Consider the following 72,089-nt stretch of genomic DNA (forward strand, 5'->3'; position numbering starts at 1 on the left):
CACTAATGTTCACAGTGGCATTATTCATGATAGCCAAAAGTTGGTAATAATCCAGCTGCCCATCAATTGGTGAATGGAAAAACAAACTGTGATGTATTCACAGGATGAGTATTCAGCTTAAGATGAATTTATAAATCATATGGCAACATGAAACTCGAGTACATTATTTTGAGTGAAGCAAGCCATACACAAAAGGACAAATACTGTATGACTGTGCTATATGAACTAAGTATCTTGTGTAATGTATTGTATGCTACCATTTATATAAAATGTAAACTTAAATCAATTTATAAAGATAAAATTAGATTAGTGGTTATATAGGGCTGGGAAAAGCATGCTGAAGTGTGTGGAATTTTTCTTTTTGGAGTAATGAAATGGTCTAAATTGTCTGTAGTGATAAATGCACAACATTGTGATGACATTAAAAGCCACTGATTATACACTTTGAACAGATCTTATGGTATGTGAATATATCTCAAATTGCTGAATAAATTTTTAAAAAAAAGATGGTAAAGGCTCATGGCAATTTTACTGGGATTAGTGTCCTTCCCCACCTTGGCACAATGGAAGCTCAGCCTTCTACTAAGTGCTTCAAGTTCTGGATTCTGAAAGGAACAGAGACCATCAAAACGTTTCTGGTGGTAGCCTGAAGGGCTCATCCAGGATGCTTATCTCTGTCTCACCTGTCCCAGAATTCAGCATAAAATGAGAAGGGAAGAAGCGACAGGTGTATCTGCTAAAACCCTGTAAGAAAATAATCTAACTATAGCAGCCTAGAGCAAAAGATTACCCACTGGAATATATAATAAATGCTTGGAAAGGACATATTTGAAGAATAACTAAGCAAAGTGAGGCATCTGGAATGCTTGCATATACAAGGGAATTTATAAGGCCATGTGTTTGCCTTATAAATCTGAACAGGACAAGTTGTTTGGAAAGACCTGAGAGGAACCTAAGCTTTCATCTCAGACTGTTCTACAGGCCCAGTGCAAGGCCAACTGTGTGCTAAAGGAAAGCCCTAGCACACAGTCAATTTGAAAAAGCTGGTAGAAATGTGCTTTTCTGTCTACTTTTGTTTGGCCCTGTCATTCAGGGAAATCTCTGTCATAACACCAGCTGAATAAAAGCTAAGGAACAGAGCCTTCAATGACTACACATGCAGTAAGAAAATTAGACTTTGCATAGTACTTTGGAAAAATCATTTAACAAACTACTTCAGTCTTAAAAAATAAGAAAAAAACAAAACTGCAAACTTTTATGGAAAGAGAAGTATCTGACTTAGAGTTTACATATCAGAATGTTCAAATTTTCATATTTCAACAAAAAATTACTTGGCCACTCTTTTAATACAGACTTGACTGTATCTGCTAATATTTTAACTTTGGAGTTTATAATTCACAGGAAGTACTGGGCTATAATTTTTCTTTTCTGATATTTGATTTTGGTATTGGTACAGTGCTGGTATCAAAAATTTTAGGGGTGGACCAGAAGGACAGATTATTGAATTTAACTTAAAAATTAAAAAAAAATGTGCATCAAAAGACATCATCAAGAAAGTGAAAAGACAGAGATAGAATGGGAGAAAATAGTTGCAGATCACATATGTGATAAGGGATTAATATCCAAAACATGTAAAGAATTCCTAAAATGCACCAACTAAAAGACAAATTACCCATTTGAAAAATAGGATAAGAACCTGAATAGAAATTTTTCCAAAGAAGACATACAAATGGTCAATAAACATGTGAAAAGATGCTCAACCCCATTAGCTATTAAGAAAGCAAACCCAAACTATAATGAGACAACACAAGCAAAACTATTATTTTTAAAACTGACAAAAGGGAAGCAGATTTGGCCCAACAGATAGGGCATCTGCCTACCACATGCGAGGTCCAAAGTTCAAACCCTCCTGACCCGTGTGATGAGCTGGCCCACGCTCAGTGTTGATGCACGCAAGGAGTGCCATGACACACAGGGGTGTCCCCTGTATAGGGGAGACCCACATGTAAGGAGTGTGCCCCATAAGGAGAGCTGCCCAGTGCAATAAAAGTGCACCCTGCCCAGGAATGGCGCTGCACACACAGAGAGCTGACGCAGCAAGATGACAAACAACAACAACAAAAAGAGACACAGATTCTGGGTGCCGCTGACAAGAATACAAACGAACATGGAAGAGCACAGTGAATGGAGAGCAGACAACTGGGGGGTGGGGGTGGGGGTGGGAAAGGGGAGTAAATAAAAAAAATAAATCTTAAAAAAAACTGACAATGCAAATGTTGGTAAATTTGCAATATGCTTGGAACACTTGGGCACTGATGGCAGGAATGTAAAATGGTGAAACCACTGTGGAAAACAGATTGGTAGTTTCTCAAAATTTAAGAATAGGATTTTCATGTGACCCACGTCTAGAGCCCACGTCTAAATAAATATCCCAAAGAATTGAAAACAGGGACTCAAAAAGATTGAGAATGTTCATAGTAGCATCAATGTCAATGTTCACTGGAGCATTATTCACAATAGTAAAAAGGTGGAAATAATCCAAATATACATCAAAAGAAGAATGAATAAATAATATATGGTACATACATACAAAGGAAAATTATTTAGCTATGAAAATGAATGAAATTCTGGTATGTTCTACCACACAGAAACTCTGAAGACATCATGCTGAGTGAAATAAGCCAGACACAAAAGGACAAGTATTACTTGTTCTCACAAATAGGAAATAATTAGAACATGTAAATTCAAAGTCAGAAGCTAAAACATAGGTTACAAGGTGCTGGGATCAGGAGAGAAAGGAAAAGTAATGATAAATGATCATTGAGATTCTGTTTTGGGTGATTAAAATTCTGGTAATGGTGTCAACAGCATAAAATTGTAATAATACCACATTCAAAATGCCAACAATTAAATCCACTCAATTTTACCCTTCAAATGGTTAAAATGGCATATATTGTTAGACTATCATGACGAAAAAAATGTCTTTTAAAAAATGAGGTGACTGTAAAAGAAAAAAAGGATAAAAATATGATACATAGCTCTATGCACATGTGTCTAATAACTTGGAATAATAAAAACTATTTCCCCCAACCCATAAATACCATAACTCACTTCTGGAACTCATTATTGTTCAGTGAAATAAGAGTGATAACTATTTAAAGTTAAATATGTATTGCTTTGAAGGTTCTGAAAAAGTTCCAGAGAATTTTGATGGTTTCTCTCCCTGCTTTCTCTTCTAAATTCCAAGAGCCTGGGGTGAAAAGTTCTCATTCAAACATAAACATTAACATAGACAACATGCAACTGTATCCTTCAGCTGCAACATATATACACACTGCTCCATGCCATTTTTCACATCAGAAGGAATGAGGGTTTGCTTGTCAGGGAGGGAGGAGGTGTTATATAATAGGCCAAGGAAGTCTCATTATCCTTTGAGCTTTTTGGTCCACTGAAGTGGGTGTGAGTTATGAGATAGTTCATCAGCTGAAGCATGGACAGCAGCAGCCAGCTAGAAGGAGGCCTGAAAAAGCCAGAAAAAAAGATCTCAACTAGGACGGGGTTACTCTCTCACCTCAGAAAGAGGGCCTGCCAGATTCAGGAACTAATGTTCCCAGTTTCTTTGTATTATCCTCAGGCAGGATCTGCTTTCTTGTCATCAAGCACTGAGCATTTACTCATCATTTATGAGATAGAAAGCTTAATAGTTAGCAGCAGCTGAGCAAATATTTGGTATTCCTCGTTTCCCAAGATAAACCAAGGCTACCTTGTCTAGACTCCATGCTCCTGCTGGTGACAACTACCTTCCCAACTACCAATGGTTTGGATGGAAGGAGGCCTGGCTAAGGAGAGAGGTGCTAAGTGCAAGTCAGATCCAGTATTGCATCTCACCTGGAAAGTGAAATCTACATACAAGTGGCCTTGTCCACCCCTACACCCTCTTCCTCTTATATAGACCATAGGGAAAGGAAGCTGAGAAAGTTCTTATCTTTTATCCCTAACTGAAAACTCAAATTCCTGATGTTCCCTAAAAGCCCTCACTTGGTCTAGAGATATTTACCTGGAATTCTCCAATTTCAGAGGCAAAGTGTACACACCCCCAAGAAGAAGAAATATGATATGTAGATGCCATTTTGCTTTTAATGCAGAAAATGGAAGTGGAAATTAGGTATGTCAGGAAGCCAGGCTGGGAGTGGATGTGGCTCAAGTGACTGGGCTCCCACCTACTATATGAGGTGTCCCAGGTTTGATTCCCAGGGCCTCCCAGTGAAGGTGAGCTTGCACATGCTGTAGAGAGCTGGACTGCACTGTTTTAAGCTGTCCCGTGCCGCAGGGAGATGGCTGTGCTGAGGAACAGCAATGAGAGAAGAGGCAAACTGGTAGCTCTAGTGATTGAGCTACCTGGGATTGATCCCTGATGCCTTCTAAAGAGAAAGACGAGAAGAGAAGACAAGCAGACACAGAAGAAAGCACAGGGAATGGACAGAGAGAGCAGACAGCAAGTGCAAGTGGCAAGGGGGCAGGGTGCAGAGGGGGAAATAAATAAAATAAACCTTAAAAAATATATATACTTTTGTAAAAGAATGAAATTGGAGCCCTACCTTATACTATATTCAAAAATTAATGCATAATGGATCAAAGATTTAAGTAGAAGACTAATAAATATAATAAGACATATAAAAACTAAAACTATAATACTCCTAGAAGAATACAAAGGGAAACATATCTAGGACCTTGTGCTAGACAATAGATTCTTAGACTTTATGCCAGAAGCATATGTAAATCGAACCTTATCAAAATTTTTAAAAACAACAGATCAAAGAACATTAGGTAGTGAAGAAACAATCTAAGAATTGGAAAAAATAGTAGGTACTTACATAATCTGATAAGGTTTCAATACCCTGACTCTATAAAAACTCCTATAACTCTACCTTGGGAAGCTAGGAGAAAGAGAAAGGTAAACAGAAAGCAAGCAGAAATAACTGAAATGGGAAACAGGCAAACAGAAAACTGGATAAGCCAAAAATGCTGGTTCTTGAAAATTTAAAGGTTGATTCCATAGCTATGACAACAAGAATTCACTTACATTCCACATAAATTTGCTTTGGGTGCAGTTTTTCACTATCACCCCAATATCAACACCCTGTACTATAGATCCTGAAAGAACCTTCGTGTATTTACATTATTAACCACAATCCTCAGCCACCTCAGCATTCAATGTGGTATACATTTCCCATTTTGTTCTCTAGTTTTCCTTCTAGAAACATGGATGACCTAAAACTTCCCCTTTTAACCACATACACACTTAAACTTCAGTGCTGTTAATTAAACTCACATCACTATGCTACCATCACCTCTATATATTTCCAAACCATTAAAATCAACCTGATTTTAAATTCTGCAGATTAAGCATTAGTTTACCAATCTGTTCCCCTTCTATCTCCTGGTAACCTATCTTCCATGTTCTCTTGATAGGGGCCCCACACAGTAGCTAACAAAACATTAAACTTTTTTTTTTAAAGATTAGTGTTTTATTTTATTTATTTATTTAAAATTTTAAAACATTAAACTTTCATCCTAGTTAAGTCTTGCTACTTTCTGAAATAAAACAGCAAAAATCTCTGGAAAATATATGCTATGCCTAATGAAAAACAGGCCAATATATCAAGCCCTTGATCATAATGCTTGTACTTCCAAAGCTTATTCAAAAGTCATCTCCTTAAAAAGATCTTGTTAATCAAATGAAGCCTCTAAGACAAACTCTGCAAACTCATTACCCTACCCCCACCAATGGGTCAAGGAGGCCTGGGGTGTGAATGCATGGTAGTTTTTTTGTTTACAATTTCCCTATAAAAAATAAAAATAAGAGTGGGGAACGGCCAAAATGGCATTAGGAAAAATAGAGAATTTTAAAAATCTTTATTTTAACAAGTTAATTTAACTGGTTATGTTCTTTAGGTATTAGGAGTTGAGCCCATGGAAGCAGGCCATGGTAAGCTGTCCCATACTGCAGGGAGATGGCTGTGCTGAGGAAAGACAATGAGAGATGCAGCAAACCAGGTGGCTCTAGTGATTGAATGCCTCTCTCCCATGTCAGGGGTCCTGGGATTGATCCCTGGTGCCTTCTAAAGACAAAGACAAGAAGAGAAGACAAGCAGACACAGAAGAGCAGAATGGACAGAGAGAGCAGAGAGCGAGCGCAAGTGGCAAGGGGGCAGGGCGCAGAGGGGGAAATAAATAAAACAAACCTAAAAAAATGTGCCAGTCTGATAGGATACAGTACTCTCTTACACTCCCAAACACAGGACCACAAGACCTAAAGCCCTAACAAGCAAAGGATGATGCCAGAGGGATTGTTGCTTATTGCTTTAATGAAGTCACAAAGCTGCAATGTCATGGCAACCAATCCTCCTCCTTTCTCCAGGAACCTGGATTCTTCACTGGAGTAGCTATGGGGCAGCCTAGAGGACTACAAGCACCACCAAACTGTTGGAGTAGCATGGGCCCCTCATGCAGAGAGTTTGTCAAGCAAGTGGGTGTCACCTTCTCCATGGCAGAATTTGTACTCTTTGGCCACCAAATCTATCACCAGACCACTGGCTTCCTGCAAAGCATGACCACAATTCCAGTTTGCACGTCACATATATAAAAAGAAACAGGGCTAAAACCCAGTGCAAACTGAGGGCCTCCAGACAGAGATGAACATGGTCATCAACACCAACTATGCCCCTTATGACCAGCCATACCACAGACTTCAGCCACGCCAAGGACATGCCCAAAGATTTGACAGTTAGCCCAGACTCAAACTTCTCCACCAACCCAGGAAACTGCACCAAGAACTCCCACTCTTCGAACTTGGTCAAGTTGAAAATGTGGGCTCTATACTGTAGCACCTCAGGTGACGGGCAGGTTAAGCAAAGGAACTCTGGAGTGAATAGAACCTGGCATAGAGGTTCTTGGAAAAGACCAACACCCAAATTGAAACCATATCAAAAGTTTTGTGCCAGGGCCAGAGACACAATACGTATTCCCCAACTGACCAAGTGGAGTGGATTCAAATCCCTAAGAAAACCAAGCAGGTGCACAAGGCAGTTCAGGTGCCCTCTATGGTAATGAGGCAGGAAGTTGGGGTACAGGCCTATCTTCAGTCTCTAACTTCTGCACCCAAAATGTGTGCATCCAAACAGCAGGGAACCCAAAATATGGATGTTGGGCAGGCTGTAATGGAGCAATGGGCACAGGAAAAAGACTGTAGGGAAAAAGAACCTTTCCAAGACAAAGATCAGGTGATGCTACATGTTGGTAATGAGATGGACGATGAAGAAGATGAAGAGGAAGAAAATACAGAGCCAGAATATGGCTTTTTTGGATTGTGGGAGCTCCTCTGGACCTGTCTACAGGCTCTAGAGACATATTTCAAAATTTAATAAATGAATGTTCTCTGGGCTCAGTCAACCTTTACTGTTATTAGGCACTATACTAATGCCAGTGCCGTTACTCAGAAATTCAGGTGATACCACTTTGGGGGGAGAGGGGAACTGGTTAAATAAGTGACTTTTCTTCACACTTGTTATCAAACAGGTAGAGCCAGGGGTTGAACTATAGCCAAACTCTTAAATTCCTTAAAACATCTCAATGAGATCATGTAACCACATCAATTTTTTTTTTTTTAAATTTTCAGGAACTTCTCTAGTTATGTCGATCAAAGTATAACTCTGGAAATATAAATGCTCTAATTTTTGCATAACTTTCTTCTCCATGAGCCTTTGTTTTTTCACCTTTATATTGAAGGAGCTGGATTTAGTAATTTCTACCCACTAAGTATTAGTACTATTATCTCTTCCCTATCAATCCTTTCTGCCTTAATCACTGTCAAGAAAATCCAGTGGCAGATAAAAGACAAAGGTTTGGGCAACACAAGCTCCCGAGGGGACTTGTAAATAGAGGCCTTGAAAAAGGGAATTGGTTGAGAGTGACCTATTAGAGTAGCAGAGTTCTCAATAACAAAAAGACAAACACCACAAATAAAACATGAGTAAAGACCTGAATAGACATTTCTCTAAACTAGACAGGTAAATGGCTAATTAACTAATGTAAAGATATTCAGCATCATTGGCCATTAGGAAATGCAAGTTAAAACCAAAACTTTACATCACTAAAATGGCTATTATTCAAAAAATAGAAAATAAGGGTTGGCATAAATGTGGTGAACTAAAAATACTTATTCGCTGTCAGTGGGAATATGAAATGGTACAGCCACTGTGGAAAACAATTTGACAGTTCCTCAGAATGTTAAGATTATAATTACCATATTATCTGGGTATTCCACTTCTACATTGGACTATGTGTACAGCAACACTGAAAGCTGCATAATACACAATACCCAAAATGTGGAAGAAATACAAGTGTCTGTCCACCAGACAAATGAGTAAACATTTTATTTTACCATAAAGAAGTTCTGAAACTACAATGAGCAGGAAAAAAAACAGGGAAATGACTGAAATAAGTAGAAACAAAAGGGCAAGTATTACATGATCTCACTGACATGAAAAAAGCAGAACAAGCAGATTCATAGAGATAGAAACTAAACTGTAAGGTACCAATGCTGGTGTAGAAATAAGGAATGGGGAGTTAATGCTTAAAGGATACAGATTGTTTGGAGTGATGGAAAAGATTCAATAATGGGTGACAGTAATAGTAGCAAAACATTGTAAACTGTATACTTTCAAATGGCTTGAATGTGAAATGTTAAGTGGTATGTATGCTACCAGTTTTTTAAAATATAAAAATAAATGTATTTTAATGTTCTAGCACTACATTTTGAAATAAATTTAAACCCCATTTACAAGTAGATAAAAATATTTTAGATGTTTAAGTCTTCTACATGGAAAGAAATCACAATAAAAATTATTGCTAAGAAAAACCGAAGACATAAATAGTTGAGATGTTACTAAGAATTATAAGAATTTGCATTATTAGGATGGCAGTTTTCTCCCAATTGATCTACACTCAAGGCAACTTTACTGACAAGCATAGTCTAGAACTGAAATGGAATGGCAAAGGACCTAAATTATTCAAAGAAATATTGAAACAGTAAATTTCAAAATGTCCAAAACCAAAACCAAAATTTAATAACTAGAAAGCTATAGTAATCCACAGAATGTAGACTAGATTAACAAACAGAATGGAACTTCTTTTAAAAAAGCAAGAAACAAAGGCACATGTAAATGGTCTTTGATTTTTAACAGTAGTATGCAATCAATCATACAGGAAAATAAAGTTTTTTTCTAATGGCTTGTGCTGGTGGAACTGATATTTATGCAGAAAATTTTTATCATGCATACACACAAAATTTCAATTTTGATCAAGGATCTAAAAACACAATCTAAAATCCATAAAGCTTTTTGAGCAAAACAGGAAAATATCCTTTGGTAGGACTAGGCAAAACATTTTTACACAGGTCACAGAAAACAATAAGCATAAGGAAAAAAAAACGCAAAAACCTTGGTCTGTTTGACTTCATAAAAATAAATATTAAGAAAAAGAAAATACAAGTCACAGAACGGGGAAATATTTGCAAAATGTCCGTCTTATAAAGAACTGGTATTTGGAATGTATTTAAAAATACACAATTCAATAATAGACAAAGAACCCAAATTCTAAGTAGATAAACAATTACAGAAAACAAAGGGCCAAAGGAAAATGTTCAACATCAGGTATATTGATACCATCTCTCTTCCAATATAATACTTCATAAAATATATATATATATATAAATATAAAAGCTTTAAAAACAGGGAAAATACCAAGTGTCAGCAAAGATGGGAAGCAACTGGAAGGTAAATGATATAAATACTTGGGCAACACTTCTGATAGATTCTAATTAAAAGAAAAAAAAAAGTGAGTACCTTATGACATAAAAATGCAATTCCAGAGAAAGGTCAAGTATAAAAATGTTCAAAGCAGCCTTAATCACAATGATTAAAAATTATTATCACAATTGGCTATCAACAGATAAAGGGATAAACAGCAGGATACTCATAAAATGGAATCCTACCCAACAATAAAAAGGAATGAACTAGTTTGGATTTAAATCATGTGTTACTAGTCTACCTGTTGTCAAATTCCTTTCTTTCTTAACTTCTTAGAGGTTGATTCTGTATTATTCATTTTTAAAAATTATTTGTAACTTAAAATTATATTCTCTATTCTCCAGATCATCTTGAACTTATCAAAGTCTAAGCGTAACTTTAAGTCTTTTAGAAAATCCTGATCTTAGGATAATTCACCTTTTTTTTTTTTTAATTCACCCTTTTTTAAATTCACTAACCATTTCTTTAATGTTTATCCTGTTGTTAAATCTACCCACTTACTCTTTGATTATCTATATATATTTTTTTAATTCATTAACAATTAAAACATATTTTCAAACTTTTTCCCCTTTTGCTTTTATTTCCATGGCCTACTAAGCATATGTATTTTAACAGATATTATCATATGATCTGAAGTCACTGTGCATCCATGTGCGTTTCTAGTTTCTCTTAATTTTTGCTAAGTTATCTAGGTGTTCCTTATCATTTTTAATGAATGGATAAGTCAAGGAATCTTCAGTAGATTCATTATAGATGGCTTTATCTGACACTAGTTACTTCTGGTAATGCAAGCCTATACTCTGGGCCAAAACTTTTAAACTGCTTTTATAACTCAGATCCTTCATCTTTTCAAACAGGGGTGAAAACAGTGGTTAACTCAGAACCATTTCTAGAATTAGAGGACTAAGCTTACTTTCTGGATTCAGTCATGTAGCCAGAAAAACAATACTGAAAAAATAACTCACTAAATGGAAACATATCGCAGGTCCATGACTGGGAAACTTAATATTGTTAAGATGGTAAGTTTGTTAAATTACGTGACTCTTACTTTAATTATAAAGGAAAAGCATACAGCTGGTTACCAGTTAGTGCCTAGAAAAGATCCAGGCACAGTAAGTTGCTCATTGAACACTCCAAACACAACTTACTGCACAGCCAGCTTTTCATAACTTCTCACAATTCATAGTCAATAAGTAGATTGAGAATAGGTAGGTCTAAGATATAAAAGAGTACAGACACTGATGACAGTCTATTATACACATACAGAGGAAATGTCTTCAAAGAAAATACACTGCGTTGAGTACTCCACTCATCCCCCATGGTTAAAAAACAGGGTGGAGTGGGGATCAATCTCTCAATTCTTTAAAATTTGAAGACACAAAGCAAGAAACACAGGTAAGACCTCCCCAGTCTTCCTCTGGGGTGCCAGTGAGAACAGTCTGTCATAAGTGAGACGAATGCTTGGCAGCAGAAGTAATATGGATGAGGGTTGGAAAGGGTTATAGACTCAGGAGAAATATGGAATTGGCTTTCCCCCATGTAGAAGGGTCCAAGACCCCTTAGTTCCTGTCCACGGACCCAGACAGGATTGAAATCCATGGGCAGGGGGTACTTCAGGGTCAAGCGAGCCAGGCTGTAAAGAGAAGCACCGTGCTTTGTCTTGACATTGATGGAATGTAAGCCACTTTGGACTGCAAGAAGGAAGCAAATCTCTGTGCAGTGAGGTGTGAGAAGGACAAACAGGAATTCAGGTAGAGACAGGCGGTACCTCTATCTGTTTCTCAGCCACTGGTGAGACACTGGCCACTGTCTTTGTTGTGGGCAAATGCTGTGTCTCAACGGGGGCAGGAACCATGCAATCTACCCTTCTAACTTTGAGAGAGGTCCAAATTCCGCCAACACCCACCCTATCTACCAGCTCACAACCCTACCTCCCAACTGGGTACATCCTCACTCCTGCATCGACCCTCTGAAGCAGCTTTGCAGAGCCTGTTACGTACAGTGTCCATCACGCAGGCCCTCAAAATGGTTTGAAACAGCAGTGAGGTCATATTTGTGCAGCAGCAGATCTGATTCACTCTGTGGTTTGATGACAAACTTAGAAAAGTCCAGGTCCCTGTAGGGGCAGAGGTTAATACTAACACCTTTCTGACCATCCTGCAAAATCCCCTCAACTATCCTTCCCTAACCCCAGATTAAATAGGAAACTCCACAAGGGTATAGCTTCTCACAAGAGAACTTGGTATAAGAAAAGTGCTTCAGATGGATGAGGGTCTCAGGCAGCATCCACAGGTCCAGCTTCTTGGTGGCCAACTGGTGCTGCTTGCAGGTGGGGCTGTCAAATCCTACAGACAGAAAACGATTTTCTAACCTTTTGCATTCCCCTTAAACTGTTTGGCCTTCATACTCCATATGTGGTCCACAGAGATGCTGTTCTTACTTCTAGCCTGCCTGTTCAGTTTATGGGCTACAGAGATGCTGCCCTTATTCTGTTCCTCCCTTTTATTACCTTTAATTTTTTTCACTCATTCATTTACCAGCAAGTATATTGTTTAAACCTTTGGTATTGTATTTTCTTTTTCTAGTCCATTACCTGCTGCTTTTATTTTTGAGACCAGCTTTGTCTTTCTCTGGCTTATTTATTTGATAAGTGTCTACTGAATGCCAACTGCAACCCAAGAGTACAAAGACACAAAGTGTAATTTAAGGACTCCATTTTCAAGGAGTTCACATTCTATTCCCACAGAAAGGGCAAAATCATAACCCTAAGGGGTTTATATAAGGTGACATCAAAGGGAACACTTGGCTAGAAAGAAAAGATCAAAGAAGAGAAGAAAAACACTGATGAGACTGGAACTATTTTTAATATAGTAAAAGAAGGTCTTTCTATGAAGGAGGCATTTGAACAAAGAGGAGTAATTCCTGCAGATATCTGGGGAAGACCTTTTCAGGCAGAAACAGCAGTCCAGGCAAAGGCCCTGAAATGGGAATACATGGGATGCTGGATACCACCATGGCAAGAGAGGTTTGAACGGAAGGGAATGGAATCTATTTAGAGAGGTAATGAGGTTTTAAGGATTCTGTCCTGGCCCCTCACCAGAGGTTTTCTTCCTCCAGAGTCTCCACTGTGGTGAAGAGCTCAGTGTAGTCCTACACCGCACTGGGACTTCCTAAGCACATAAACTGAGCAGCCGTGTTTCACACAGCCCTGTGATTTAACAACAGACAGTAAGGAAGGACAAGTCAATAGTGAATGGGCAACAGAGAGCACATTCTGAGTGCTTAAGAGCATGGACTTTGAACCTCAGCCCAGCTGCTTACTCTAGGGCAAGTCACTAAACATCTTCCTAATTCAGCTTCATCTGAACACTGGGTATAATAATGTCACACTTCACCATCTTTTTGTGAGGATTAAAAGTTAATGCATATTTAAAAAACTAACAAAAACAAAACAAAAAAAGTGAGTGTACCTAAAGTCCTTACAACAGCACCTACTTAGTCAATGGTGAGCCTAATATATTCATTTCCCATTATCGTTACTACTACTACTAGAATGAAATCTTCCTCGAAGTTCCTCCCATCCTCTTCCACCACACAGATTTTTAAGAAAGGGTCCATCTTTGCCCCAGTGGACAAACAGGAATTTATACCCCTGTGGTGTTAAAGTTCCAAGACTGGGCTAGACCTGAACCTGAGTCTCCTAGCTTTGTTCACAGCTGGAGGAACTGAGAAGACTGAATGTGAAGAGGGCTGAATATGTACAAGCTGAGGATTTCCCACATCCCTGAAGTCTTGTTCACCTCAGCTTCCAACTCATCACAGTAACACTTCTACATCTCTGGCTCCCAGTCAATAGCAATGCATGGCTGGACTATGAGCAGAGGGGCAGGTGGTCAATGGGCCCTGCTGCCAGCAATGTCCCCAACCCACCTCTCCCTGGCTCACACCTGAAGGAGATACCATGGCCTTCTTCATTGAAACCTGCACCGTCACTGGTCCCAATGAAACTCACTGTCTGTAGAGTGAACAGCAATTTGCGCTGTGGCCTTTGGGACCAGTGTGACAGGCCAGGAAAAGTGCTCAAAGGGTTCTGGATCCTGTCCAAGGCCCTAGAGCTGGGTCCAATTAGTTCTGGGCTAGGATCTTTGGAGCTGTTCCAAGCTGTGGGTCCAGTCATAGAGATACTGTCTTTATTATGGGAGTATTTTAAAAATATTTATGTAAGTCTTAAGTGGCTGAGCTACAATCTACATTTAACAGGTCCTGATTTAGTCAAACCTATTCCAAACAGACATCTAACCCTCAGCCCCTCACAATCAAATAGAGTATTATTATTGTACAGGCCCTCATCCTTGCCAATCCTCTCTTCATCATCGTCTTCACTGTTCTCATCACCATCATCCTCATCATCTGAGTTGAGGCTGGTCACGTAGCGTTGGCCAGCAGAGCAGAGGAGACTACAAAGGCACGGGCACAAAGGCAATAAGGGACAAATCCAGGATTTTATTTGATTATGGAAAGTCATTGGTCTACCCTACATAAACAGTTGAAAATTATGGGCCCAGAGTATTTGAGGTGATGACATGTAAACTCAAAAGGTGAGAATGTCAGCAGTACAGTGATAATACAGAGTCTTTTTATGCCACAGCAGGAATCTGGATTTCAATTGTAAGATGACAAAAACCGCTATGTGAATCAGGAAAGGCCTTTGAAGAATGGACAGTTTCAGTAGAGAATGAGGGAGGACTTAATAAACAGTAGCCCGGTAATACAGTGCCATGATAAGGACTCTGTATTTTAAGTATGATGAAATTCTACTGGTAAAAACATAAACAACCAGGTCTCCCAAAGCAGAGTTAATAAAAGATGGGATTCTCTCTATTTTGTCTTTTATATATCTATACACATACACACACACACACAGACACACGGCTATATCCTTAGGACTTTAAGTGACTAAATGAGAGCTGCACAGAAGTAAAAACTCACAAGTTCCTCTACAAGCACGTTAAGCTGTCACTTGGACATTAAAGGGATGAGCTGAAGAGGTAGCTCTACATTCTGGTCTCAGTTAAGACCATTTGCCTCCCTTGGATGGGCACACTCACAAAAGTCGGTGCAGGAGGATGTAATACAAGGTATCCCACATAAGCTGGTCCTGGGGCACTGACACCAAGAGCAAACAGCCTCAGGCCAAGGTAAGAGGCATCATACTTCTGGGCTGAGGTGTGCTCCCACAGGTAGACAGGAAGCAGTGTCTTCTATGCCCTCACTATCTGCAGGCCTACCTGATACTTCATATCGATGGGGTGACAAATATCAGGTCAGGTCCGGTGAGGACTCTCCTAGATTCTGTCCCTGTTATTCCACCCACCCATCCCTGCAGTCAGAAAATATTTTTAAAAGGGACTGAAATAACAACAAATGTGTTCCATTAATACTTCCAAAAATTTTAATGATTTATACTGCATTTTGGGGTTCTGCCTTATCTTTCCTAAAAAGTACTTTCATATTATCAGAGTCCTGTAAAGTTTTTTAATTTTTGGTTTTTTTTTGAAAACACTGAGTACTTTAAAAATAATTGTTTTAATTTTTGGTAATGTTTTTTCCGAAAGACCTGTTCTGAAATTTTCATAATTTGGAGTTATTTTCTACTAAGTGTTTTCCATTTCAAAACATACTTTTTGATTTTGAAAGCTGTGGTTTAAATGCTTTCAGAGTAGGATCTGATACTTAGTAAATGCTGCAAAAATAAATTAAAAATAGCAGTCGTCTTCTCTTAACAAGGAAGAAAACACCTAAGAACTCCCAGCATAAGACTCTGTCAGCCCACCTCAATCACATTCATAGCTCTTAGTTCTCTGCCTTGCTGAGGCACACTGCACTGAAGTGCTGTGAGATTAAGGTGTAGAACAAAAGAGAGGACATGGCCAAGTTGAGATCCAATAAGATTAAGTGGAAGAAGTTCTATGGTCCCTGACTCACATGAAGATATCATCTTGGTCTAAGATCCCACTCAAAGAATCCTCCATTTGGTAGATCTTGTAGAAGCGGTGATCAAAGACACTGGCCGGGAAACGGACTTTGGCCCAGTGGTTAGGGCGTCCGTCTACCACATGGGAGGTCCGCGGTTCAAACCCCGGGCCTCCTTGACCCGTGTGGAGCTGGCCATGCGCAGTGCTGATGTGCGCAAGGAGTGCCGTGCCACGCAAGGGTGTCCCCTGCGTGGGGAAGCCCCACGCGCAAGGAGTGCGCCCGTGAGGAAAGCCGCCCAGCGTGAAAAGAAAGTGCAGCCTGCCCAGGAATGGCGCCGCCCACACTTCCCGTGCCGCTGACGACAACAGAAGCGGACAAAGAAACAAGACGCAGCAAATAGACACCAAGAACAGACAACCAGGGGAGGGGGGGAAATTAAATAAATAAATAAATCTTTAAAAAAAAAAAAATAAAGACACTGGCCACCATCATCTGGGGATGAAATGTGGAATGGGAGTTGGTCTGCGAGGTTTCTTTGTGCCCTTCCACCCTCTTCTATCTGCAAATCCCTAGCTTAGCTGCTGAGACATCTGTGTGTTTGGACAGAGCCACAAACAGATCTGTAATTCTGCCTTTCTTGGGGACCACAAGCTAGTGTTGAGGAAAAAAGCAGCATCCAGAAAAAGAAAGTCATAGGAGGTTTAATGCAAAAAACCTTGCGATATAGCAGAGTAATGAAACAAACCCTGACTACGTGTCCTTTATTGTGACCCCGTGTCTCCATTCCCCCCACACCTGCTCTGGCTTGAGACTGAGATCTAAAGCGACAAAGTAGATCTCAGTGTGACACTGAGGTGACAGAAGGGGTCAAAGGTCACAGGCACATTGCTGCAATCAGGGCATACCAGTGTTGACTTGAAAAGGCCATGGAAAGTATCCACTATCACAGAATCGTTTGCTGTTTGTGGTTCCACCAGGACTCCTGAGCAACCTGCCATTTATAGTGTTACAGTGAAGGTTGGGGGCCCTGCCTAGGAGAGGGGCAAATGAAAGCATGGGTGGATGTATGTGAGATTAAGGATAGGTTTGGACCACTACTAAAGTCAAGACACATAGTTATCTGGGTATCTGAAGAGACAGCCAAAGACTGTGTTCACTATCTAAGTTGATGTTAGTTTTGGCTGGGATTAATTCAGGGTTGATGGTGTGGGCAAATGTAATATTGGAGCTAAGGCTGGTATGAGAACTGAGTTCAGGGTGGAGAAACTTACCAGAAAATGATGAGGGTCCTGATATATATATAATAATCTCTATATCAGAGGCCCTACTGGCTTTACGGGAGGTCTTAGGATGGGAAATCAGGAGAGATATTGAGCAGCCTACCTGATCTGGCCACTCTGCAGCATCACACAGCTCCACATATTACTTTTTTTTGACTGACTGAGGTTTTCACAAGTTCCTTCAAGAGAAAGGAGAGCAGCTCCCGTGAGTCAGGCTTTCGGTAGCACAGAACTGGGATGCAAAGTGGCCTACTTTGGTCTGGAAGGAGGGCTAGAAGCATCAAGGGTGAGAGTGAGTTAGGAGAGCCAAGTAAAGTATGTGTGAGGAGGGTGGAGGAGTGCCTAGGACTGAATCACACCCTGAATACATGGGGCACAATGGAGTGGTGATGGCCAGACCATGCCTGCTTCACCAAGTTTGCATATGCCTCTGCTATCTCACCCTTCGTGCCAAGTGGGTTGAAGGAATTGAGCTCCTCCAGGTAGTGATTGTTGAGGAAGTATTCAGTGAGCTGTGGCACATTGCTGAAGCACTACAGGAGGCAAGGACCAGGTGAATGTGGCAGATAAGAGAGTAGTAGCCGAATCTGGGATAGAGATAAGAAAGGAAAAAGAGAGATGAAATGAGAAAGAGAAAAGAGAAAGGAGAGAGAGGAGAGAAGGTATTTCAGAAGGAAGAATGTGGAAAAAGGAGAGAAAAAAATGGAAAGCAGGTGTTGGGTAGACAGAGAATGTATTGATAGTTCAGGAGTAAGGGCTGATGATGTTACAGGAAGAAATGGGGGCATGTTTGCGGGACACCAGTTTCCAACCTGACCCATGCATAATCCCTCTTCCTCTAGCTCTGTCTCCAGTCAACAGCTCTTACAACCCACCCTAACCGCCAGACATAGTCCCAGTGGCCCAACCTGGAGGGCTGAGTTGGTGAACCAGGTGTTGCCTAGACTGGTAAGACTGCAGACACCTGGTTGGCCCTGGAAGTCCTCATCTTATTCTGACACGCTCTTCCTGGACTTGGGTGAGAAACTTTGAGTTAGCACCTACTATATAGATGTGAAATTTGTTCATGAGCTTAGTCTTCCTGCCTAGTGTGATACCTCACTCTGCACCAGATATCCTAGAGGCTCACAGAGCATGCAGTTGTGCACTGGGCCAAGTGCCATCTTTGTTTCAGGTCTCCATGATGACTATCTGCATTGCCAGAAGACAAAGAGGAGAAGGACGGACACTAATGGTGCATGTTGGTACCTGGACCTCACATGTCACAACCTTGTAACTTTAGGTGCTAGTCAATCTGAACAGAAAAGAACTTCCATCCTATCTGCCAGGCCCAACGTGGGTGTCAAGTACTGTGACATGTGTGTTATGCAAATGTTCAAAGGAACCATCTGAATTCTTAATCCAAAGCTGTGTCTCTTCCTGGGGATCCACCAAAAACTGCTCTTGAGCTTTTTGCAACACAAAGTCTATGGAGAAAAATGTAGCACATTTAAGGTCTTTCTGGGATTCAGAATAATCAAGACGTCTCAGCATCAAACATGACTTACCCTTACATACTCAGTCAATGCCTAAATAATGGTGTGCAATCACAATCAATCCCCATGTTACTGATTCACATTTGGAATTTGAGAGACTTGGGGCTCCAAAGGCCTGCTACACCATCTGAGCCACTGGAATGCAGTTTACATGTTATTATGATTCAGGAGCATGAATTATACTTCCTTTGTAACTTGCCTCCTTGGGACATCCCCAAGGCCACCAATGGTAACCTTCAAAGCCTGGTTAAAGTAATTGCAGTCAGCCACAGCCCAAGAAATGCATTCCTGGCCCACCTTCTTAAGGTCCAAGCCCCTGAGAATCTAAAAGACTGGCAGTTAAGTTGCCAAAGCCCACCCTTCAGACTCACCAATAGTGTCTGTGTGACTAAAGTGAGCAGCATGGAGAGTGTCCATGTCATTGTGCTGGACAAATAGTAGCTCTCATGGGTAAACTTCAGTCTTCTGGGTGTTGGGAAGCTCTACAACCTAAGAGGGTAGAGAGAAACATTCATGAACAAACCCCTACATATTACACGTACAAAACAAATATATATATAGGGAGAGGAAGATAAGCAAGCATGCTTCTTTACACATGCATGACACACTTTTGCTAGGAATATGAAACAGGCAAGTCTGATCCCATCCTAGGCTTCTCCTCCCAAAAAATACTTACCTCCCCCCAAAATACCTTCATATCTACCACACCTCATGTTTGATGGGAGGCTGGCTATGCTCCAGACCATACCAGTTCACAAGCTGGTACCAAAAAGTGGCTGGGAGAAGCACATAGTCTTTCCCTTCTAACAGTCGCTCCTTGAGATGCCAAGTCTCCTGATCTGTGAGGACCACAGAGAAAAAAGGGACAGAATCTGAAAGGTAACTCAGGGAACTCAACATACCTAGTAATGGCCAGAAAGAGAGGCTTGTGGCCAATTGTAGGGATGATGAACACAATAAGTTCACATCTGTGCAGGATGACATAAGCATGCATAGGTACCTTTAAAGAGCTCAGCATTACTGATGCGGCCAGGGAAGGTGCTGGAGTTCAGATTCCCTCCACATACGTACGCTTCCTGTTGCTTATACCAGTGTTGCTCCACAGGGAACTTGCAGTGCAAAGTTTAACAGACGTCCCTGATTATCTGGGGGTTAGTTTTATGTCACCTTGTAGTAGTTACTAACTGCAGTTGGGAAATGTTGCCCAACTGCAATATGCCCAAGAAAAATATAACCATGACTGAAATTTCATAGTCAATTTCCACCAAAATCTGCTCTGTTAACACCAGTGTCCGTGCTACCTGTAATGTTTTTGAGAGCTGAATTCTTAAGGATATTCATCAGTATGATGAAAAGCACATTTGTAACCTCATCAATTAATATGGTTTAAGAAACAGCATATTACATGGAAACACTTTGTAAATATTCTCATTAAGGTCAGAATTAAGGGTGTCTATCTACTTTACATTAGAGAATTGTGTAATGAGACAAGGTAATAATGCCATTATGAGTAATATTAATGATAATGATCCAAATGAATAATACTATTTCTACACGCTTAGCATTATTCTGGAAATCTATATATATTAACTCACTTAATGTACATAAGGTTCCTATCAGGTATACTTCCTACCTTGTTTTACTGTTTATTTCTTTAATGGAACTCTCTCAAACAGCCCCTTTTACTGTGTTTATCAAGGCTCGGGAGATTAAGGCCTTTGCCAATATTTCACAACTATTATATAAGATAATAAAAATATTAACTGGGAATGAGACCATAATATGTGCAAGATTATTAAATGACAAAAAATATGTATACTTAAAGTAAGCAAGAGATTCTGAACTATTATAACAAGATAATTCATCAAGGTTTACTGATAAAACAAACTTTGAGACTCAAAAGAGTTCTGGCAATTGGACAACTTTTTGCAGATCTCTATTACATATAGTTAGCATACATGCATCCTACAATCTAGAAATTTCCCTAGTAGGTAGACATTCAACAGAAATATATGCGTGTATAGCCAATGATCATATTGAGAATTTTCAGGATAGCACTCCTTGAAATTATTTTGTAAATATTTTGACTAGTATATTTTGGATATGATATGCAGCTGTTATATTTTCTATTAGGAGAAATAAAACACAGATTAAATAAAAAGATAATAAATTGCAAAAAGTAAATTTTGACATATTCACACAAGAAGGCAAATGTGAAAAAAGTTCCATTTTCTTTTTGGATACATAGAAAGTTTATTGCATTATTCTTTGTATATTCCTAAAATTTTTTCAATTTTTCAAATAATTATGAAAATAAATGGGAAAATCTCTCATATAATTAAAATAAGCAAATCAAAGAGTAAAAAATTCATATACTATCTCAAGAAAGCAAAAAAGGAAATGAGTAATATTACATAAAATTAAATTAGAAATTAAAAACAATTAGAACACACCAAAAATATAATCCTCCAACAAAATCTCTAAATAAACTAGATGTGCTATTATAAAAATACAGGAATATCTATTTTGAGAAATTTAGAGTTCCATTAAAGAAGAAACAGGAGCAAAAACCACTATCATTCATAACATCCTACTTTGAATGAAAGCCTTGGCCAGGACCGAAAAATAAGAGAAAATGAAGAAGGGGATAGGGAGAGGTGGATTTTCAAGGAAGAGGCAGATTATTTGAAGATTTTGTGATAGTGGACAATAAATAATCCTACAGAACCTAAAACTATAAGAATTAATGATCCTAATGTTGTTGTTCTCTTACAAACATTTCATAAAGATGTTTTTACAAACAATTGCTGCTGCAAGTAAGAAAAATCATTAAAATTTTACAGAACAGAAGTAAAGGCAAAGTTTTTTTTACAATTATAATCTGATTTCCTTTAAGAATATCGATGTTATACTCCTCACCAAATACTATCAAATAAATTCGTCAGTATATAAAAAACGACCAAATTGAATCAATCCTCAAAATTTAAAGTGGAGACACACAATTTCCACGTTAACAATAGGAAAGCTATGATCATATATAGATGCACACACACACTTAAAACATACACAGAAAAAAAAAAATGGAAAAGGGCCATCCCTATTTAAATTATGTCATAAGGCCAAGCCTTAAACCAAACCCAGATACCTAGTCTCTGGAATCTCCAGTTCCTACCTGCAACAGCTTCCTCCATTCATGGTGGTTCCTGCCTCACCAACGTCGTCATTCCCAAAGTCCACTTTCCACTTTCTACACCCCGCACCTCAATTTTACGCTATTAGGATAATCGTGCTCTTATGAGGGCAAATGCAAACGCTCGGCCACTCACAAAACATGTAGCTCGAAGTTCCTAGCAGCAAACAAGTTCACCCTTTCTCACCCTACACCATCACTCATTATAACACAAACCTTATCTTGTTCTTAGGCACCAACTCTACCAAGCAAAATCAGGTCCTCTGTCTTAGGTCACAAACTTCACCTACTTCATAGGTGACTGCTTATTACATTAGGTTCCTCCAAATCGAGACCCTTTAATACAGATGGAACCTCCATCCTGAGCCGCTACTCCTCCACGACGTTCCCAGATGAACTCCAGACTTTCTCCCATTCCCAAGGCCCAAACTCCACTAGCCCCGCCCCCCACTCGACCTTCAGAACCGCTCTGCAAACACTCTACTCGCCTAACTCCACGGGTCAGACTGAAGTCAGGCAAGTCATGGTTCCTGCTGCCTCACCAGCTCTTGCCAGGACGCAGCGGCCGCTCTCGACCGTTCTCGTGGTCTACTACTTGACACCGCTGGCTCTCCAAACCTGGAAACCGCTTGGTGTGGCTCCAGGTCCGCTGTTTCCGCCCCACTCTTACAGGGCTTGACATCCGACATCGCAGGAACTTTTTCACTCCTGAAATAGAAGGCAGGAAGTGCCCTTTGCTCGTCGCTTCCTACAGTGGGCCGGAAACGGAAATAAGGCCTCAAAGCAGTCCCCGGATTGTGAAGACGCAGCCATCGTGCTTCAGGACAGCGTGAGAGGAGTGTGGGATGCGGCGTTCCTTGATTTTTAAAGCTCCTCTGAATGCCCTAGCTGGAAAATTAGCACCTATTCTGCCCACCTTCCTAAGGATTAACAAAATACAAAAACTACACAAATTAGGTAGAAAGCAGATGGGAAGTGGGTCTGCGCTTGAAATACAAGTATGGCACCAAGGTTCATGTTTTAAGACTTTTCCCAGCAATGAGCACTCACTGGGAACCATGCAGGGGATAACCAAGGTTGAAACTCCAATATTCCTAGCTTGAAAAAAGAAATACCAGCGTTCAGGGAACAAACTCATGCTAAGAAGGGAGAGGAAACACCAGACACGAAGAATACAAAAAAAATTTTTGAAAAGAAAATCAAGTGAGTTTTAATGCACATGTAAGAAGACTCCATACAGAAATAAATAAATAAATAAGGATAGAAAAAAAATTTTTTACACAGTGATGGAGGAAGACTGAGAAGGTGGTATAGCATGAAACTGTAGGACAATATCCCAAATGAATAAATATGTAAAAATCCTCAATAAATTATAAGCAAAAGAAATCTGCAGCATATTTAAGAAATTATATACCGTGATCAAGTGGAATATATAACCAGTGTGCAAGGGTCGTTCAACATAACCAAACTAATTAGCAAAAAAGGGGGGGAAATACCTCAATTAATGTAGAAAAGGCATTTGTAAAATCTAGCATCCCGTTTTTATTTTTTAAAAATACCAGAGAACTAGAAATAAACGGAAATGTCAATTTACAAACCACAGAGAAAAGGTAGTTGTCTCAAACACTTGCTTTGGGGATCTAGACAGCAGGGAAGTAACATGCATAATTCAGGAGGGAGTGGGACTTAAACAGAGAAAGAAAAAGGCCGAAAGGAAAACTGAGTTAACTGCTCTGAGGCAGGGAACAGATCCCATTCCCCAGATTTGAAGTGACCAGCTAAGTAAAACCAAAGGCTAACTGCTACCAGTTGAGTGGTGTGGGAGAGGGATGGTGTAGCAGAGAACTGACTGTGGACTCTAACCCTGGAATATTAACTGCTATCCAACTTTGATCAAAAAAGCCAGGAAACACCTTCAGGTGAAGGTTGTAAGAAACACCTCAGAGGAAGGGTTTGCTGAAGAGCACCATCTGCTGGCAGGCAGGAAAAGTTAAACCAAACAAACAAAACCAAACACTTTTTTTTTTTTCTCTCGATTTTTTTTTTATTGACTTTGTAATAATATTACATCAAAAATATATATGTGAGGTCCCATTCAACCCCCCTCCCCCACCCCACCTCTCCCCCGCAAAACACTCGTTCCCATCATCATGGCACATCCATTGGATTTGGTAAGTACATCTTTGGGCACCTCTGCACCTCATAGTCAATGGTCCACATCATGGCCCATACTCTCCCCCATTCCATCCAGTGGGCCCTGTGAGGATATACAATGTCCGGTGATTGCCTCTGAAGCACCATCCAGGGCAGCTCCATGTCCCAAAGCCAAAGTCACCTATTGGTAATCCTGGTGTCCTGCCACATGGTGATTAAGCATAGGACAGGGCTCATCTCTTCTTCAACTGCTCTGTGGGCCCAGCAGCTTGGGAGCTTCTGCTTAAGTGTTGGCTGCTAGTGATCCTCGAGTCCTCTCTCACATAGCACGGTAAAAAATGGTGGCTTCCTTTCTCTCTGTCTCCATTTATAGCAGCTCCAATAAGAAGGAAAAGACCCAACCTGAGTCTCGCATCCCTGATGTAGCCCAATCAAAAGGGTCTCTATCCCACAGAAATGGATTCATTCAAAAATGTAAAAACATAATATTTCTCTTTTTGGGATTCATAAAAGAACATCTTTTGAGACTTTGTAATTTTTCTTTCATCAGTGTTGGTTGCTCGTGTGTTTTTAGAAATTTTGTCCATTTCATCTAAGCTGTCCAATTTGGCATATGGATTTTCATTGTACCCTTTTATTCTCTGTTTCTGTGCGGCGATGGTGATGTCCCCTCACTCATTCTAATTTTTTGTTTATTTGCGTCTTCTTTCTTCTTCTTGTTGTTGTTGTTAGTCTAGCTAAGGGTTTGTGAGTTTTATTGATCTTCTCAAAAACCCAGTTTTTGGTTTTGTTAATTCTCTCTCTTGTTTTTCAGTCCCAATTTCATTAATTCTGCTCTCATCTTTGCTCCGTCTTTTTTTCTGCTTGCCTCGGGATTAGTTTGCTGTTCTTTTCCTGGTTCCTCCAGGTGCATAGTAAGGTTTGTGATTTTAGCTCTTTCTTCTTTTTTACTGTAAGCACTTAGGATATAATTTCCCTTTCAGCACTGACTTTACCGCATCATGTAATTTTTTCGTGTAATAAACTTTATTTTTTTAGGAGGTTTTAGAAACAGAAAAACGGAGTCAAAAGTATAAGGGATTCCCATATACTTCACCTCTCCCCGCTCCCACATCTTCCCTTGTTAACTTCTTATAATAGTGTGATGTGCTTTTGTTAAAACTGATGAATTATATTGAAGCATTGTTATTAACCAAGGTCTGTAGTTTTCATTGTTGTTTACACTTAATTCCATTGCCCTGAATACGCCTTCTGTTCCACTTATTATTCCTCTTCCCCTCAGGACATCTGGTAACCAACTATCTTGATACCCATGTTTCCTGTTTTCCATTACTTCAGTAATAATACGCTTACTTTGTCCATGGCTGCATTTCCTCCTATGTTTGTTCATTCCTCAATCTTGAGGATTTGGGGATGGTGATGTCCACCCTGCTTCCAACTGAGCGGTTGCTTAGATCCCATGGGGCAGATGGAAGTAACTGTTTTGCTTGCAGTAGTAGATACTGTGTTTTTCAGGATGGGCTTGCCCGTCATCATCATCATCGGGTGAGTTCGATGAATTGGAGAGTAGGTGGCTTGCTCTCTGAGATTCAGAGCTCAACCAGCATGTGAACAGATGAAAGATTTAAGTCTCGGACACATATTTAGTGGGTAGAGTACTATCTATCGGCTTAAAAAAAGATGTAGAAAAATCATGTGTAGGGAAAGTATAAATGAATGTAACTCTGTTTCAGTACGGAAATAGGTTGTCATATATTCCAAGGCAAGGTGAGATCCTGATGTTAGGCTTCAAAGCAGGGCCTTTATGGATAACCAGAGACGGCATGAAGAAAACTTCAGTACGAGAGTTAAGCAAACTCACATTTATTACGTCTGCAGAGGTAAGGAGCTAAGGCCAGTAAAATTCCCTAGGTGGGAATTAAGCAAGTTGAAGAGAGGATAGCAAGGGGCTGCTTCTGCACAGGTCCAGCTAACTGGTTGAAGCTGGTCTTCATACTTCGTTGCTTCAACAGGATATTCTTGACCACCCAAAGCGGAATTTGGCCCAAAGAGAGGGTTGCATTTCATTACCTTCTGATTTACTTACAATTCTTTTCTTTGTAGCCTAGCATCAGGGAGAGAAACAAGTTACTTTCAGGTATTCAGTTATCCTACATCCATCCCTGAGACCTGTGTTAAGTATAACCTCTGGAATGGCCTCCTGACTCATTTTGAAATCTCTTAGTCATAAAATCTCTTTGGTATTTAATGTTTTCTCCTTTTAGTCAAGTCTTTGTCCAAATGTACTGGTTTTGCTTGGTAGTAACCCCCTGGTGCCATTCATATGATGGATCTCTTTTCTCTTACTGCCTTCAGGATATTCTCTTTATTTTTGGCTGTTGACAATCTGGTTAGCATGTGTCTCAGAGTAGGTCTGGTAAGATTTTTTTCTGTTTTGCATATACTGCTCTTCCTGGATAGGACACCCATCACCCTTATCAGAGTTGGGAAATTTCCAGCCATTATTTCCTCAAACACTCTTCCTGCTCCATTTTGCTTCTCTTTTTCTTTTGGGACACCATAATGAATGTTTGTGCATTTTGTGCTATAATTCAGTTTCTTGAGTCACTGCTGATTTTTCCCCCATTTTGTGTATATATGTTCTACTATCTGTGTGACTTTTAGCTGTGCAATATTTTCTTTTTTTTCCCTCTCTCTCTCTTCTTTCTTTTAGGTACTGTGGGCAATCGTCTTTGAATTCTTTTTTTTTTTTTCAGATTAATTTTTATTTATTTCTCTCCCCTCCCGCCCCACCCCCATTGTCTGCTTGCTGTGTCCATTAGCTGTGTGTTCTTCTGTGTCTGCTTGTATTACCAGGCAGCACCAGAAAGCTGCATCTCTTTTTTGTTGCATCATCTTTGCTGCGTCAGCTCTCCTTGTGTGTGGCACCACTCCTGGGTGGGTTGCACTTTTTTCATGCAGGGCAGCTGCCCTTGTGGGGTGCACTCCTTGCAAGCGGCAGGACTGCACGTGGGCCAACTCACCACACAGGTCAGGAGGCCCTGGGTATCAAACCCTGGACCCTCCATATGGTAGACAGACGCTCTATCAGTTGAGCCTGGTCCGCTTCCCTTCTTTGAATTCTTAACATCTAGAACTGTGCTTGCAAAGCTTAAGAAAATGTCCTGGGTGAAGCCTTCCTATCCAACCTTCTACTTGACTACTCAAACATACTTCTTGTCCGAGCTCAAAGATACCTCTACAGTTCTCATTTTTCTGCCACATCTCTTTCAAGTTTTGAGTTTTGCTATGCAGTTTATTGATTCTTTTTTGCCTGTGCTTTTGGTGAACTATCTAAAAAACAATCCTTGCTTACTCCAGGATGACAAGGATTTGCACCTATGTATCCTCTAAGATTTCTAAATATAGTTCTTACATTCAGCCTTTGAAGAATTTTCATTTAATTTTTTTAAGATTTCCTTCCTTCCTTCCTTCCTTCCTTCCTTCCTTCCTTCCTTCCTTCCTTCCTTCCTTCCTTCCTTCCTCCCTCCCTCCCTCTCCCCTTCCTTCCCCCACCCCCAATTTGTGTGCTCTCTATGTCCATCCGCTGTGTTCCTCTGTGACTGCTTCCATCCTTATCAACAGCGCCAGGAACCTGTGTTTCTTTTTGCTGAGTCATCTTATTGTGTCAGCTCTCCGTGTGTGTGGCACCATTCCTGGGCAGGCTGCACTTGTTTCACGCTGGGCAGCTCACCTTACGGGGTGCACTCCTTGCTCGTGGGGCTCCCCTACGCCGGGGACATCCCTGCGTGGGACGGCACTCCTTGCGCGCATCAGCACTGCGCAAGGGCCAGCTCCACACGGGTCAAGGAGGCCCGGGGTTTGAACCGCGGACCTCCCATGAGGTAGGCGGATGACGTGTCCATTGCGCCAAGTACTCTTCCCTCTGTTAATTTTATATTTGGTGGGAGATGAGAGTCCAATGTAAATCTTATGACTGTGGACTTCCAGGAGGCTTAGCATGAGTTGCTGAAACGAGTAATCTTTTTCAATTGAACTGTCTTAGCAACTCCAAAATCAATTGCCTGTAAGTAAGGATTTTTAGTTCTGTTCTACTGATCTATCCTTATGTCAGTACTACACTGTCTTGGTTATTGTAGCTTTGTAGAAATGTTCATAGTGGAAAGTATGAATACCCTACCTTTGTTTTCATTTTTCAAGAACATGGATGTATTTTTATATAATAATGAGAATGTTCAGTGCTGATTTTGCATATTTAAATATAGCCTTCACTTTTAATTCTTTTAGTTTTAACCACAATTCCTTTTGGCTTTTAAAAATTGTTTTGTCTTACTATGGCAAGGTGAAACTTTCTTTTGTAAAAAACAAACAACAATAAAGAAAGTAAGAATGAGGGAGGGAGAGGGAAGGAAGGGAAGGAGGGAGGAGGGAGGGTGAGGAAGGGAGGGAGAAAAGGAGGGAGAGGGAAAAGAAGGGAGGGAGGGAGAGAGGAAAGGAAAAGAGAGCGAAACTCAAACCGTACTTGAAATCTGTTTCTCTCTGGGTCATACTTATTAGAGTAAGACACATTTATTCTGTGCCCCTTCCATAAATTAATCAAAATACTCTAAAGAATTGAATACAGGAAAGTTTCAAATGCTTGTTAAATATTAGGGTGTTGGTAAATTATTCCCTTCCACCTTACGTTCTTTATTCCATCACCTCAAGACATTAAGGAGCAGTAATTTTGCTATTCGTGGAGCAAGTATTGTAAGTTCAGGCTTAACTTCTCCAGGAATAAAGTTCTGCCCGGCTTCATCCAATAACTGCTAAGGTTTCTATCTTTGGAAATTTCTTAAGTCACCTTCCACCAAATATGTTTGCCAATATAAATTATATTTTAAAACATACTATAATTATCATTTTTGACAAACTCATAACATATTCTCTTACCTCTAAGGAAATGCATCTTAATATTTTATATCATGTCCTTACTGAGTTACTTTCTTCAATACTACAGCTATCATGAATTTCTCTAAATAAATCCTCCAGAATTTTAAGGAGAGTGTTATTTTGCTGCTTCCTCCCTAGACTATATTTTACTTACAACTTTAACTTGATTTAGCTTTAATTTTTATTCTGATAAGCGTATGCCCAGAGCTAAAATTTTCCATTATATGCACTTTCAAATATATCATTCAGTAGTGTTACTTACATTTGAAGTATTGTGCCCCCATTGACATATATTCATTACCAAATCATTTCCATCATCCTAAGCAGAATGTCTGTAACAACTAAGCGTGAATTCGCCATTTCCTACCCATATTCCATCCTGTGACCTAGTAACCTCTGACCTAGTTTTTAGTCTATGACTTTCTGTATGCTAATTATCTCAAATAAGTGAGATCTTTTGATAGTTACCCTGTTGTGACTGGCTCATTTCACTCGTGATGATGTCTTCAAGGTTCATCCGTGTTGTAGCATGCATCAGATCTTCATTCCCCTTTATGGCTGGTATAATATTCCACTGTATGTATATGCCATTTTTTGTTTATCCATTCATCAGTTGTTGGACACTCGGGTGCTTCCATTTTATGGCAATTGTAAATAATGTCACTATGAATACTGTTGTGCAAATGTCTGTTTGAGTCTCTACTTTCAGTTCTTCTGGGTACATACCTAGTAGTAGGATTTCTGAGTCATAATTTCATACTTAACTTGCTGAGGAACTAACTGCCAAGCTGTCGTCTGGTGGCTGCACCATTTCTGTAATCCTACCAGCAATGAATAAGTGTTCCTCTTTGATCACATATCCTCTCCAACACTTGTAGTTTTTTGTTTTTAACTGTAGCCATTCTGGTGGATGTGGACTGACATCTTACTGTGCTTTTGAAAATGTGCATTTCCCTAATAAATAGATAGCGGTGGTAAAACATCTTTTCATGTGCTTTTTAGCTCTTTGTATATCCTTTTTAGAGGAGTGTTTATTCAAAATCTTTTTCTCATTTTTATTTTTTTGTCTTTTTATTGTTGAGATAGGTGGTTTTCAAATATTTTCTCCCTTTAGGTAGATTGTCCTTTCACTTTCGGGACGAAATCCTTTGATGCACTGAAGTTTTCAATTTTCAGGAGGTCCTATTTGTTTATTTTTTCTTACATTGCTCGTGCTTTAGATGTAAAGTCCAAGAAACCATTGTCTGTCAGAAGATCTTGAAGATGCATCTCAACACTTCTAGAAATTCTGTAGTGCTGGCTCTTATATTTAGGTCTTTGATCCCTTTTGAGTTAATTTTTATTTAAGGTGTGGGATATGAGTCCTCTTTAATTCTTTTGTATATGGACATCCAGTTTTCTCAGAACCATTTTTTTTTTTGGAAGAGACTATTTTTGTCAATTGAGTGTACTTGACAGCACTGTCAAAAATCAATTGATGCAGGGAGTAGATGTAGCTCAGTGGTTGAACATCCCTGGTACCTCCAAAAAAAAAAAAATCAATTGAACTCTCAGTTTAATTCCATTGGAATGTGTGTGTGTACCATGTTGTTTTGGCCACTGTGGTTTGCAATAAGCCTCAAACTCAGGCAATATGAGTCTCCAAGTTTTTTATTCTTTTTGAGATGTTTTTGTCTATTCTGGTCAACTGATCCAAGTAAATTTGAAGATGGGCTTTTCCATTTCTGAAAAGCAGTCTGTAGGAATTTTGGTTGGGATTGCATTGAATCTGTAAATAATTCTGAGTAGAACTGACCGCTTACCAATATTTAGACAGATCTCATGCCCATAATTAAGACTATAATTGTAAATAGCATTCTTACTGAAATGATTTAAAGTTTTTAAAAATATTGTAATGATATGAGTGTGTTTTGCATTTGGAAAGAACATGTATTTTGGGGGTCCAGAGGGTAAAGTGTGCTTGTCTGAGTCTTTTGTAGACCTCAGAAAACCCTGTTCTTAAAGCAAACCCATTCCTGTGCCTGTAAACCCCTTATGGATGGGACATTTTGATTAGATTGCTTCAATTAAGGGCCTTTAATTAGAATGTAGGACCCATGGTCATCTTTAATCCTCTAATAGGCGCCTGTTATAAATGGAGGATTAAAAGGCTGCAGACACACTGAAAAAGTGGCAGAGACAGAGAAACACTGAGAGGCAGAGAGAAAGGTCCCAGGGGCAGAAGTCTGGAATAAGTGGGGCACAGAGGCACAGAAAGAAGCCCCAAGAGTCTGAGAGGGAAGCCTGGATCACCCATAGCTGAGATCAGGGAAGGCAGAGACCCAGATTGGCAGAACCACCACTGTATCTTGATACCTGGCAAGAGCTAAACTTCAGTGGGACAGCCTCTCTGATGATGCCTTGATTTGGACATTTTGACAGTCTTAGAACTGTAATCTTTTTTTTTTTTAATCTTTTTAAAATTTTATTTTGAAAGAAGCTTTAGATTACATCAATGTTACATCAAAAATATAAGGGATTCCCATATACCCCACCTCTCCCTCTCCCACACTTTTCCCCATTAACAACTTCTTTCATTAATGTGCTATATTTGTTACAATTGATGAACATATATTGAAGCATTGCTACCAACTATGGTCTATAATTTATATTATAGATTACACTTTGCACTGCACAATTTTATGGGTTTTCACAGAATGTATAATGGCCTATGTCCATCATTGCTATGTCATGCAGGACAATTCCAATGCCCCAAATATGCCCCATGTTTAATCTTTTAACCTAATACATTCCCATAAGAAAAGCAAACTCATTTCTGGTATTTACTCTCAGCAGCTCTTAGCAAACCAAAACAGGGGGGTTATGATTTTTTGCTGTTGTGTAGGCATCTGATTCTCTTCATGGGTTAAGTCTGACAGTCCTTTTCTCTCTCTTGTCTAGGATTTTACTGTTGATTGGCTTTGTGTTTAAACTTACTTTTTAAAAAGCAATTCCGATATATATTCTGATACCATACAATCTATCCGTAACGTACAGTCATTGACCCTTACTTTTAATCACAGAGTTGTATACTCATCACCACAATTAATTTTAGAACATTTTCATTATTCCAAAAAGAACCCCCCCCACACACCCCTTAACAGCCACTTCTCAGTTCCTCTACCCTTCCCTAAATGTACATAATTGCTAATCAAATGTAAGACTCTTTTTTCATACCTGGTCTAACTTATTTCAGAATTTTAGAATAGCCCATGTTTAGTTGTTCAAGTTTTCTCAGCTCTTCTTCATCTTGCCCTATAATTTCTAAGATTGCCCTTTTGTGCAATTGTTTCACTTATAAGACATAGCTTCCTTTTCTCTGTTCCTTCTCTGTGAATCTTGAACTTTTCTGTTTGCTTGTGTGCAGACTTTTCTCCTCAAGTCTTATGATTTATTTAAATATTCCCCCTCGTTCTGTGTCATGATCCTTACACTTTTGTTTACTCTGGTACCTGTTCTATCTTACAGTAGCTCAGTTCACCTCCCCCTTCCCCCACCCCCCCCATTTCTCTCTCTCTCTCCTGTCTCCTGTCTCCTCTCTTCTCTCTCACTCTGATGCTTTCTTGCTTCCAGCTTCTTCCCTATCAATGTACTCCACCCTAGGGAGCCAGATAGGTTGATTCTAGAACGGGGGTTACTTCAGAAAAGTCAGATGACACTGAGTTTGTCAGCCCTTCTTACCAGTCTTTCTATGGTGGTCTCTCCTCTCCCCCCACCGTGGTCTTTTTGTATGCAGCACGTTTCAGTGCTCTGGTTCCACCCTGTCCTCTGCACACTTATGACCTTGTGACTGACTATACCTGGAGTTGTAACTCACTGCTGTGATTCAATCTACTGTCTCTGTCTGCAGTGAGAGGAACCTGGGGCTGCACTGCCTCTGTGTGGCTCTGGAGCTGTTCAGCACTGAGTGAGGAGGAGGCAAAATAGAAACTGACTGGTAGACCAGGAGTTACTTCTCCTACCTGAGACTTTTCTGTTTCTTTGATTTGTCATTTGTGGAGTATTCTCCAGTCATGCAGAGTTCAAGGCAAATGTCATTTGCTCTTTGACTCACTAAATCCTTGGGAAAGAGTTTTCAAGGATGTTTGTGTCGCCATATTGATGGCATCACCTCCTAAACTCTATTTTTTTGTTGTTATTTGTTTTTTGTTTGTTTCTTCTTTATTTTTAACTCTCATCCCTTTGACATCTTTCTTTTGTCTTATGGGATGAGATTCATGCAAGAATGAATGAGTCTTAGGGAGCCATGTGGTTTATAAACGGAATAATAACTGCCTCTGATTGAGTCCTCGTGAAGCTTCATTGAGAAATCCAAGGAACTCTATTTTCACCTGGAATAGGAACGTGCCTTCTGACTCTTTCGAGGATAGGCTTGGGAACTCAAGAAAGGAACTTTTCATTTCTTCAAGACAGAATTTCTTCTGGTCTGACCACCCCCTCCACTTTCACTCCCATACCGTAGTTTACTATCCTTTTGTTGTGAACTTTTGCAGCTATACTTACAAAGCATTTGGTCTGGAATTTTCTTTTCTTTTTCTTGTTACATCTTTCTTTGGATTTTGTGTTAGGGTGATGATTGCCACATAGATTGAGTTGGAAATTATGCCCTCTTCTTCAAATTTTTGGAAGAGATTGTGCAGTATTAGTGCTTCTTCGAATGGTAAAATTCACTTGGGAAGCCATCTGGTTTTGGGCTTTTCTTTACTGGGAGTCTTTTGGTTACTGATTTTATCTTTTTATTTGCCATTGGTCTGTTGAGGACTTCTCTCTACTGTCAGTGTAATTGTTTGCATGTTTCCAGGAATTTGTCTACCTCCGCGAGGTCTTCTATTAATATTTTGTTTGCATTCCATTGTTCCTAGTTTTCTTTTATGATCCTTTGTATTTCTGTTGGTGGTAGTGTTCCCCCTTTCATTTCTGATTTTGATTATTTGCATCCTCTCTTTTTTGTCAGTTAACGAAAAGTTGCTGACTGTCTAAGGAACGAACTTTTGGTTCTGTGACTTTCTTTTTCTCCTCTGTTTCCTTTATTCCTGCTCTTCTCTTTTCCATTTCTTTCCTCTTGCTTGCTTTGTTTGCTCTACTTATTTTGTAGTTCCACCATATGTGAGGTGTCTTATTTGACCTCTTTCTTCTTTCTAGTGTCAGCATTTATGTTGGGTTCTCAATTTTACTCACCTCAAGATACTTCCTGATTTCTTTTGTCATTTCTTCTTTGTCCTAATAATTGTCTAAGAGTGTGTTCTAGACTTTCCAGGTTCCTGTTTTTGATTTATAGCTTCCTTCCATTGCAGTCAGTGAAGGTGCTCACACAATTTTGATCTTTTAAAATGTATTGGGACTTGTTTTGTGACCTAGCAGGTGGTCTGTCCTGGAGAGTGATTCATACACACTTGGCAAACTTATGTATTCTGCTGATTTGAGGTGGTGTCTGTGTGTCATTAGGTTTAGCAAATTTTTCACATAGATCAAGCTCTGCATTTCCTTTTTCATCTTCTGCGTAGACCTTCTATCCACTCATGAAAGTGGGGTTTTGAAGTCCCCAACTATTATTGGGGAGGTGTCTACTTTTCCCCTCAGTTTTATCAATGTTGTCCTCATGTATTTTGCGACACTGTGGTTGGTGCATAAATGTTTATGATTGCTATGTCTTCTTGGTTTGTTGATGCTTTTGTTAATATATTGTGCCCTACTTTGTCTCTTGTAACAGTTTTGCAATCAAAGATTATTTTGTGCCATATCGTATAGCTACCCCAGCTGTTTGTTTGTATGGAATGTTTCTCCCCATCGTTTGAGTTTCAACCTATTTGTATCTTTTGACCTAAGATGAGTTGCTTATAAACAACATATTCCTGAGTCTTCCATAATTATCCATTCTGCCAGTTTGGATCTTTTGATTGGAGCACTTAATACTGTGACATTCAGTGTTATTAATATTCCTGATAATAGAAGATATAATATAGGGTTGTGGACAACTGTTTCTTCTATGTCTGTTTTACTTTCTGAGGGTTCTCAAGTAAAAACCATGTAATGAGTCAGGTTAAACAATGGGGATTTATTGGCTCATGGTTTGAGGCTGGGAATAAGTCTAAACCAAGGCACCATTCTTCCCAAAGACTGGCTTTCTGGCACTCCTGCCAACTCTTCTTGGTCCTTAGCTTGTTGTATGGCAAGACATGTGACTGCATCCCTTGGTCTCTCCCTTCTCTTCCAAGTGTGTTGATGCTCAGCTTCTTGCCTACTATGACTTTTTTCTCACTTAGTCTGAATTTCATTCTGTTTAAAAGGTACTTGAATAATATGATTAAGATCCATCCTGACTGGGCTGAGCCATGCCTTTAACTGCAGTAACCTCATCTGTAGGACCTACTGACAGTGGGTCCACACACATAGGTATGGTTTAGATTTAAGAACAAATCAGCACGATGTTGTATCTTTTTGTCTTCTTTTCCTTTATTGCAGACTTCTCCGTATAGTTGATCTTTTGTGATAAAACTCACTATTCTCTTCATCATTTCCTTTTCTGTATACATTTTAAATGCTTTCTTTGTGGTTACCCTGAAGTTTGGTTAAACAATCTAGGTGTATAGCCAACCCCATTGAAAAGACGCCAGCTTAACTTCCATAGCATCCATAGTCTTTGCTCTTATGTGTCCTTTGTTACCCCCTCTTTATGTAGTTTTTTGCCATATTTACCTCTATTTTGCACATCCACACAAGGAAATATGATGATTTCTTATTCTCTTTTACTCCAAAACTTATAGGAAATGAAGAATAGAGTTATATGCTGAGGACCAGAGTACTCATGTAGTTATCTTTTTGCGGATCTTCATTTCTTCATTATGCTCCAAATCACTCTCTCCTGTCCCTTCCTTTGAACCTGAGGAACTCCCGTTAGCATTTCCTGTAGGGCAGCTCTTTTGGTGATGAACACTCTGAGTTTTTGTTCATCTGTAAATGTCTTAAACTCCCTGGTTTGAATGACAGTTTTGCTACATAAAGAATTTTGGGCCATCAGTTTTTCTCTTTCAGTAACTGTTCCTATGCCATAGACTTGCCTTCTTCCTCCAGGGTTCAGATGAGAAATCAGTACTTGGAGTTACTGAGGATCCATTGTATGTGATGAAATCACTTTTCTCTTACTGCTTTCAAGCTTCTCCTTTTCTTTGGCATTTAACACAGAGATGATCATGTACATGTCTTGGATTAGTTCTATTAGGGTTTATCCTGTTTGGAATACTTTGTGCTTCTCAGACATGTATATCTTTCTAATATGAAATTATTATATTGGGACATTTGAGGCTGCTGTTTCCTCAAAAATTTGCCCTTCTCCTCTTCCCTTCTCTTTTCTTTATGGGACTCCCATCATGTCTATGTTCGTATGTTTCCTGTTGTGTCACAGGTCCCTTGGACTCTGCTTACATTTTGACCTTCTTTTCTCTCTGCTCCTCCAAGTGTATGGTCTAGATAGTCCTGTCTTCTAGTTCATTGATAATTTCATCTCTGTCTTTGAATCTGCTTCTTACACCTCTAGTGTATTTTTTTAAAAACTTGTTTATTTATTTATTTTACCTCCCCCCTGAACCCCGTTGTCTGCTCTCTGTGTCCATTCACTGTGTGTTCTTCCGTGTCCACTTGCATTCTTGTCAGCAGCACTGGGAAACTGTGTCTCTTTTTGTTGCGTCGTCTTGCTGCGTCGGCTCTCCATGTGTGCAGTGCCACTCCTGGGCAGGCTGCACTTTTTTCATGTGCGGTGGCTCTCCTTGCAGGGGTGCACTCCTTGCGCGTGGGGCTCCCCTACACGGGGGACACCCCTGCGTGGCATGGCACTCCGTGCGCACATCAGCACTGCACGTGGGCCAGCTCACCATATGGGTCAGGAGGCCCGGCGTTTGAACTCTGGACCTCCCACGTGGTAAGCAGATGCTCTATCAGACACATCCACTTCCGTCTAGTGTATTTTTTTTTTTTAAGATTTATTTCTCTCCCCTTACCGCTGTTGTCTGCTCTGTGTCCATTTGCTGTGTGTTCTTCCGTGTCCACTTGCATTGTTGGATGGCACTGGGAAAATGCGTCTCTTTTTATTGTGTCATCTTGCTGCATCAGCTCTCCATGTGTGGGGTGCTACTCCTGGGCAGGCTGCACTTTTTTCGTGTGGGGTGGCTCTTCTTCCAGGGGTGAACTCCTTGCACATGGGCTCCCCTACGCGGGAGATGCCCCTGCATGGCACAGCACTCCTTGTGTGCATCAGCACTGCGCATGGGCCAGCTCACCACACGGGTCAGGAGGCCCTGTTTTGAACCCTGGACCTCCCACGTGGTAAGCAGATGCTCTATCAGTTGAGTCACATCCACTTCCCTCTGGTGTATTTTTTTTTACTTTTTTTACTTTTTATTTTTAAATTTATTGAAATATATTACTCATACATAAACATACATAAAAGATAAATGTATAATAGTTGTGAACTTATAAAACAAACATATATAACCTCAAACAAACATATATAACATCTTGCCCTACCACCAATAACTTGCATTGTTTTAAACCTTTTTAACTAATGGTTAAAGAGCATTGTCAAAATATTACTACTAAACATTTTTTCCCCTAACCAGTCTGATTATTATTATCTTTATATCATTTAATATGTAAACATACATAAACAATTAAGTGTATAGTAAAAGTTGTGAACTTACAAAGCAAACATGCATACCATCATAGGGGGGTCCCATACATCAACCCTCCACCACCACCTTGCATTGTCCTGAGATGTTTGTTACAAACTATGAAAGAACACTGTCAAAATCTTACTACTAATCACAGTTCTTATCTTACATTTGGTGTGTTTTTCCCCCAACTCACCCTTAATTATTTTTTAAATATTTTTTTTAATGACAGAAGTTGTAAGCTTATAAAACAATCATGCACATGTGCGGAATTCCCAAACAGCACCCCTCCATCAACACACCACAATGTGGTGTGTCATTTGCTACAGATAAAATAATATCATCTGATTATTGCCATGTCCATAGTGTATACGTTTGGCTCACATTTTCCATACTGTCTCAGTATCAACACAATATATCTTTTGCATAGATGCAAGACTGTTATATTATTACTACTAACCCCAGTCCATAGGTCACTCCAGCTGTGTTTTTTCCCATGCTTCTCCACATTCCCAACACGCTGCAGTAGTGATACACATTTGTTCTAGCTAACAAAGGACGCTCTTGCATCTGTACCATCAACCACAATTCTCACCCTCCTCTTGGTTTACTGTGCTATCCAATTCCTAGATTATCCTCAAGCATTCTGTCAAATGGCATGTATATAACTAGACTACCATTTTCTATCACATCCCCATTTATAAACCAGCTGTTACTCACCATGCACTCTATGCATTTCCACACTTTTACAGTAAAGCTAATAAAACTTCTACAGACATTAAACATCAGTCCTCCTCCTATCTCTTCTAAGACTCCACCACCTACCGCCAGGTCTTGAAGATATTTTCCAATAATTTCTTTTAGACGTTTTATGGTTCTTGCTTTTATTTTTAGTTTTTTCATCCATTTTGAGTTAATTTTTGGATAAGGTGTGAGATAGGGGTCCTCTTTCCGTCTTTAAGCTACGGATGCCCAATTCTTTCAGCACCATTTGTTGAATTGATTGTTCTGCCCGAGCTGTGTGAATTTGACAGGCTAGTCGAAAAGCACTTGACCATACCTGTGAGGGTCTGTTTCTGAACCATAAAGTTGTTTCCATTAGTGTGTTTTGTCTGTCTTCAGGCCAGTACCGTGTTGTTTTTACCACTATAGGTAGGCATTATGATTTAAAGTCTGGAGATGAGGGTACACTTTTCCTTTTTATGATGTTCCTGGCTATTCAGGACCCCTTACCCTTCCAAATCAATTTAATGATCGTGTTTTCAATTTTTTCTTTAAACTGGTGGAATTTTTATCGGGATTGCAATAAGTCTGTATATCAATTTGGGTAGAATTGACATCTTAATGATATTTAGCCTTCTAATCCATGAGCATGGAATGTTCTTCCAGTTATTTAAGGCTTTTTTGATTTAACATTGAGTTACAGTTTTCTGAGTACAAGTGCTTTACATCATTGTTTAAGTTTATTCCTGACTATTCGAGTTTTATCTGTCATATTTTATTTTCACCACCCTTTTGTCACTTTCAGTTACTTTTATTGATCTAGTCTTCATTTCAGACTCTCTTCCGGGCCCCTCTCTCCTGTCCTTTTCTTTTCAGTCTCTAGCACACCCTTTAGTATTTCCTGAAATTCTGGCCTCTTGCTTAGAAATTCTCTCAGTTTCTGTTTATCTGTGAGTATTCTAGTTTTGCCCTCATTTTTGAAAGACAGTCTTGCTGGATATAAGATTCTTGGCTGGAAGTTTTTCTCTTGTAGTATCTTAAATGTATCAGACCACTGTCTTCTTGCCTCCATGGTTTCTGGTGAGAAATCAGCACTTAATCTTATTGGATAGCCCTGATATGGTATGCATTGCTTTTTTCTTGCTGCTCTCAGAATTCTCTCTTTGTCTTTGGCCTTTGACATTCTGATGAGTATGTGTCTTGGAGTTGGTCTATTTGGATTTTTTTGGATGGGAGTATGTTGTGCTTCTTGGACATGGATATCTATGTCCTTCAATAGGGCTGGGAAATTTTCTACCATTATTTCTTTAAATATCCCTTCTGCCCCTTTTCCCTTCTCTTCTCCTTCTGGGACACCCATGACACATATGCTTGCATGCCTTTTGCTGTCGCTTAGTTCCCTGAGACCTTGTTCACTTTTTTCCATTCTTTTCTTCATCTCTTCTTTTCTATGTTCACTTTCAGAGGCCATTTCTTCAAGCTCACCAATCCTTTCTTCTGCCTCCTCAAATCTGCTATTATATGATTCCAATGTTTTTTAATTTCATTGATTGCACCTTTCATTCCCATAAGATCTGCTATTTTTCTGTGTATGCTTTCAAATTCTTCTTTGTGCTCATCCAATGTCTTCTTAATATGCTTAATCTCTTTAGTCATCTCATTGAATTTATTAAGCAGATTTGTTTGAACATCTATAATTAGTTGTCCCAACTCCTTTATGTCATCTGGAGGCTTATCTTGTTCCTTTAAATGGGCCATAGCTTCCTGTTTCTTGGTGTAGATTGTAATTTTTTGTTAGTGTTTTCGTAACTGGCTTACTAGTGTATTTTTTCAGGGTGCAGTTTTTTTCTTTAGTTTAGGGCTTCCTGTCCTTTCTCCCTTGCTGGTTGTGTAGTAGGAGCCAAGCATGTAGTTGGTGGTGTAAGCTGTGGAGGCTCAAGCTGCCCTCATTGCACCAGGGACCAATGAAGCTTCTTCCAACTTTCTCCTTTGCCAGGGGTAGGGACAGAGTCACAGCCATGTAGAATATTCCACGTGCAGGCCTAGACTGTAGTTGCCCAGAGAGACTGATGAAGCTTCACATCCCTTTCTCCCCTGCCTGGGTCAGGGATGGAGCTGCAGGTGTGGGCAGCAATCCATGCAGTGCAGGTCCAAGATGACCACAGTTGCTCTGGTAGACTTCCGATTTTCAGTCTATGCGGGTCAAAGTTCCCTGCAGTTCCCACATAGGCTGGTGCAGGGCTTCTCAGCCTCCTCCCTGCCAGAGGCGGGGCTGAAGCCTAGGCAGGCTGCAGACTGATCTGCGTGAAGAAAACTGGTTCCTGCCGACACTGAGCGTTTCGGTCAGCCTGGCTTCCCCTCAGGCTGGCGGCAGAGTCAGAATGGCGGCTACTGGCCTCTTTCTGACTTGGGCTGGTTGACACCCCAGCCATTCCCAGGGTTGTCTCTCAGCCAGCCAGTCTCCCATTCAGTAGCTGAAATCAGCAGCCAACCACCTCCTCCTCCCCTGTTTCTGGGAAATGGAGCTTCCAGTTCCCATCAGAGAGCAGCTCCTGGGACGGCTTGTGCCACCAGAGTAGGATGATCATCAGCCTCTGCGGTTGGCCGGTAATTTCCTGGAGAGGCTGGCGCAGGTCCCCGCAGCAGCTTCCTCCCTGCTGGAGGTGGGGCTGGGGCCTAGGCTAGACCTGCAATATGATCAGGATGTGAAGAAGCTGTTCCTCACTGGCCCTGGAATTTTCAGTCCACCCTGATTCTCCTCATGCCAGGCGTGGAGTTAAGTTAAGATGGTGGCTCCTGGCCTCTTTCTGACTTGGACAGGCTCAAACCTTAGCTGTTCTCAGGATCATGCTGTAGCCCACTGCATTTCCTCATCATAGCTGAAATTCAGACCCAACCGACTCTTCCTCCCCTGTTTTGGGGAAGTGGAGCTTTCGATTCCAGCCGGGAAACTGCTCCCGAGGTAGCGTGTGCCTCCAGTGGAGGATGGGCACTGGCCTCTGTGGCGTGGAGTGCTCTACTTACGAGTCTTCTCTGCAGATGGACAGTCTCCTCCTGCCACTCCTTCAAGAACATTGCAGGATGCTCTTCTGGCCTCCTGGAGCACCCAAACAGGTGCTTCAGCTGGCTCCAGAGAGCTCTGGGTGTTTGCTAACTGCCCTGTAGCAGGACCTAACCTAGGAGCTCCTTACTCCACTGCCATCTTGCTGGCTCTCTCGATATTTTTTTCTAAAGATTTATTTTTATTTATTTCTCTCCCCTCCCCTCTGTTGTCTGCTCTGTGTCCATTTGCTGTGTGTTCTGCATCCGCTTGCATTGTCGGGCAGCACTGGGAAACTGCGTCTCTTTTCGTTGCATCATTTTGCTGCATCAGCTCTGTGTGTGTGACGCCACCCCTGGGCAGGCTGTGCTTTTTATCGTGCAGAGCGGCTCTCCTTGTGGGGCGCACTCCTTGTGTGTGGGGCACCCCTGCGTGGCATGGCACTCCTTGCATGCATCAGCGGTGCGCGTGGGCCAGCTCACCACACAGGCGTCAGGAGGCTGTGGGTATTGAACCCTAGACCCTCCCTGTTATGGTAGGCGGACGCTCTAACAGTTGCGCCACGTCCGCTTCCCTCTAGTGTATTTTTAATCTTCATTATTGTGTTCTTCAGCCCCATAAATTCATGGTTCTCTTTCTTTTTAGACTTTCTAATTTTTTTTTTAATGCATTGTCTTCTAAATACCTTTAGCTCTGTATCCACATTTCATTAGTTTCTATTTTCCTTTAGTTCCTTGAACTGATTCAGGAAATATGTTCGAACTCTTTGATTATGTGTTCCCGTGTCTGTTTTTATGCTGGAGTTTTATTTTCTTCCCTTGAATGAGCCATATCTTCTTATTTCTTTGGATGGCTTGTGGGTTTTTTTTTTGATGTTGTGTGGGTTTTGATTGTTTTGGTGTGCTAACTCTGGCAGCCGTTTCTCCCACTTGCCTGAGGCTTTATTTTAGATTGGCCGTGTGTTAAGGCTTTTCGTCATCACTTGGTCCAGTTTGTACTGAATCTTTAGAGCAGCCCCCTCTTGAATTGCTCAGCTTTTCTCAGGTCTTCTGCACCTGTTGCTCACCCTGCAGGCACTGCAAATTTTTAAATTACCAAGTATGTGCAATTATTTCATTTCCAGGAGAAGATGTCCTTTTTTGTTCCTTCTGGGCTCTTCTGCTTGCTTTTATGCAGACTTCCTTCCCCAGCATATGTGCTTTGTCCCACTGTTCTCCCACGCTCAGGTCTGCCTTTTCCCTACAACTTTTAGTGCTGTCTTCCCTGCTTTACATGGTTCACTTTCTCCCCACTTTCCCTTGCAGCTTTTTGGCCTCAGGTAACTTCCACATTAGGGTATCCCACCCTTGGGAGCCTAATGGCATCATGGTTCAAAATCAGCCTTTTTCTTCATTTAGGTACACCAGCTATTGGGGTCCAGATTGAGGGTGTGCACTACTTGCCAACAGTTCTACGGCAGGTCACTCTTGCTTCCTGGACAGCCTTTTAATCCTTGCCAGTGGCTACTAGGGCCCCTCCCTGATTTCATAGCCCTGGGTCTTGTGCCTGAATGTGTGTGTTGCTCCAAGTTGCTGCAATGTGGGGCTCTGTGGTCAGTGACCACTAGGTGGCTGGGCTGGAAGCCTGTCATTCTGCCTCCCTCCCCTTCATGCCCCTTTCCTCCCCTTCTTCCTGCAGGTGCACATTCCTAATTGATAGGGAACAGACCTCCTGTCCCTGCTCCCTCCTGGCTCCCTCCCTTCACATTCTGGTATGATAGTAGCACCCAGGTCAGAGGGACATGGATGGAACTACAGAGCCCATAGGAGTTACCTCACCCTGACCTTGAAACTGCAAAGCTAGCATACTACAAACTAGTCCCTTTGTAGTCTAGCCGCAGATCAAGTTATAAAACCCGCCTCCCCCTCTTTCGCTGCTGCTCTCTAATCTAGACTCAGCTGCCTGCAAAGCTCTCTCATTAAAGGCTTTGTTTCAACTAAGCTCAGCTTCTGGTCTGATTTCTAAGATACCTCCCTTCCTCGGCTTCCCTTCGAACTTAACAGTAGTTCCCAGTTGCATATCTCCAACCTTCTTTTCGGGGGGCTTGCTTTTTTGTTTTCTGTCAGCATTTGTGGAGTCTCTGTCATCCTGCAGATTTCCAAGCAAAAGGAATGAGCACTTTTGTTTAGTTGTCTCTACAGGGAAATGTTTCCAGGGATGTGTTCTGCCACCATCTTTTGATGATAACACTCTACTACCTGATTATGTTTTATTTTATTTTTTATTTTATTTATTTTTTCTATCTTTTTTTAGGAGGCACTGATGATAGAACCTGGGACCTCCACCACTAAGCTCCACCAGCTCCATAAATTATTTTATTTTAAGCATAGGTCATAATGACAGTGGTGCACCTTTTTAAAATTGAGGTAAAATTCACGTAGTATAAAATTAACTCTTGAAAAGTGTAAAATTTAGTTGCATTTAGTATGTTGCCAATGTTCTTTAACTGTCACTTCTCTCTAGTTCCAAAACATTTTCTTCATTCCCTCAATGAACCGTGTACCCATTAAGCCGTGATTTCCCAATACTCCTCCCCAGGCCAGGCTGTCAAAAGAAAAATCCGTGTTGGACATTATTAATCAGGCAAGAATGACTTTACTCGAGGACTGCTGCAGGAGGGAAGAGAGGCTAGAACTCAACTCCAAGGAAGGCAGAGGTTTAGTTAGGAAGAAAACTTTTAACTGAATGTTACACATTAATTGCTAGGAGACCAGTCATCTTGTGATGTCACTGCTATTCAGGCTGAGAAGCATTGTGATGACATAGGATTAGTTTATCTGTGCAGCCTTAGCAAGGCAGCATTTGAAGCTGCAGTGTTGAAAACCATGCAGGTGAGAAAAATAACTGAGGGCAAATTTATTTAACATGGAAGTTCAAGATTCTTCTCCGAAAGACAGATCAACTCATTCAGAAACCTCCATTGCGTCTCCTTCCTGTGGTCACACATACACTGGGGACTCAGACTTGAGGTCTAAAATTGAAGAAAATGCTTTTCAGGCTTTGTCTGAAGGACCCTTGATAAAGAGACCACGTTACACATTTTGTGTTCCCCGGCCAGAAGAAGATAATGATTTTCTTTCTTTGACCTTCCCCAGAAAACTCTGGAAAATAGTTGGAAGCGACCATTTTAAGTCAATTTGGTGGGATGAAAATGGGACTTCTATAGTGATTAATGAAGAACTCTTTAAGAAAGAAGTTTTGGAAAGAAAAACCCCTTTCAGAATATTTGAAACTGAGAGTATGAAAAGTTTGGTTCGACAGCTAAATCTCTATGGTTTTAGTAAAGTGCGACAGAATTGTCAAAGATCTGCTTCTCTGGCTGACTTTCTGGCAGAAGAAAAAGAAGCCTCTGTTTTAAGCAAGGTATTCAAAGATTTTCAGTTACTGCTTACATGGGAAATAAATGATTTTATTTTTATATGTTGCTAAGTACATGAAAATATATATGAAGTAAAATTAGATTTTTTAAATGATGTGGGAAAATTAGGGTTAAAATTAATTTTAAAATACCAGGATAGCTTAGACATTAATCATTGAGGATTATGCAAAAAAAACTTGGAATTTTATCTTTGAGCTTTAAAGGCACTGAACTAAATGCAATTCACTGTACTTGTAAATATACAGCATATTTTCATTTGAAGATCATAATATTTAAATGTTTGTTTCCCAACAGTGAAATTTTGAAGACTAGTCAACAGGGTTCAGGTATTACTGATGATATTAACTTTATGTGATGAAACTAAAATCCGAGATTTTTTTGAGTTATATTTATTATTGTCTGACTTGCTCTTGGTTGAAAATGTCACTAAATAACGTTTTCCTTTGCTTTTAGTTACAGTTCTACCAACACCCAAACTTTAAACGAGGCTGTCCCCAACTTTTAGTAAATATGAAAAGAAGAGTCGGGATTAAAAATGCTTCTACCGTATCTGCTTCATTAGTTCAAGACTTCAACAAGAAGCACTTTAGAGCAGTGAGTAATGCGGACAATCAGAATTCCGGTGCAGTTGCTGAAACTAGTAGGGAAAGATTACTTTCAGCCTCTACAAATGTAAACGTGCCTTTAATAAGGCAGCCTTCGAACAGCCAGGAAGTTGCTAGTACAACTCCCCTAGTCAGAAGTGTTTTTTCTCCTTCATCAGCTTCAATTACACCATCAGAACAAATCCTAACAGATAAACATGGTGTTTTAAACCAGCTGACCACTTTTCACATGCAATCCCATAGCAGCTACACTCAAGCAAATGGCTACATTGTGAATTTTGTTAGAACTGCAACTTCTGTTTCTCAGTACCATATAGTATCTCCTATAGAGAACAATTACTCTGGACTGATGGTGGAGCCCCCTTCTGTCCCAACTGGTTATCCTGATTTACCAGCCCATGAGGCTTCTTTTTCCACCTTCCTACAAGGAGGCAACCCATGGCTCCCAATGGCTGTAATACCTGATTCGTCTGCCACCTCTCTTTTAAGGTCATCTCAACAACCATCTTCGTTATACCAACATTTTCCTCATTTCAGTTGACCTTCTACCAAAAGAGGTCCAGATTTTGCAGGATGAGAAAGACTAAAATTTTCTTTTGACAAGTGTCAACCTGCAATTCTCTAATTTGAACAATAAACTTAAGTGTTTATTGTCACTGTTTCGTTTTCCTTATTTTTTGAAATAATTAAGAACGAAATGGGGTGCAGCCGTGCTCAGAGATGTATTCCCCAAGTGCAATGAAGGTCTCATGATGGAGGAGGTTGTGGTTATGGGAGGAGTGGGGTGAGGGGGGTGGGAGGCATAGGGAACCTCATATATATTTTTTAATGTAACATTAAAAATAAATAAATAAATTTTGAAAAATGAAATGCAATGAGAAAAAAGTTAAAAAAATGATACAATAATATAAAATGTCTGGTAAAGGGAAACCTAGGCAGGCAAAAAGCAGATGAACAATTTCCTAGGGTGTCAGAGTGAGAATAAATTTTATTTGTTAACGATTATGAAAAGAATCTCTTCAGTGATAGAAATGTCCTAGAACTGGATTGCGGTGATGGTTACACATCTCAGGAAATGTACAAAAAGTCATTAAATTGTAACTTAAAATGGTGAGTGTTATGGTATGTGAATTATACCTTGATAAACTTGCTAAAACATTAAACGAATAAAGAAGTGTGATATCTACGAAAAACAAAAAAGAATAAAATGGGTCAGGCTCTTGTGCCATATTGTACTATATATATATTATATGTGTACTTCATTATGCAGATGACTTGGGTCATTTGAACCCAAGGATGTTTGAAATGTATGTAAATTATATTCATACTGGTATACTTAATTGTGTAAAGAAAGAAGAAAGAATGCAGTGTGTGGAGAATGAATGGGACTGTTTGGAGATAGGGAGAGGTAATCTACAATGAATCAAATGAGGGTTTGAATTAGGAGAGCATGGAGGAGGAAACAGATACTAAGATGAATCTAGGGAAGGTAAATACACACTATTTTCTCTAATACTTCCTCAAGTACATTGCATTTCCCTACCCCATTATTTTCAATAATGGCCTTGAGTTAGCAAAGAGGACTGACTTCATAAAGTACTGTCATGCTTGAAAGTCTTACATAATCTAGCCAGCCCCATAACCATGATGGCCATTAATTAATTCATCGCTGGAATAATAAAGACCGCATATCAAAACATGGAATTTTACAGCCTAGAGTTAGCAAGGGCCCTTTTTCCTCTGCCATCCTCAAAGACTTCCAAATGGTTTGTGCTGTTAATTGTGCTTCATGAGTCCACACTTTGACTTTTCTTTTTCTCCCCAAGATTTATTTATTCCTCCCCATTTTTATTCCCTGTTTGATCTTCTGCATCCACCTCTCCCCCGTCTTCTCCTCTCCCCCAGGATCCACCGGACTTGATCCTGGGGACCTCCGATGTGGAGAGAGGTTCCCCGTCAGCTGCGCCACCCCAGCTCCCGGCCTCCGCTGCAGCCCACCCTGGACTCTTTCCCCTTCGACCCTTCCCAGTTGCATCATCATCCCGCTGCCTGACCCAGCTGCATGGGCACTGGCCCACCAGGAGGGCACCTGTGCTTGCCACGCAGGCACTCACAAGGGCACTGGGCTCACCGCGTGGGCACTCAGCTTGTGATGTGGGCACTCACACGGGCACTCTGCTCGCCTAGCGGGCACGGGCCTGTTGTGCAGGCACGCCCCCTCCTCTCCTTCACCAGGAGTCCCAGGGATCGCACCTCGGCCCTCCCACATGGCAGGCAGAAGCCCCATCACTTGAGCCACATCTGCTCCCTCGCTTTGACTTTCATAATGCACACTTTTATTAGGTTACTTTCTTGCTGTATACAAAGGAGGCTTAATTCTGTATCCTGGCTTTTAATACCACATAGATTCTGAGCCCAGATCCTTAGCATACCTTAAGGCCCTTAAAAATGTGGCTTCTTTTCAGTTTTGCAACTTAAATCTCTGCTTCTCCACTCTTTGGAGCTCTATTCAGACAATTGCTTTTACCAATTCTCATTTCCATCTCGTAACTTCTGTCCAAGATCTGCCTGGGGCTTTCTCCCTGTGGACCCTCTCCCTCATTGCTTATCCTTTAGGTCTCAGCACAGCTGTCAACTCCTCAAGGAGGCCTGGTGTTCTCCTTGTCTGCCTTGGACACCCAGCACTGACGCAGGACAGTGGCTGGCACATCACCTTTTTCAGTACTTATTGAATGGGTAATAAGGAAATGCTTCTTTAAAATCTACTTTCATTGCCAAAAAAAAAAACAAAACAGTACACATGCCATTGCCATCAAACTACTACTGGGTGGTCTCCACTCTGCATTGCAAGCTTTGTTTTCACAGCCCTTGGACGTTTGCCAGCTGCCCTTGACACGTGAGTGGGGCTGTGGTGCTGGCCCTGAGAGACAGGTATTCATTGTCCCTTCCTGCCACATACCTCCTGAGATCTGAGGCATCCCCTCCCTATGATGAGTTTGTTGCTCTCCCTTCAGCCCCCAAAATTCATTTCTCATATCCCAGAACCTATCCCTTTTCCTGCTCATCCCCTATTCACAGATCTTTGTCCAGAAGGGTCAGGGTGGAATCCCAAATTTTCAAAATAAATCTATAGACTCCATGTGGCCCCTACCTACCCCTTTCATCCTGTACCCAGGAAGCAGCCAAGCAGAGATAAATGCTTGTATTCATCACGAGACTACTTCACTCAAATGTGTGGACCTGGAGGAGGTGAGGGTGGTAGAGTTTGGCATTTGTCCAGCGCTCAACAATACCAGATGCCCACAGGTGTTAGGGAGGATAGAACATCCGTCAAATACTTTTAACTCCCACTACTCTGTGGTTAAAGGTGTACTGTTGTCAGAATGTAAAGGGCCTGAGAAGCTGAAAACCCTGCTATCAAGGGGAATGAGAGTTCTAATTACAGTGATGTGGCTGGAGTAAATGGATTGGACTGGAACAGGAATAATGTAACCTGAAAAACGATCGTCAGCCATGAGCCAATACTCTGGGAGGGGGTCAGGGATCAGGGCAACATCCCTAATGTGATCTCCTTTACTAGGAGACAAAAGGATCATCTTTTGGCAGAAGTCACAAGTCTGCTATGTGGTAGTGGCTTCTGCGTCAGAATCACGGCTCTAATTTGTGGCACCTACCTATGAGTGGGTGTTGGTTTACAGTGACAGCCTGCGATGGGTAGGTACATTCAATTGGGGGTGTGATTCCAGTCGGTCTCAGCAGAGAATGAATCCTTACCATGGACACCTTCAGAGTGGCCTGAAGAGGGATTCCGTAATGTGCAGTTTTTAAAAATATAACGGCTTACTTTATCTGTTTCTTAGATGTTAACCCTTATATACGTGTGTTGATGGTAATTTCACCTTTTTTGATGACATAGAGTGACCACAATAGACAATTATCAGAAGATGATGTGGCTATATTGATGTCCTCTAGGCTGGGCTGGCTGTTCCTGCACTAAGAGATCTTGGATAGCGTACGCTATTCAGTTTTGTTCAGTCTCCTTTTCAGGCCACCACTTCTGAACTGTTAATGAGCTTGAGGGTGGGAAATCAAATAACCGAAATTATTAAAATCATATAAAACAAATGCATCAGCTCTAATGTATAGACTTTGTGACTTAAGTGGCTTGTTAAGAGCCATTGCATCAGCTCTAATGTATAGAATTTGTGACTTAAGTGGGTTGTTAAGAGCCATTTAAAGAAAAAACCATTACACCTTTCTCAGGTGTGTTCCATTTTGATGAGATTGCCAATAATCTCTGGAAGAATAAGGCATTGCTGTGCATAAATACTTAAACACCTTCATTTGACTCTTAATAGAAATGTGTGACAAAACACTGCCTTTATAAACAAAGAATTCTCTAACTTTAAGGTGACATTGGGTATTGGGTATTAGGTTTAACTTTCCAGTTTCTTACCTCCCCGCCCCCAAAGTGAACATAAACAAATGTCCTATTGATAATATCAGTCTGAAAAGAAAATTGAGGTGCAATCATGTTACAGTGAATGTGTGTCTGCTTCCGATACATTCAAAGACAGTATTAAAAAAGAAAAAAAAAAAAAGAAAATAGTTAAAAACAGGGCCTTTTGCATTTTCAGTCCGACAATTCAGACTGAAAAAAAAAAACTGCAAATACATATACATGCAAATTCTTCATATATACAAATCTTAACAAAATTAAGAATTTGCACACAAATTGGAAGGATCCATAGTAGTTTGAATTTTTCTACATGACTGTCTAATAAAATTTTCTCTTTTAGATCTAAAAGTCACTAGAAGTCTTCTGAAATTCTGATGTAAGAATTCAAGATATTCTCCATTCACTGCTCATATTTATGGTCACTGTGGTAAAGGCACTGCAGCAAGAACACAAAAACAATGCGTATTTTCTCATTTTTTTTCACCTGCAAACTGTAGCAAAACATGATCAGCTTTATTCTTCAGAGAGGAATTCCTCAACATTGTAAAAGAATTTAGACATTTGTAAATAGAAGAAGTCTGTAGAAAGGAAAAATTAAAGAATGATTAAAACCTTCCACGTTTGTTTTTGCAGCTTTCCAGAAGCAACGGTTCAAATGATTTTGGGTCATTCGTTCCGACATACATGATAGCACCTTCTTAAAAGTGGCTGATCTATTTCCCAGGAACATTTTTCACATAGCAATGTGGTTGTTAAAGTTATCCATACTGAAATGCACAAAAGCTAACATCTAAGAAAAATATGTACAGTACTGCAGCATAAATGAATGTGGTATCTGCAATAACTTAGTATTAGCCAATTTTTAAAATATGCCTGATACTGCTACCTTTTCCTGCAAACTCATAGATTAAATGTAACTGGTACCATGTTGTTACTCTGTTCTGCACATATCATCTGGTGCTTAACCCACAAGACAGGGTTTTTAAAGACTTCTCTTGTCTTGAAAGTGACACAAGACAGCAGTGCAAGAGGTGGGCAGATGTAATGTGACCAGATTAAAGTTTGCTCCCGTAAAGTGCCTAAATAAGGATAAGCTGTAAGAAAGGACTGGTTGATGAACTTCCTGTTGGAAATTGTCCTGTTGGTGCACTAGTCACAAAAGGACTATTAGATACTCCAGAGGCTGCAGCTTGACGAAAAGGGGTTACCACTGGCTTTGTTTGTCCAAATGCTGCAAACCTGGCACCACTGGGTTGTTGAGAAAAAGCTGTCTGTTGAGGGAAAGCTGTTTGGGCTGGGAAAGCAGGCTGCTGGAAGCTGCCAGTAAAGCTGGTGGGGAAACTGTGGGGAGCAGGGTACCAATCCTGCAGGCATGCTCATGGATGCAGCGGCAAAGGTTGAGGCTGTTGTTCCTCTGTTTCTGGCCTGAAATGGGTTTGTAGAAGATGCCACAGACGGGCGAGCAGCAGCAATGAATGGATTTGTGAAAGGCATAACTGGCAGATAGAGTAGGCACACTGGAAGAGTTGTAGCAAAATGAGGAGTTCTGAACTGTAGAAACTCACCACCGGCACTCCAGAAAGGTGGGTGAACAGTTTTTTATGCACGGGACCAGAGGAGAGTCAACCTCCAAATTCTGAGGCCCGTTTTTCAGTTTTCATAGGTTTGTATAGGATTTCAGGTGGGATCAGCATAATGTTTGCTCATTGGCTAACGCGTTGCTAGGTGAAATTTTGCAAGCAGGGGAGTTACAGAGGCAGAATGCCGCTGATTTACAGAAGTGGGGGCGGGGGGTGAAGTCACTCACTTGATATCTTTCTACTAGGCCATGTTTTCACAGGCTGATTTACAGATACAGAGGCAGGAGTTATTTACTGGATATTCTGCAGCAAGGCCAAGCCCTCACAGGCCCATCCACAGAAGCGGGGCAGGAGCGACTTGTTAGATATTTTACAGGGTCATGCTTTTTATTCCTCAACAGGAGAAGCAGGCTGTCAGTGCAGAGGCACCCACCTGCACTCTCCCAAAAACATGGCCTCTGGCATTATTGGTACAAGTACATGCATTGATGGATGTAGCTGCAGAACGGAAAATGCTGTCTAGTTCTGCCAGCGCTGCACACCTGTCTGGAGATGCACTTGCCTGCCTGGGAACTGAAACCCTGGCACCAGAGGGAACTTTACCTGTGGTTCCTTGATCACCACCTACATGACTGTTAAAATGTGCAAAACTGGCTGTAGCTGTTGACTGAAGAGCTGGAGCAGCAAAGACGTCTGAGCCCAGATTACTCAGAAGGCCAGACTGCTCCTTTTCTTGTAGCTGACCCAACAGCAGGAGACTGACTAGGTGTGCCATTATGTAAGCGCAGTCTGGTGCTGAATTTCCATCTCCGCTGCGGAGGTTGGAGGCGCTGTGCCCGCGACCCGCTGTCCCGTGGGCCTCCTGGGCCGTGGCCTCCGCCTTCTCTCACTGTGCTCTACCAGAGCGGACCCTGCCGCGGGGGCTTGGCTGGACTGGACTCTGCGTGGCGTGGAGGCTGCGAGCACAGCTGATCCGTCACATCAACCTGCCCGGCCGGGAAAAATGCCGCCGCCGCCACCTTCTGCATACCTGCAGTTTTCACATGGCAGAACAAACATGCAGGCCCTCGGCAACAGCCCCAGATTCGATAGAAACCGAACAAGTTTCAACTATTGGCCAGCTCGGTGGAGCAAGCACATCTGCTTTTGCACCTGCATAACAGATGGTAGAGTGGAGCAGATACCATCCGATCCTAAACCAACAGTGAGTTATTCCTTGCAGTTAGGGGAGTATCTGGGAATCACGGCCTGGGAGCTAAGATTTCTCCCAGAAGGGTAGCTGTTTCCACATGTTCATGCAAAACTGAGATGATGTTAGGCAAGGCCACTGCACTCTTTCAGACACTGTTTCCGTTTGAGCTGGGAGGCACTTACAGTCTCCAATAGCCAAAGAGTCCCATGAAGTACTGTGCCTCTTTCCTAGTTGGGGGGTTGAGGGAGCAAAGAGAGCAGGCTTTTCTTGTCTGTCAGAGGGATGAGCGTTGTGCATCCATCTACACAGTCCCAAGAAACTTTTCTTGCAAAGAGGCCCCTCAACTGCACAGAGTTTAGGGGTAAGTCCTGTTGACAAAGGCGTGAAAATACTGAACTGCAGGACTGTTGAAACCGAGTGTTCTCCCTTGCCTAAACCAAAGGTCATGGTCTACGTATCGTGAAGGCTTTGAGCATCAGAGAGAAGTGGCAGCTGCACTATCCCAAATCCTGCACTGAAACCTTCCCCACTCATGGCAAATATCAGGTGAAATTTGCCTCCCTAGGTGCTTCTCCATAGTAGTGATTCTCACAGAAGAGAATCTCCTGTGACACTTAATGAGCACTTAACTATTTAAGCAAGTGACACATCATATGTACCTTAGAAGTCCCTACATACCATACAGTCATAGGACCTCACTCTCAAGGTCACTTCAACCTCTTTCCTCCCTGTGAGTTTTGCTCAAAACTTTTCAGACAAATTCAAATGCTTTCTCCCCCTGTGGAAACACAGACTGAGGGATTTAACACCTGCCAAGAGATCTTGTTATCTGCAGCCTGGGAGCATGGCAGCTGTAGGTGGAGAGGGCTGGCAGACTACCACCCTGTGTGGAGATGGTTGGCAGAGGATTCTTCTCACCTCTGGGCTGTGTATGTCTCAGTGTCTGGAAAGTAACCTGCTCTGAGAGTCTTTCTTTCTGCACCGCCTAACATGCCACAGCTGTGTACCAAGCCCTCAGCATTTAGCCACACATGCACTCAGGACTCCTTTCCCCATGGGACCGGATAGGATTATAAAAGTTTGGGTCCCTCCTATCCCCAAAGTTCTCCAGCATATGCAAGTTTTTTGTTTGTTTGTTTTTGTTTTTGTAAAGAGCCGTCAGAGAAGAGAGTAAGAGAGGTATTAGGGAGAAATAGAGGGAGGGTGCAGCTCCACATTTATAAGCAAGGCATTGCATTTATTTTAGGTTTCGAGTTTCCACCCATGCAGACTCAGCAAAAATAACTTATGATTTTTTCCCTCATTGCATTAACACTTCAGTTTTGAGGATCCCTTGACAAAGCAGCCGATCCATACTCTCTTTAAGCTGAGAATTGCCATGCAACCTCCTTTCTTCCTCGCCCTGAGAAGAGTGACAACAACCCAGGTAGCGTTTGGGAAACTGAGGCTTCTGTCGCTTGAAGACATGCTTTAGGAAGCTGCGGGGAGCTTTCTCCTTTATCTCCTTCCTCTGAGGAACTGAGGTGAAGAGGGCCATCCTTTCCCTCAAGCACCAGCTGCTGTGCCTTTCCAGTGGAAGTTCTCTGCCACATCCCACCCTCCTGCACATTGCTCATATCTGTTGGGGCAGCAAGAACAACCTTGCCCCTCTGAAGCCTCTTTGGTTAGATTTTGTATATGTTCTGAGGCAGGGCCCCAACCTCATTTTTTATATCAGATTTTTTTCCCTTTACTTTTTAAGGAGCTTTATTTATTTATTTTTTCTCCCTCCCTGCCTCTCCCCCTCCCCACCCCGAGTTGTCTGTTCTCTGTGTCCATGCGCTGTGTGTTCCCTCCTTATCAGCGGCACCGGCAATCTGTGTTTCTTTTTGTTGCATCATCTTGTTGTGTCAGCTCTCCATGTGTGCAGCGCCGTTCTTGGGTAGGCTGCACTCTCTTTCGCTCTGGACGGCTGTCCTTACGGGGCGCACTCCTTGCGCGGGGACACCCCTGCATGGCACGGCACTCCTTGCGCACATCAGGCCTGCATGGGCCAGGTCCACACGGGTCAAGGAGGCCCGGAGTTTGAACCGCGGACCTCCCATGTGGTAGGCGGATGCCCTATCCATTGGGCCAAGTCCGCTTCCCCAGGAGCTTTAGGTTACATAAATGTTACATTGAATATATATGGCATTCCCCTATATCCCACCCCTCCCCTTCCGACACTTTCCCACATCTACAACATCTTTCATTAGTCTGGTACATTTGCTACAATTGATGAATACATGTTGAAATGTGTTACACATACACTAACCATGGTCATAGTATACGTTATGGTTTACTCTCCGCCCCGCACAATTTTATGCATTTTGACGAAATGTATAACGACCTGTATCCGTCACTGCAATAGCATGCAGAATGATTCCAATGTCTCCAAAATACCCCCCACGGTATTCTTCCCTCTATCTCCCCTCAGAATCTCTGGTGACCACTGTCTTTATATCACTGTTACAAGTTCTTCCGTTACTAGGATAATAAGTGTATTTAGTCCACAGTTGCATTTCTCTCGTGTGTTTGTTCATTTCTTTATCTTGAATGTTTATTCAAACATTCTTTTGAATGTGGCTGTTCGGTGTTTTTACCACCATTTGTTGAAGAGACCCTTCTTTCCACAGTTAATTTACTTGGCACTAGAGTTGGAAATCAGTTGGCCAGACGTGTGTGTTTATTTCTGAGCTCTAAACTCTATTCTGTTGCTCTATATGTTTATCTTTTTTAAAACTTTATTTGAAAGGTATTTTTGATTACAGACAAGTTACATAGAAAATAAAGGGGGACAGTGGAGGTATTTGAGGACATAATGGTCAAAAATGTCTAAATTTCCCAAATCTTATGAGGGAGGTTATATTAGCCAGCCAAAGGGTTGCTGATGCAAAGAACCAGAACTCTGTTGGCCTTTATCAAGCGTATGTATTTGGCGTAGAAGCTTACAGCTACCAGGTCCTAAAGAGTCTAACTCAAGGTACCGTAAGAGGTACTTTCTCTTTGGGTCAACAGACCCAAAGTCTATTGCCACATGTTGGCACAAGATGGCCGACGATGTCTGTGAGGGTTCAGCCTTCCTCCTTCCCCTGAAGGCTCCATGGTCCCTGCTTCTTTCCAGGCTCAGCTGCTCTGTTCTCTCTACAAGGTGAGCTGTAAACTATCAGGCTCATCTCTCTTCCTGCGGCTGAGTCTGTGGATCACTCTGTCTTCCTGCATGTCTGCTTTTCTGTGTCTACTTCCATGTGTGAGTCTGTTTCATCAGTCCAACAGACTGGGTCTCAGCACTGAGCCACACTCTAATGACATGGTCGACTCAAAGCCCTGATCTTAACTTAATTTAACAAAGGTCTCAGCTGAATTCAATACAGTCAAAGGGTTATCACGCCAGAGGAACAGACCATTTACAAACATAATTTGTATTTCTTTTAGTAATTGAAAAATAATATCAAGCTGCCACAGACATGGCTATCCATGTCCATGGAAGCACAGTGTACCTCACGCACAATAAACCCTAGACACATACTTATCAGAATGTCAAGAGCTCAAGACAAAGACAGAATCCTGAAATCAGCAAGGGAAAAAGAGATCCATCACATGTAAGGGAAGCTTGATAAGATTAAGGGCTGCATCCTCATCTGAAACCATGGAAGCAAGAAGGCAGTGATGCTATGGCATAGTTATGGTGCTGAAAGAAAGGAAAACAAAAACAAAAACAACTGCCAGCACAAAATTCTGACTCTAGAAAACTTGTCATTCAAAAATGAGGGAGGTTTCAAAATAGTCACAGATAAACAGAGTTTGGGAGAATTTGTTAAGAAAGGAAGATTATTGGTAAGAGTAACTAAAAGGATAAAAATGGAAATAAAGTAAAATATGACTTATGTAAACCTAAAACAAAATTCTTTAAGTTCTGCCTTTAGAGTCCTAACATTGAATGCCAATGGGTTAAACTCTCTTATCAAAAGACACAGAATGTCAAAATGAGTAAGGAAGTATGACCCATGTATATGCTGTGATACAGCATATATGTAAGATGTAACTCATCTATATGAGTTTACAAGGAGCTCATTTGAGACCCAGGGACAGAAGGAGGTTGCATGTGAAAGGTTGGAAGACAATTTTAAAGGCAAACCATTACCAAACAAAAAAAAAGGGGGGGGGGGGGAGTAGCTATGCTAATACCAAACAAAATAGACTTTAAATGCAAAACTGTTGTAAGGCATGAGGAAAGACACTCTCTGAATAAAAGGGGTTATTTACCAAGAATAAAGAACAGTCAAATATATGTATGCACTTAAGCAGGGGGTCCCAAAATATTTGAGGCAAATGCTGGCAAAACTAAGGGGAGAAATAGATGCCTCTAGAATCCTGTTGGGGGACTTCAATACACCATTATCTCCGTTAGACAACATGTAGACAGAGCCTCAATGAAAACACGAGGCCTTGAATAATACGTTAGATGAACTAGACCTAAAGAACTTACACAGAACATTACACCCCAAAACAACAGGATATACATTTTTCTCGAGTGCTCATGGCCCATTCTTCAGGATAGGCCACATGTTGGGTCATAGAACAAATTTCAATGAATTTAGAGAGATTGAAATTACACAAAGCACTTTCAATGACCACAACAAAATGAAGCTAGAAATCAATAAGGGGTGGAGAACTGTTACCGTCAGAGAAAAATGGAAGTAAACAACACACTCTTAAACAATCAGAAGGTCAAGGAGGAAATTGTCAGCTAAATCAGTAACTACCTGAAAGCAAATGAAAATGACAGTGCAGCATATAAAAATTTATGGAATTTAGCTAAATGAGTGCTGAGAGGGCAATCTACAGTCCTAAATGCCAACATTAAAAAAGAAGAAAGCGTTAAAATCCAAGACATCACTGCACACCAGGAGGAACTAGAAAAAGAACAAATTAATGCCAAAGCAAGCGGAAGGAAGGAAACATCAAAGATTAGAGCAGTATTAAATGAAATTGAGAATAAAAAACACCAGAAAGAATTACCAAATCCAAAAGCTTGTTTTTGGAGAAGATTAATAAAATTTAAAAACCTTTAGCTAGACCTACGAAGGGAAAAAAAAGAAATGCAAATAAACAAAATCAGAAATGGGAGAGATATCAGAAACAAAGTATCGTAAGAGGATGCTTTGAAAAATTTTATGCAAACAAGATGAGCAATTTCGATGAAGTGGATGGCTTTCAAGAAACACAGGCAACCTACTTGGCAAAAGAAGAAAAGTATTCATCCAACCAATCACAAGCAGTTGAGATTGGAATAGTCATTAAAAAATCTCACAAACAAAAGAAAGTCCAGGACCAGGTGGCTCCACAGGTGAATTCTACCAATCATTCCAGAAAGAACGAATACCAATCCTGCTCAAACTTTTCAAAAAAATTGTAGTGGAGGAAACATAACCTAACTCGTTCTATGATGCTGACATCACTCTAATACCAAAGACACATAAAGTTCCTAAAAGATCAGAAAACTACAGAGCAATTTCTCTCATGAACTCAGAAGGAAAAAAATACTCAACAAAATATAGGTTTATTTTTATCCTACCAGTACCACATTGGGTTTTTTTGAAGATTTAGTATTATTATTGTTTTTTATTTCTCTCTCCTTCTCTGCCCATCCTCCCTCCTCCCTCCTCCCCACCTTCCCCCACCCCCAGCTCTCTGTATCTATTCGCTATGTGTTCTTCTGTGTCCACTTGTATTCTTGTCAGTGGCACCCGGAATCTGTGTCTCTTTTTGTTGCATCATCTTGCTGTGTCAGCTCTCCGTGTGTGCGGCACCATTCCTGGGCAGGCTGCACTTTTTTCGCACTGGGCGGCTCTCCTTATAGGGAGCACTCCTTGTGCGTGGGGCCCCCCTACGTGGGGGACACCCCTGTGAGGCACGACATGCCTTGTGCGCATCAGCACTGTGCATGGGCCAGCGCATCACATGGGTCAGGAGGCCCTGGGTTTGAACCGTGGACCTCCCATGTGGTAGGCGGACGCCCTATCCATTGGGCCAAATCCACTTCCCCACTTACAGTGGATCTGTAGTAAATTTTGGAAAGGGTACATTTGCGATCTCCATCCTTGTTGTTTTCAATATTGATTTGACTATTTGGGGTCTTTGCAGTTACATATGCGTTTGAGGATTGCCTTTTTCCAGTTCTGCATGAAAGGCTGAACTGGCACTCTGATTCCCACCAATATACACACACTAACATTGCAGGATGCTTTATTATTATTATTATTATTATTATTATTAATTTGGCTTTTATAAAGGGTACTTATTTGGGGTAAAGTCTTATAGGTCCCAAGGGCATGGAAAGTCCAACCCAAGGTAACAACCAGAGTCAGCGGCCATGTATTTGAGGCAAGATGGATGTGATCTCTGCTGGATTTAGCCTTCCCCTCTGGACTTTCTTTTTCCCTCTTGAGGTTCCATGGGCTCAACTTCTTCCTGATCTCAGCAGCAGGCCAGCATAAGACTTGTCTCTCAGGGCTTCCTTTATCAATCTCTGCTCTCTCCCCAAGGTCAACCGTAAGCTGACCTTACCGGCAAATGGTCCATCTCTCCCTGGGCCTTTAGCTGTTTCAGCCTTCTCTTTTCTGTCACTTAGTAGGATCAAAATGACAGTGTTCTCTCCTCTGTGTGTCTTCTTGTCTGTGGGATCCTTTATATCATGTGAGTTCATCTGAAATTCTGGCACTTCCTCTACATCCCATTACATACGGTGGTCACTTCTACAGACCTTCAGAACAGGCATCCCAGGAAGTTTCCTCCTCACTCATCTGTATTTCATTACTTTTATAAATCTGACAGGTTCTTTTCCATCCACAGCACTATGACCTATCTCTGTAGTACATTCCTCCACATATATAGTGTGCTTTAATGCATTCCCATTGTGAGGAAGGTAAATTCCTATAAAAACTATGGTGTGATCATTAATATCTCAGAGGAGTTCATTTACTACTGCGGTGTGACGCTCTATATTCTATTTTTAAGTATTGTGGGCTGTGCTTACATTTATCTGCAGGTCTGCTACATCACATGTGAATTCTGTTACACATATGATAGTCTCCTTATTTTCCTATGGTGGGCAACTCTAGATCCATGGCGAGAAGTTCAGTATCCATGAATATCCTCTAGACCCTTCTTGTATTCCTTCTGGTGCATCTCCTGAACTTGCTGCAGTCCTGTCCTCCCATGATGAACTCTTCACCTCAGGTCAATTCCATTCCACTTACTGTGACCTACTTATATTCTCATTCAAATGAGCAGAGCTTCTCTACACAGATGGTAACCTCTTCCTGGCTGCAGATGACTTTCACCTACACAAACGGTGAGCCACCCAAATACAGTGAATTGCCCAATCTAATTATCTGTTATAGATAAGTTTATATGGTATTTGTAAGGTCCTCTTCTCTACATACTCACTAAAATATGTTAGACTCATCTATTTCTTGCTGACAAACCAAGTACTTTTATAAACCCACTACAAGGTTGTCTCCTTTTCATTTAGACAGATACTCTATGCCTCAGATGAGTACCTTTATCTTTTTAGTCTGTTTATGCATGTTCCCATCATATGTACGGGTGTGTCTGCTTTTAAAATATGGATATAGTCTACATCTCAGGAAATTTCCTTCATACCCATGGTGCCCTATCCTACATACTTCTACAAATACGGTGGACTTCTGTACACGTACGGTGATGTGCTCCAAAACCTTGGTTTAGTTCCTCTAAACCATCAGCATATTCCTCTCCATATCCACTACAAACTTTCCCAGTCATAAATTCTAGTGCTTCCCCACTATTCCACAACAACCTTACTTTGTTTCCTTCGCCAGTTTGAGCTCATCTACAACCTGGAGGGCACTCTTCTACACTCTCATAGCCCATGCACCTGTGGTTTGATTATCTATGCACCAGATAAGTATCTTTGAACTTAGCACATCTTCCTTTGCATCATGGAGAAATCTACTACATAGATTTCTGCACAGAGATCTTCTGTACATCTTTATTGATTTCTTCTGTGATACCCACTTCACTCATTTTGAGTTGGCCTACACTTATGTATCATTATTACACATGCTAGAAACATGGTCCTCTTTACAAATAGGCACTCTGATCCTGCCAGTCAGCACATTTCATCCCCATGCCCACCCATGGTGTATGATTTGGGGACAGCAGGAGACCCAAGCCAGGACAAGTGACTCAATTTCATGAGCCTTGCTGGAATTATTTGTAAAGAGATGTTGGCCATAAGGGCCTCCAGTAGGGTCTTCGAGCGTCAAATCGGGAATTGGAGATCACTTTTTAAAGTTCTTCTCATGTAACATGTAATGACCAGCTCTAATTTCATAGTCAGTATGTGTCTGCAACTACTGCTGCTTGTTTGTCTTCTTCATTATCATTGTTCTCTTCATTATCATCTTGCTAGTCTTCATCATCTCCTTGTTTTTTCTGGGATAACTAATTAGAATGGGCTCTAGCTGCAATGAAATCCTGTTTAATTTTTGTATGATCTTAAAAAGGACAAGTGATTTAATTTGTCTGAGTCTAGTTGTGTCTTCAGTGAAAGGAGTTCAAGTTACTTACTACATGTGCGTGCTGTAAGACAGACTTTAAATGAACCTCTTTGGTCTCTTTGGTATTTCTTATACTTTCAGGTCTCTTGTGAGAGAGACAGGTAGATTCAGAGTTATCAAGCTAAAGGACTGTGTTTGTTAGGACAGTCTTGGTTCTGCAGCATAATAAACAATTTCCAGTTTTAATAATGCATTAACTTTAAGTGTATTTCGCACTCACACTGTGCCCAATGTGGGTTGTCCAGAAACAGATGGCCAGAAAAGTCAAAAGTCTGTGCAAAGAGAGCAGGGAAAAGAGGGGTGCCAATGGACTATTTGGACAGTAACATTGTCTCTGTCACAAGGACCCTCTTGTCACATATAACTCCCATTTTAGAACAACTGTGGGCTTCTACTTCAGAGCCAGCCAGGTCACTTTGAGGTCAGTGCTGTCTGCCAATAGGTAAAGAAAAAGGTCTAACACTCCCCCACCTTTGACAGATGCCACTGGCAGTGCAAACTCCCTTTGCCTCTACCAGATTCTGGGAGGCAGGTCTGACCTTTTATGGTAAAGTTGGTTGCTTAAGTCATAGAAAGCAAAGGGAAATCACACCTGATGAAGCACTCTATTGGAGGCCATGATGAGGAAAGCATTGTGAGAATGTTTCATTTGACTTGACTCAGTATGTCATGGGGGCTGGAGTGACCCAGAGAAAAAACTGTATTCCCTGTGGCCCTCTACAGATGGAGGAAAGGTAACTAATGTTCAGTGAATGCCTGCTAAGGCCAGACTGCATGCATGCTACTTTAACTTCCAGGATTTCATGGACACCCCACGTTACTCCTTTGAAGGAAGAAGTTAAGATAGTCATTTTGCCAGTGAAACAATGAGATAGAGACACTCAGAAATGTGGTTCTACGTGGAAATAAAAGCTGGTCCCGTTTATGGGACACAACTAGTAAAGCACAACCTCAGATGCAAACCAAATCTGTCTTTAAATTTCAGGTTTTTTTTTTTTTTTTTTTTTTTTAAGTGTCCCATCTTGTCTTTCCATTGTGATGGCCTTGGAACCTAAAGAAACCTTATGCAATGCATACATTTCAGTGTATGTCAGTGAATTTCACTATAAATTGAGGCTTTAATCAGAATCAGAATCGCAGTAACATTTATTGAGTTCTTTTCAGGCATTCCCTCATTCATTCATCCTAACAGCACTGTAATGTAAGTGCCCCAATCACCTGATACTTTACAGATGGAAAACTGAGACCACTGAGGTGAAATGACTTGCCCAAGGTCACACATGACAAGTAACTGGCAGATTGGGATGTGAATCCTGGTCCTCAGCCTTCAAGTTCCTCCTCCCAACCAAAACCTCACACCATCTGCTTATACTTGAGCTTTGTATGTGTATCTGCAGTGAGGACTTGGCATGAAGCTTAGTCTTCCCTGGGAGAAGCAAGGTTGGTGGTCATTACCTGAAGAGGGCTCTGCTTAGCTTGAAGCAAGTGCTGCTGGGTGTAAGGGACTCTCAAGAAAGAAAAGCAGTTTTGATGCTCATAAATTTAACGTTTTTCATTTACTTTTATTTGAAACTTGGACATAATTTATTGAGCTACATTTGAAATATTTGGGGGATCTCTGTGTATTCCTTCTGAAGGAATATGATTAAAAATGCACACCAGCCTTCCCTGATTTCTGGAAGACATTGGAATCTGACAAAGAGCTACATAATTTCAGAGTTTGCATCTTCATATGAAATTTTCCAGCAACCTGCACAATAACTGTAAAGGCTATGAACTTTTACAGTTATTTAAAAACTGCGAAATATTTTCTGGAGCAGCCTCTGAATTGGGGAGCCTGGTGTTAGATGAGTGATATCATATAACTCTGTGGGCCTGGCAAGCGATTCACAGGAACAATGACAAGCTGCCGGCGGTGACCGTGGTGGGGCGGCTGGAAGCGTTCAAGTCTGTTTCTATCGCAGTTGATTCTCAGAAGGGCCCTTCCCACTCAGCATCAAGGGTCCCCATTTTATAACAGGGGGCAGGAGCAGGGAAGTGGCTTGGCCTGGAAGTGGCCAGGTGGTCCTGGGTTGAACTGCTCTCCTGCCTCGTGCTGGCTGGCCTCTTCCCGCCTTGCAAGCCCAGCCAAGCGTCACCTCTTCTGGATCCCTCCCTGGCCCCTGGCCTTCTGGCTCGGTGAGTGGCTCTCCTCCAGAAACTGTTGACTGCCTGCCTGAATCTGCAAGGATCAATGACCTTGCGAGGGCAGGGTCCTGGTCACCACTGATGCCCAGCGCCCAGGACAGCACCTGGCCCACAGCCGCGTAGTCAGTAAATGTCTGTTGAATGAATGAAGAAATGTGGATTACATTATATTCTCATGAGTGAAAGAGTAAGTAGCTCCAGAGGGGCACAGAGAGAAGTTTAGTCACAAGAGCAATGACCCCCGAGCAGTAACAGATTGTGCAGCATGGTGATTTCTGGGTTAGAAACCAAAGCCCTTTGCCGATGAGCTTTGACTGGCTCTAACCCTGTGCAAGCCTGTGTCCTCATCTGTTAGATGGAATTGACAACTAAAAGGCAAGGAATTTTAGCTCTACTTTGGTTTTGTGTTCACAGTGCTTGGGCCAGGGCTTGGTAGATAGGAGAACCTCAGCACATATTTGTTGAATGACTGCATGAATAAATGCCCAAATTGGAGACTCTTCAGATATTCAACAGGTGTTGCCATAGGAGGGGCTGTGCCATGGACCGGCCACATGAGGTACCTAATGGATGAGTGACTGCAGGCACCGGGCTGAGTGCTGGGTCTGCTACCCACTCCTCCTTCCCTGCTCTTCCTCCCTGGCTGTCCATTTGGCAGGCTGGAGAAGGCTTTCTGTGCTCGGGAGGCAGAAGGGTCCAAGGCGTGAACTGCCTTCCAGGTCTGGGTCCTTGGAAAATCGATAGCCATCCTCCATGATCATGTAACTGCAGTGTGCTTGAAAGGAGAAGGCCTGTAGAGTCTTTTCAAGTAATTCTTTTTTTTTTTTAAGATTTATTTTATTTTATTTTTTATTTATTTCCCTCCCCTTCCCCACCCTTTACCCTGCCCCCTCCCCCCACCACCCCCCTACCCCCGCCGTTGTCTGCTCTCTGTGTCCATTTGCTGTGTGTTCTTCTGTGTCTGCTTATATTCTTGTCAGCGGCACCTGGAATCTGTGTCTCTTTTTGTTGTGTCGTCTTGTTGCATCAGCTCTCTGTGTGTGCAGCTCCATTCCTAGGCTGGCTGCGCTTTTTTTCCACACTTGGCGACTCTCCTTATGGGACGCACTCCTTGCGCATGGGGCTCCCCTACTCTGGGGACACCCCTGTGAGGCATGGCACTCCTTGCGCGCGTCAGCACTGTGCGTGGGCCAGCGCATCATATAGGTTAGGAGGCCCTGGGTTTGAACCTTGGACCTCCCATGTGGTAGGCGGATGCCCTATCCATTGGGCCAAGTCCACTTCCCTCATGTAATTCTTTTTTTTTTTTTTTTTTTTTTAAAGATTTATTTATTTATTTAATTTCCCCCCCTCCCCTGGTTGTCTGTTCTTGGTGTCTATTTGCTGCGTCTTGTTTCTTTGTCCGCTTCTGTTGTCGTCAGCGGCACGGGAAGTGTGGGCGGCGCCATTCCTGGGCAGGCTGCTCTTTCTTTTCACGCTGGGCGGCTTTCCTCACGGGCGCACTCCTTGCGCGTGGGGCTCCCCCACGCGGGGGACACCCTTGCGTGGCACGGCACTCCTTGCGCGCATCAGCGCTGCGCATGGCCAGCTCCACACGGGTCAAGGAGGCCCGGGGTTTGAACCGCGGACCTCCCATATGGTAGACGGACGCCCTAACCACTGGGCCAAAGTCCGTTTCCAGTAATTCTTGACCCATTTTCACAAGCAGAGCCAAGCAGTGTTTTGTGCTTGTAATGGCTTGTAATTACAGGCATTGTGTGATGCCAGGTAAACTCTATTATCGACTCTATTGCCAGAATGGAGCCTTTACTCTTTCTTCTCCATTGACCAGCCCATAATTGATCAGACAAAAATAAGCTGTGGGTGGTTTTGTAGCAAACACCCAGTGAGAGTGATGGAGTTGGGGGAGACCCAGTATTCTGGTTAGAGTGCACCAGGGCTGTGGAAACTGCTTTGGCAACAGCATTGTCTGCTGGGATGTATGAAGGCCAGTCATGGTTGTGCCACTCCTCTCTCTGTAGGAATTTGGGGTAAGGAAAAAGAGCATGGACTTGAGTGTCTACTCATGCTGCCACTTGCCATCTCCGTATGACTATGGGCAAGTATTCTAGCCACTTTAGGACTCAGTTTCCGCTTCTGTAAAATGGGAGCAACCTTAGCACCTAGTATAGTGTCTTAGATTGCTGTGTGCTGTTGTGCAGGTTGTATAGTGCATAAGGCCATGTACCACTTACCAAGCTGAAGCTCTGTGGGGCTGTGACCACTCAGAAGATGCACATTTTCTTATTTGCTTAAGAGAGGGTTTATCTGAGGCCCTAATGGTGCCTTTTTTAAAAAAAAATTTATTATATTATTTATTTTTAAGTTATTTTTAATCTTAATAAATGCTGCCTCTTCAATATTTTTACATTTAGTATTTTATTTTTTAAATTTTATTTTATTTATTCATTTTAAAAAATATATTACATTAAAAAAATATGAGATCCCCATTCACCCCCACCGCCCCCACCCCACCACTCCCCCCACAGTAACACTCTCCCCCATCAACATGGCACATCCATTGCATCTGGTGAGTACATCTCTGGGCATCGCTGCACCCCATGGCCTGTGGTCCACACCATAGCCCACACTCACCCACGTTCCATCCAGTGGGCCATGGGAGGACATAAAATGTCTGGCAATTGTCCCTACAGCACCACCCAGGACAACTCCAAGTCCCTAAAAGGCCTCCACATCTCATCTCTTCCTCCCATTCCCGGCACCCAGCAGCCACCATGGCCAGTTTTTCCACACCAATGCCACATTTTCTCGATTATTAACCACAATAATTCATGAATAGAATATCATTAAGTCCACTCTGATCCTTACAGTATTCCTCCTTCCTGTGGACCTTGGCTTGGTTGTGTCCATTCCACATCTATGTCAAGAGGGGGCTTAGATTCCGCATGGATATTGGATGTAATCCTCCTGCTTTCAGTTGTAGGCACTCTAGGCTCCATGGTGTGGTGGTTGACATTCTTCAACTCCATGTTAGCTGAGTGGGGTAAGTCCAATAAATCAGGGTGTAGAAGCTGAAGTCTGTTGAGGCTCAGGGCCTGGCTATCATATTGTCGGTCCAGAGATTCAAATCCCCTAGATATATCTTAAACCCCAGCACCGACTACAATTCCAGTAAAGTAGCATGAAAGGCTTCTGAAAAGAGATCCCATCTGAGTCCAGCTCCATCATGCAGAAACACCAGCTCCAAAGAAGGGCCAACTCACATGGCATTGAACCCCATCTGCCATGACCATAGAACCTGTGGGTCTCGTTAGCCCTCAAAAGGACCAATACCTGGGGTTGTATCTACTTTATCTGTCACTGAGACTCTGCTCAGGTGTGCATAAGGGCAATCCTTCTGACAACCTCCAGACTCTTTTTTAGAGACTCATAGCCGTATAAACTCATTTGTCCTTTCCATTTCCCCCGTAATTTAGGTCAAACAGCATTTTAAACTCTTGTTATTATATGTAGACAGGGATATTCTGCTGGTCTGCGTTGAACCTTTAATTCAAAAGGTCATTTTCTAGTTACGCCATCAGCTGGTACTTGGTAGTGATCCCTCGGTGCCAGGGAGGCTCACCCCTGGGTGTCATGTCTCAAGCTGGGGGGAAGGCATTGCATGTACATGCTGAGTTTGGCTTTGAGACTGGCCACATTTGAGTAACACGGAGGCTGTCAGGAGGGAACTCTTAGGCACAGTGCTGCTCTAGGCCTTGTTCTTATTTCAGGTATATAGGCTCACAAGCATAGTCATTAGTATCAGGAGGTCACTGTTGGACCCTCATTCCTTCCTGGTCCTTACAATAATTGTACCTGGGAGACTGCCGCTGCTCCCCTAGGGACCACGACAGAGTTCCCCCCCCCCCCCTTCCCCGGCCAGGAACCCAGTACCCCCCCAGCTATAGTTTTCAATTGTTTCCACTATGAGTATAGCCAAACATTTCCATGCACCCTGGACACATGCCCTGTATAACTCGCTGTCAACTATATGTCCCCTGTCAATAACATCCCATAACAGTATTCTTCACTCCCATTGTTGAACCACTCTATGATCCAAAACTTCCTGAAAAGTGAAGCCCAATATAATGTCAGGTTCCCTTACTAGTAAAATGGAATATAGCGATGAGTTTAAAGGTTAGATATAGAACACATATTGATTTGGAAAAATTCTACATCCTATCTTTTTCTTTTCTTTTTTCCTAACTATTGAGCTTCTCTTCACAGGAGCCCTCGATCACAGTAATTCATATATACAATATACAGTACTCCCACACATCCACCATAAAACCTTTTCCCTTCCACAGCGATAATCTTTTAACTTATTCATATCATATTTACTGAAAGTGATGTACAGACTCCGAGACAATAGCTTTCAAACAAGGTGACATCTGTGCTTACATTGTGGTCCATACTTTAGGATATACAGTTTTCTAAATTTTTTAGTTATCCTATGTTTTACATTATGGTTTACATTATTAGTCTGTCGTCCCCTCTATGTTTTTGGTGTAATATTACATGTTTATATTCATCCTTGTGTACTCTCACGAAACTCCTCTCTTGCCCCCACATTTACCTTGGTTCCATTCATTCAACATCCATTTTCCCCTCCCCTTGGGGCCCACAGCGACAGCCAATCTCTATTTCCTGAAAAGCCACGTCCAGAGATACTTGCAACAGTGTTCAGGGCCTGACTTGCTCAACTGCCCTAATGTCCTGGGAGTCACCCTTTCTCTCAAGAGATATAGTTTCCTCTATTTGATGGCCTTAGTCCTCCCCAGGATGTGGGTCCACCCCCACTCTCACTAGTTGGGTCTCTACCCAATGGTACAACCCACCCTGACAAAATGAGCATTCAAACATTCCCCAGGAGTCCATCCCGCATCAGACCATCTCCTCCGAGCATCCTAAACAGATAACCCTCCTAATTATATTTTGATACGGTTTTCTCAGCATTTTACTCTCAACCAACACCTGATACTCTCTTATGTTCGTATGTTGCCCTTCCCTCCCCCCCAATTTTTGGGCAATATTACCCCTCCGTCCATCCCCAGTCCCCCTCAAATCCACAAAACCCCACTCACAGGCAACCCTTTGCCCCCATTTTATCTCTTCTTTGTGCTCATACTTACCGCCAGCTCATCATAGATTCCACCCCTGCAGACGTCAGCTCACATCCTTCCTCCACCCCCCGATTTCCTGTAAGCCTATCTTCCAGTCTCCAGGTCTCTGAGGCAGCTTGCTTATTTCATATCATTGAGGTCATGTAGTATTTGTCCTTCAATGCCTGGGTTGCTTCACTCAACATAAGGTTCTCAAGATTCATCCATGTTATCATGTGTGTTTGTAGTGTATTTGTTCTTAAAGCCGAGTAGTATTCCATTATATGTATATACCACATTTTATTGATCCACTCATCTGTTGATGGGCATTTGGGTTGATTCCAACTTTTGGCGATAGTGAACAATGCTGCTATGAACATTGGTGTACATATATCGGTTTGTGTCCTTGTTTTCAGTTCTGCTGGGTATATACCCAGCAGAGGTATTGCTAGGTCATATGGCAAATCTATGGATAGTTTTTTGAGAAACCATCAAACTGTCCTCCAGAATGACTGGATCCTTCTGCATTCCCACCAGCAGTGGATGAGTGTTCCCATTTCTTCACATCCTCTCCAGCATTTGTATTCTTCTGTTTTTTTCATAGCTGCCAATCTTATGGGAGTCAGATGGTATCTCATTGTAGTTTTGATTTGCATTTCCCTGATAGCTAGAGATTTGGAGCATTTTTTCATGTGCTTTTTAGCCATTTGTATTTCTTCTTTGGAGAAGTGTCTGTTTAAATCTTTTTCCCATTTTTTAAATGGGTTGTTTATCTTTTTATTTTCAAGATATATGCATTCTTTATATATGCAAGTTATAAGTCTCTTATCAGATATATGGTTGCCAAATATTTTCTCCCATTGTGTGGGTTCCCTTTTTACTTTCTTGACAAATTCCTTTGAGGTGCAGAAGGCTTTAATTTTGAGGAAGTTCCATTTACCTATTTGTTCTTTTGCTGCTCCTGCTTTTGGTGTGATATTCATGAATCCATTTCCTATCACAAGGTCCTATAGATGTTTCCCTACACTGCTTTCCAAGGTCTTTATGGTCTTGGCTCTTATACTTAGGTCTTTGATCCATCTTGAGTTGATCTTTGTATAAGGTGTGAGATGGTAATCCTCTTTCATTCTTCTACATATGGATATCCAGTTCTCCAGGCACCATTTGTTGAATAGGCCATTCACTCCCAGTTGAGAGTGTTTGGTGGCTTTATCGAATATTATATGGCTATATATATGAGGTTCTATATCAGAACTTTCAATTTGATTCCATTGGTCTGTGTGTCTCTCCTTATGCCAATACCATGCTGTTTTCACTACTGTAGATTGTAGTATGTTTTGAAGTCAGGTCGTGTGATTCCTGCAATTTCGTTTTTTTTTTTCAATATGTCTTTTGCTATTCGGGGCCTCTTTCCTTTCCAAATAAATTTCATAGTTAGTTTTTCTAGTTCCTTAAAGAATGCTGTGTTGATTTTTATTGGGATTGCACTGAATGTGTAGATCAGTTTCGGTAAGATAGACATCTTAATAATATTTAGTCGTCCTATGCATGAACAGGGAATATTCTTCCATTTATTTAGGTCTGCTTTGATTTCCTTGAAGAGTCTTGTATAGTTCTCAGTGTATAAGTTTTTTACATCTTTAGTTAAATATTTCCTAAATATTTGATTTTTTTATTTACTATTGTAAATGCTATTTGTTTCTTGATTTCCTCCTGATCCTGCTCATGATTGGTGTACAGAAATGCTACTGATTTTTGCGCATTGATCTTATAACCTGTTAATTTATTAAACTCACTTATGAGTTCTAGAAGCTTTGTTGTATTTCTCTCAGGATTTTCTATGTATAGGATCATGTCATCTGCAAATAATGAAATTTTGACTTCTTCCTTTCCAATTTGAATGCCTTTTATATCTGGTTCTTGCCTCAGTGCTCGAGCAAGAACTTCTAAGACAATGTTAAATAGAAGGGGAGAGAGTGGGCATCCTTGTCTTGTTCCTGATTTAGAGGGAAGGATGTTAGGATTTCTCTGTTGTGAACAATGTTGGCTGTAGGTTTTTCATATATACTCTTTATCATGTTCAAAAAATTTCCTTGTATTCCGATCTTTTGGAGTGTTTTTATCAAGAAAGGGTGCTGTATTTTGTCAAATGCTTTTTCTGTGTCTATAGATATAATCATGTGATTTTTTTCCTTCAATCTGTTTATATGGTGTATTACATTGATTGATTTTCTTATGTTGAACCATGCTTGCATACCTGGAATGAATCCCACTTGGCTGTGGTGTATAATTTGTTTAATGTGTTGTTGAATACGATTAGCAAGTATTTTGTTAAGTATTTTTGCATCTAGGTTCATTAGAGAAATTGGTCTGTACTTTTCCTTTCTTGTGATGTCTTTGTTTGGCTTTGGTACTAGGGTAATGTTGGCATCATAGAAGGAGTGAGGCCATGTTCCTTCTGTTTCAATTTTTTGGAAGAGTTTCAGCAGGATTGTTCTTAGTTCTTTCTGGAATGTTTTGTAGAATTCACCTGTGAAGCCGTCTGGCCCTGGGGTCTTCTTAGTTGGGAGGTTTTTAATGACTGATTCTATCTCTTTACTTGTGATTGGTTTGTTGAGATCATCAATATCTTCTTTTGTCAATATGGGCTGCTTATGTGTTTCTAGGATTTTGTCCATTTCCTCTGAGTTGTCATTTTTGCTGGAATATAGTTTTTCAAAGTATCCTCTTATGATAATCTTTATTTCTGTGGGGTCAGTGGTGATATCACCTTTCTCATTTCTTATTTTGTGTATTTGCATCTTCTCTCTTTTTTTCTTTGTTAGTCTCACTTAAGGTTTGTCAAATTTGTTGATCTTCTAAAAAAACCAGCTCTTGGTCTTGTTTATCTTTTCAAGTGCTTTCTTATGTTCTATTTCATTTAGTTCTGCTCTTATCTTTGTTATTTCCTTTCCTCTTTTTCCTGTTGGATTACTCTGTTGTGGTTTTTCTAATTCCTCCAAATGTGCAGTTACTTCTTCAATTTTTGCTCTTTCTTCCTTTTTGATATATGAATTTATGGCTATAAATTTCCCTCTCAGTGCTGCTTTTGCTGCATCCCATAAATTTTGGTATGTTGTGTTATCATTATCATTTGTTTCAAGGTAGTCATTGATTTCTTTTGAGATTTCCTCTTTGACCCACTGTTTTTCTAAGAGCGTGCTGTTATTTTCCAAATCATGGTGTGAAATCTGGGCCTCTGTCCCTTGCCAATTTCCAGCTTCACTCCACTGTTGTCAGAGATATTGTTTTGTATGATTTCGATCTTTCTGAATTCATTAAGCCTTTCTTTGTGGCCTAGCATATGGTCTATCTTGGAGAATGATCCATGTGCGCTTGAGAAAAATGTATATCCTGCTGTGTTTGGGTGTAATGATCTATATATGTCTATTAGATCCAGCTCCTCTAATATACTGTTCAAATGTTTTGTTTCTTTAGTGATT

General features: G+C 41.2%; 1 protein-coding gene across 1 annotated transcript; it reads left to right on the top strand.

The window, feature by feature from the left end:
• Positions 1 to 44,196: 44,196 nt before the first annotated feature.
• On the top strand, positions 44,197 to 46,080 carry LOC139438584 (heat shock transcription factor, Y-linked-like). Its single transcript, XM_071213674.1, has 2 exons — positions 44,197 to 44,803; positions 45,273 to 46,080. The coding sequence occupies exons 1-2, from the start codon at positions 44,306 to 44,308 to the stop codon at positions 45,963 to 45,965; spliced, it is 1,191 nt and encodes a 396-aa protein (XP_071069775.1). The 5' UTR covers positions 44,197 to 44,305; the 3' UTR covers positions 45,966 to 46,080.
• Positions 46,081 to 72,089: the final 26,009 nt, after the last annotated feature.

The sequence above is a fragment of the Dasypus novemcinctus genome (genome assembly GCF_030445035.2).
Source record: "Dasypus novemcinctus isolate mDasNov1 chromosome Y unlocalized genomic scaffold, mDasNov1.1.hap2 SUPER_Y_unloc_1, whole genome shotgun sequence".
In the NCBI taxonomy this organism is placed as follows: Eukaryota; Metazoa; Chordata; class Mammalia; order Cingulata; family Dasypodidae; genus Dasypus; species Dasypus novemcinctus.

Coding starts and splice junctions, on each gene's coding strand:
- LOC139438584 (XM_071213674.1), top strand. CDS start 44,306: ATGGAAGTTCAAGATTCTTCTCCGAAAGACAGATCAACTCATTCAGAA. Junction 44,804..45,272: donor AAGCCTCTGTTTTAAGCAAG/GTATTCAAAGAT, acceptor CTTTGCTTTTAG/TTACAGTTCTACCAACACCC.